Source organism: Rutidosis leptorrhynchoides, chromosome 7 (assembly GCF_046630445.1).
Source record: "Rutidosis leptorrhynchoides isolate AG116_Rl617_1_P2 chromosome 7, CSIRO_AGI_Rlap_v1, whole genome shotgun sequence".
Taxonomy (NCBI): domain Eukaryota; kingdom Viridiplantae; phylum Streptophyta; class Magnoliopsida; order Asterales; family Asteraceae; genus Rutidosis; species Rutidosis leptorrhynchoides.
Window position 1 is genome coordinate 88,016,112 of NC_092339.1, and position 72,089 is coordinate 88,088,200.

Sequence of the window (72,089 nt, forward strand, 5' to 3'; positions counted from 1 at the left end):
CGTTCTTTTGTCCAAACCCCAATTATGGTACAAAGCCCAATTACCCCGTCTTTAATATTTAGCCCAACATCACGATTATTTCGGCTTAAATAAGCATAATAATAACTTAGCTACGAGACATTAATTTAAAAAGGTTGAACATAACTTACAATGATTAATAATAGCGTAGCGTTACACGGACAGAATTTCGACTTACACACTTACAATATTCGCTAACATAACCTTATTATTATTAATCTTAAATTAAAATTAAAATTAAAATTATATATATATATATATATATATATATATATATATATATATATATATATATATATATATATATATATATATATATATATATATATATATATATATATATATATATATATATATATATATATATCTTGAGAGAGAGATTGATGAAAAAGGAGTACATAAATCGGCTGAAAACTGTGAAATTTATAGATGTGGCCAACCTTTTTGCTCTATGCGATCGCATGGCCTGGGAATCCAGCTCACATTCGTTTGTCTCCTAGTTTGCCGACGGTTTTATTAAATAATATAATATATATATAATTTTAAGAATTAATTATATATTATATTATATTCATGTGCATAGTTGACTTGTAATTTTTAGTCCGTTGCGTCGAGCATTGAGAGTTGACTCTGGTCCCGGTTCCGGATTTTTGAACCTCCTTTCGTACTATTTAATATCTTGTACTTTGCGTTTTGCGGCTCGTACTCTTGTAACTTTTAGACGTTTCTCATCAATAATTTGAACCACTTTGATTGTACTTTGTACTTTTGAGCTTTTTGGTTGTTTGCGTCTTCAATTCGTCGAATCTGTCTTTTGTCTTCACCTTTTAATATTTAAACGAATATCACTTGTAAATAGAACAATTGTAACTAAAAGCTTGTCTTTCTTGAGGGATAATGCTATGAAATTTATGTTCATTTTTAGCATTATCAATATACCAATAGTAAATATATTTAGAAGCTGTGTATGGTACGAGTACGAATAAGGGTGCATACGAGTAGAATTGTTGATGAAAATGAATGAGAATGCAATTGTAATCATTTTTGTTAAGTAGAAGTATTTTGATATATGTCTTGAAGTCTTTCAAAAGTGTACTAATACATCTTAATATACTACATGTATATACATTTTAACGGGGTCGTTAAGTCATCGTTAGTCGTTACATGTAAGTGTTGTTTTGAAACCTTTAAGTTAACGATCTTATTTAATGTTGTTAACCCAATGTTTATTATATCTAATGAGATGTTAAATTATTACATTATCATGATATTATGATGTATGAATATATCTTAATGTGATATATATACATTAAAATGTCGTTACAACGATAATCGTAACATATATGTCTCGTTTCGAAATTCTTAAGTTAGTAGTCTTGTTTTACATATGTAGTTCATTGTTAACACACTTAATAACATATTTAATTATCATTTTATCATGTTAAATATAGTGTAACAATATCTTAATATGATACATATGTATTTAGTAAGACGTTGTTATAATGATAATCGTTATATATATCGTTTCGAGTTTCTTAACTTAGTAGTCTCATTATTATGTATATAACTCATTGTTAATATACCTAATGATATACTTACTTAACATAATATCATGTTATATATATATATATATATATATATATATATATATATATATATATATATATATATATATATATATATATATATATATATATATATATATATATATATATATCATATGTTTTTTACAAGTTTTAACGTTCGTGAATCGCCGGTCAATTTGGGTGGTCAATTGTCTACATGAAACCTATTTCAAATAATCAAGTCTTAACAAGTTTGATTGCTTAACATGTTGGAAACATTTAATCATGTAAATATAGTTTTCATTTAATATATAATCATGGGATAATCATGGAAAAGTTCGGGTCACTACAGTACCTACCCGTTAAATAAATTTCGTCCCGAAATTTTAAGCTGTTGAAGGTGTTGACGCATCTTCTGGAAATAGGTGTGAGTATTTCTTCTTCATCTGATCTTCACGTTCCCAGGTGAACTCGGGTCCCCTACGAGCATTCCATCGAACCTTAACAATTGGTATCTTGTTTTGCTTAAGTCTTTTAACCTCACAATCCATAATTTTGACGGGTTCTTCAATGAAATGTAGTTTTTCATTGATCTTGATTTCGTCTAAAGGAATAGTGAGATCTTCTTTGGCTAAGCATTTATTCAGATTCGAGACGTGAAACGTATTATGTACATTGGCAAGTTGTTGAGGTAATTCAAGTCGATAAGCTACTGGTCCAACACGATCAATAATTTTGAATGGCCCAATGTACCTTGGATTTAGTTTCCCCCGTTTACCAAATTGAACAACGCCCTTCCAAGGTGAAACCTTAAGCATGACCATCTCTCCAATCTCAAATTCTATATCTTTTCTCTTAATGTCCGCGTAGCTCTTTTGTCGACTTTGGGCGGTTTTCAACCGTTGTTGAATTTGAATGATTTTCTCTGTGGTTTCTTGGATAATTTCTGAACCCGTAATCTATCTATCCCCCACATCACTCCAACAAATTGGAGACCTGCACTTTCTACCAAAAAGTGCCTCAAATGGCGCCATCTCAATACTCGAATGGTAACTGTTGTTGTACAAAAATTCTGCTAACGGTAGATATCGATCCCAACTGTTTCCAAAATCAATAACACATGCTCGTAGCATGTCTTCAAGCATTTGTGTCGTCCTTTCGCTCTGCCCATCAGTTTGTGGGTGATAGGCAGTACTCATGTCTAGACGAGTCTCCAATGCTTGTTACAATGTCTGCCAAAACCTTGAAACAAATCTGCCATCCCTATCAGAAATAATAGAGATTGGTATTCCGTGTCTGGAGACGACTTCCTTCAAGTTTAGTCGTGCTAAATTTTCCATTTTATCATTTTCTCGCATTGGTAGAAAATGTGCTGATTTGGTGAGATGATCGACTATTACCCAAATAGTATCATAACCACTTGCAGTCCTTGGCAATTTAGTAATGAAATCCATGGTAATGTTTTCCCATTTCCACTCTAGGATTTCAGGTTGTTGAAGTAGACCTGATGGTTTCTGATGTTTAGCTTTTACCTTAGAACACATCATACATTCTCCTACGTATTTAGCAATATCGGCTTTCAGACCCGGCCACCAAAAGTGTTTCTTGAGATCTTTGTACATCTTTCCCGCTCCAAGATGTATTGAGTATCTGGTTTTATGTGCTTCCTTAAGTACCATTTCTTTCACATCTCCAAACTTTGGTACCCAAATTCTTTCAGCCCTGTACCGGGTTCCGTCTTCCCTAATATTAAGATGTTTCTCCGAACCTTTAGGTATTTCATCCTTCAAATTTCCCTCTTTTAAAACTCCCTGTTGCGCCTCCTTTATTTAAGTAGTAAGGTTAGTACGAATAATTATATTCATAGCTTTTACCCGTATAGGTTCTCTGTCCTTTCTACTCAAAGCGTCGGCTACCACATTCGCCTTCCCCGGGTGGTAACGAATCTCAAATTCGTAATCATTCAACAACTCAATCCACCTACGCTGCCTCATGTTCAGTTGTTTCTGATTAAATATATGTTGGAGACTTTTGTGATCGGTATATATAATACTTTTGACCCCATATAAATAGTGCCTCCAAGTCTTTAATGCAAAAACAACAACGCCCAATTCCAAATCGTGAGTCGTATAATTTTGTTCGTGAATCTTCAATTGTCTGGACGCATAAGCAATTACCTTTGTTCGTTGCATTAATACACATTCGAGACCTTGCTTTGAAGCGTCACAATAAATCACAAAATCATCATTCCCTTCAGGCAATGATAATATAGGTGCCGTAGTTAACTTTTTCTTCAACAATTGAAATGCTTTCTCTTGCTCATCCTTCCATTCAAATTTCTTCCCTTTATGCGTTAATGCTGTCAAGGGTTTTGCTATTTTGGAAAAATCTTGGATGAATCTTCTGTAGTAACCAGCCAATCCTAAAAATTGGTGTATATGCTTCGGAGTTTTCGGGATTTTCCACTTTTCAACGGTTTCAATCTTTGCCGGATCTACCTGAATACCTTCTTTGTTCACTACGTGACCGAGGAATTGAACTTCTTCCAACCAAAATACACACTTTGAAAACTTAACATACAGTTTTTCTTTCCTCAACAACTCTAGCACTTTTTTCAAATGCTCTTCATGCTCTTGATCATTCTTTGAGTAAATAAGTATGTCATCGATGAAAACAATGACAAACTTGTCAAGGTATGGTCCACACACTCGGTTCATGAGGTCCATGAACACAGCTGGTGCATTAGTCAAACCAAAAGGCATAACCATAAACTCCTAATGACCGTAACGTATCTTAAAAGCAGTCTTCAGAATATCATCCTCCTTCACCCGCATTGGATGATACCCAGAACGTAAATTAATCTTCGAATAAACTAACGAACCTTGGAGTTGATCAAACAAGTCGTCGATTCTTGGCAGTGGATAACGGTTCTTGATGGTAAGTTTGTTCAACTCTCGGTAGTCGATACACAACCTGAATGTACCATCCTTCTTTTTGACAAACAAAACAGGAGCTCCCCACGGTGATGTGCGTGGTCGTATGAAACCATGCACTAAAATTTCTTGTAATTGACTTTGGAGTTCCTTCATTTCACTGGGTGCGAGTCTGTATGGAGCACGAGCTATTAGTGCAGCTCCTGGTACAAGATCTATTTGAAATTCAACAAATCGGTGTGGAGATAGTCCCGGTAATTCTTTTGGAAATACATCGGAAATTCTTTTGCGATGAGAACATCATTGATGTTCTTTTCTTTAGTTTGTACCTTCTCGACGTGTGCTAGAATGGCATAGCAACCTTTTCTTATTAGTTTTTGCGCCTTCAAATTACTAATAAGATTTAGCTTCGCGTTGCTCTTTTCTCCGTACACCATTAAAGGTTTCCCTTTTTCTCGTACAATACGAATTGCATTTTTGTAACAGACGATATCTGCTTTCACCTCTTTCAACCAGTCCATGCCGATTATCACATCAAAACTCCCTAACTCTACTGGTATCAAATCAATCTTAAACGTTTCGTTAACCAGTTTAATTTCTTGATTCTGACATATTTTATCTGCTGTAATTAATTTACCGTTTGCTAATTCGAATAAAAACTTATTCTCCAATGGCGTTAATGGGCAACTTAATTTAGCATAAAAATCTCTACTCATATAGCTTCTATCCGCACCCGAATCAAATAAAACATAAGCAAGTTTATCGTCAATAAGAAATGTACCCGTAACAAGCTCCGGGTCTTCCTGCGCTTCAACCGCATTAATGTTGAAGACTCTTCCACAGTTTTGGCCATTATTATTTACTTCGTCCGGGCATGCAGTTTTGTAATGGCCCGTCTTTCCGCACCCAAAACAAGTAATGGCTGCATTAAATATTCCGACATTATTTGTTCCTTTACTCCTGTTAATCTTCGGTCCATAGATTTCACACTTTACAGCACTGTGACCCGTTCTTTTGCATTTTATGCATAACTCCCTACAGTAATTATCCTGATGGTATTTCTCACACCTTAAGCACCTGGTTTTCTGCCTCATGTTGTCATTATTGTTATTGTTGGGACGATTGTTGTTGTTGTTGTTGGAACGGTTGTTGTTGTTGTTGTTGTTGGGACGGTTGTTGTTGCGATTGATGTTGCAATTGTTGGGATAGTTGTTGCGATTGTGGTTGTAATTGTTGTTGTTTTATTGATGACCCTTGTCATTGTTTTCCTCCCACTTTCTCTTGACTTGTTTCATGTTGGCTTCTTCGGCCGCCTGTTCTTTAATCCTTCCCTCAATCTGATTTATGAGTTTGTGAGCCATTCGACTTGTCTTTTGTATAGAGGCGGGCTCGTGTGAACTTACATCTTCTTGAATCCTTTCCGGTAACCCTTTTACAAATGCGTCGATTTTCTCTTCTTCATCTTCAAACGCTCCTGGACACAATAGGCACAACTCTGCGAATCGTCATTTGTACGTGGTAATGTCGAAACCTTGCGTTCGTAATCCTCTAAGCTCTACCTTGAGCTTATTGATCTCGTTTCTGGGACGGTACTGTTCGTTCATCAAGTGCTTGAATGCTGACCACGGTAATGCGTAAGCAGTATCTTGTCCCACCTGCTCGAGATAGGTGTTCCACCATGTTAACGCAGTACCTGTGAAGGTATGCGTAGCGTACTTTACTTTGTCTTCTTCGGTACATTTACTTATGGCAAACACCAATTCAACCTCTTCAGTCCACCGTTTTAATCCGATTGGACCTTCGGTTCCATCGAATTCAAAAGGTTTACAGGCAGTGAATTCTTTGTAGGAGCATCCTACATGATTTCTTGTGGAATTAGTTCCACTGCTAGAACCAGAGTTATTATTGTTATTTTGCATTGCGGCCTGCACTGCGGCTATGTTCACCACAAGGAAAACACGGAAGTCTTCCTCACTCATGTTCAAGTTCTAACGAGTTGTCGGTGCCATTTCCTTCAAAAAAAGCCAAAAGAATTGAGTTAGTCATATAGAATTCAAGAGTAGTCAATAGTATTTCGTAGCATAATATGAACTTATATATAAAAGCTTTTTCTTCATATTAGCGTTTTATAGTTTTAATTCGGGTAGTACCTACCCGTTAAGTTCATACTTAGTAGCTACTATATAATTCAACTACTACGATTCGATATGAAAAACTAAATACAATAATATTTCACGTTCAAACTTATATACAATATTTTACAAACTTACAATACCGCTATTTTACATATAGCATAAAATATAGCACACAAGAACTTTGATACAAGGTAATTGTGAAGACAATTCTATTTAATACGCAAGTCGTTCAACAAAAGCAATAAAGGCACGCAATTCATAAGTCCATAAATAAGTCATGCATTTGGGTTTTACTAGTATTATTTCCCATCCTTGGTCTTGTGGAAAATAACCGTTCTGGTCGTTGGCAAGACAGCATGTTGTAACGTCGTCAAAAGGACGAGGGTTACGTAATGCCCAACAGCCACGTAACAATCTAAAAACCTTATTTCTCACCCCAACTACTGAATTCGTCACTTGTGGGAATGTTTTATTTAACAGTTGCAATCCGATGTTCTTTTTCTCAATTTGGTGAGAAGCGAACATCACTAACCCGTAAACATAACATGCTTCTTTATGTTGCATGTTTGAAGCTCTTTCTAAAGAACGAAGTCCTATGTTGGGATATGTGGAGTCAAAATAGGTTCTCAACCCGTAGCGTAAAATTGCATCTGGGTTTCCCGCATTTAATGCCTTAAAGAAAACACGGCGTAACTTAATGTCTCCCCAATGTGATATACCTCATCTTTCAAAAGAAAGCCTTTTATAAACTAAGGCATGCTTGGAACGTCTTTCAAATGTTCGACAAACTAATTTCGCCGTAAATAATTGTGCCGATGAATTCTGACCGACTCTAGACAAGATTTCATCAATCATATCCCCTGGTAGGTCTTCTAAAATTTTTGGTTGTCTATCCTTAACGTCCATTGTGTGTTTTATACTGTAAAATAGACAAGGATTAGATTTGTACAAGATAGTTAACAAACAATACAAGCAATTTTTACATATATCAACAAAGTACAAGCATACTACAATACATATATTACACAACATGATTACTCCTCTTCGTTCCGACTCACTTGTTTCTTCCTCTTCGGACTTGGTTCGTTTCGCTAATTTTCTAGGGATATATGATGTTCCTCTAATACGAGCCGTTGTTTTCACAAATGGTTTAGAAAAACCTGGTGGCTTAGATGTCCCCGGGTTATAGTTAAAACTTAAGAAATACGAGTGTTGACGGTATTTCCCATCGGGATATTTCATGTTAACATAAAGTTCATCGGGGTTGGAATTTAATTTCTCTATTTTGATACCTTTTCTCTTATTATTTTCTTTTACTTTTTCAAATTGGGTCGAGGTAATTTCTATAACATCATCGAAATCCTCATCGGAATCCGATTCATCAGAAAATTGGTAATTTTCCCAATATTTTGCTTCCTCGGCGGAAACACCATTGACCATTTTTAACTTTGGTCCATTGGTTGAGGATTTTCTTTTATTTATCTGTTTTTCTATGGTTTCTAATATTTCCTCCTCCGGAACCTCTTCTTCCGGTTCCTCTTCGGGAATTTGTGAATCTTCCCAGAATATATTCGACTCTTCATTATTATTAGGTGAGTCGATGGGATTTGTACTAGGGGTAGACATCTATCACACAATATCAAACACGTTAAGAGATTAATATATCACATAATATTTACATGTTTACAATATATAGTTTACAACAAAAAGTGTTAAGCAATCGTTTTTCAAGTAAACACGGTCGAAGTCCAGACTCACTAATGCATCCTAACAAACTCGGTTAGACACACTAATGTAAATTTCTGGTTTTCTAAGACCAACGCTCGGATATCAACTGAAATGTCCCATTCATAATGATTATAAACGTTTCATATTAATTGATTTCGTTGCGAGGTTTTGACCTCTATATGAGACGTTTTTCAAAGACTGCATTCGATTTTTAAAACAACCATAACCTTTATTTTATCGTTAAAGATTTTAAAAATATTACAACGATTATCAAATAATGATAATCTAAAATATAGCGTTATCACACGACCATTACATAATGGTTTACAATAATATTACACATCAACTTAAGTCTTCGAATGCAGTTTTTAAACAATATTATACAAGCATGCAGACTCCAATCTTGTCTTTATTTAGCATGCAACAGCGGAAGCTCTTAATAATCACCTGAGAATAAACATGCTTAAAACGTCAACAAAAATGTTGGTGAGTTATAGGTTTAACCTATATATTTATCAAATCGTAATAATAGACCACAAGATTTCATATTTCTATTTCTCATAAACAACATGCAATCTGCATAAAAATTATTCATATGATGAACACCTGGTAACCGACATTAACAAATGCATCTAGAATATCCCTAATATACAGGTACACTCATCTGTATATAAAATCGAAGTACTAAAGCATCCATAACATGGATGGGGTTTGTTAGGCCCATAGATCTATCTTCAGGATTAGCGTCAATTTGGGGGTCTGTTTCCAAATTCTTAGGCTACCAAGCTGAAAGGGTGATATTCGGTATAATGATTCAATCATAGAATATAGTTTCAAGTACTTGTGTCTATTTTGTAAAACATTTATAAAACTGCATGTATTCTCATCCCAAAAATATTAGATTTTAAAAGTGGGACTATAACTCACTTTCACGGATTTTTCCTTCATCGGAAATAAGACTTGGCAACGGGTCGATTCACGAACCTATAACAAATATATACATACATATCAAAGTATGATCGAAATATATTTACAATATGTTTTATTATGTTTTAACGATTTAAGTTAGTTAAGTTAACAGTCCAACGTTCGTAGTCCACAGTTAGTTGTCCACGGTTAGTAGTGTAGTAACCCGAACTTTTCCATGATTATATATATTAAATGAAAACTATTTTTGCATGATTAAATGTTTCCAACATGTTAAGCAATCAAACTTGTTAAGACTTGATTAATTGAAATAGGTTTCATGTAGACAATTGACCACCCAAATTGACCGGCGATTCACGAACGTTAAAACTTGTAAAAACTATATGATGATATATATATATATGGATATATATATATATATATATATATATATATATATATATATATATATATATATATATATAGTTAACATGATATTATGATAAGTAAGTATCTCATTAGGTATATTAACAATGAGTTATATACATAAAAAATGAGACTACTAAGTTAAGAAACTCGAAACGATATATATAACCATTATCGTTATAACAACGTCTTACTAAATACATATATATCATATTAAGATATTGTTACACTATATTTAACATGATAAAATTATAATTATATATATCATTAAGTATGTTAACAATGAACTACATATGTAAAACAAGACTACTAACTTAAGAATTTCGAAACGAGACATATATGTAATGATTATCGTTGTAGCGACATTTTAATGTATATAAATCATATTAAGATATATTCATACATCATAATATCATGATAATGTAATAATTTAACATCTCATTAGATATAATAAACAATGGGTTAACAACATTAAATGAGATCGTTAACTTAAAGGTTTCAAAACAACACTTACATGTAACGACTAACGATGACTTAACGACTCAGTTAAAATGTATAGACTTGTAGTATATTAAGATGTATTAGTACACTTTTGGAAGACTCCAAGATGCATATCAATGTACTTCTACTTATCAAAGTTGTTCACAAATATATTCTCATTCATTTTCATCAACAATTCTACTCGTATACACCCGTATTCGTACTCGTACAATACCCAGCTTCTAAATGTATTTACTATTGGTATATACACTCCAATGATCTGCTCTTAGCAGCCATTGTGAGTCACCAAGACATGCGGGAACCATCATTTGGTAACTAGCATGAATGATTACACAAAATAACAAACTAATGGAGCCTATATTTGACTACCATATTCACGTGAACTTAGACACACACAAACACATTTTGATTTCAACTTTCATGCATCAAATTGATCTCTCTCAAGTGTTCTCTCATTGTTCTAAGTTTTCTTCATCATCTTCATCAAAATCTAGCTCAGTCTAGCTCAAAAATCCATACATAGATCAACTTACAAAACAACTACTCAAGAACATATCAAGAACACTTTCAAGTTCACAAGCTTACTTCCAATCTTGTAAATCCATTTCAAGTGATCATCCAATCTCAAGAAATCTTTCTTATTTACAGTAAGATATCTTTCTAATTCAAGGTAATACTCATATTCAAACTTTGATTCAATTTCTATAACTATAAAAATCTTATTTCGAGTGGAAATCTTACTTGAACTTGTTTTCGTGTCATGATTCTACTTCAAGAACTTTCAAGCCATCCAAGAATCCTTTGAAGCTAGATCAATTCTTGTCACTTCTAGTAGGTTTACCTACTAAACTTAAGATAGTAATGATGTTCATAACATCATTCGATTCATATATATATATAACTATCTTATTCGAAGATTTAAACATGTAATCACTAGAACATAGTTTAGTTAATTCTAAACTTGTTAGCAAACAAAGTTAATCCTTCTAACTTAACTTTTAAAATCAACTAAAAACATGTTCTATATCCATATGATATGCTAACATAATGATTTAAAACCTGGAAACACAAAGAACACCGTAAAACCGGACATCCACCGTCGTAGTAAAACGGGGGGCTGTTTTGAGTTAGTTAATTAAAAACTTTGATAAACTTTGATTCAAAAGTTGTTCTTCTGGAAAAATGATTTTTCTTATGAACATGAAACTATATCCAAAAATCATGGTTAAACTCAAAGTGGAAGTATGTTTTTCAAAATGGTCATCAAGACGTCGTTCTTTCGACTGAAATGACTACCTTTTACAATATTAACTTGTAACCTGTATTTCCGACTATAAACTTATACTTTTTCTGTTTATTTTCATAAATTTCAGTTCATTATGAAACCATAGCAACTTGAATCACTCAAAACGGATTTAAAATAAAGAAGTTATGGGTATAACAAGATTGGATAATTTTGCTTGTTGTAGCTACGTGAAATTTGTAACAAATCTATACAAATCATAACTTAACTAACTTATATTGTATTATACATGTATTCTAACATATATTATGTAATCTTGGGATACCATAGACACGTATACAATGTTTTGACATATCATATCGACCCATATATATATATATATATATATATATATATATATATATATATATATATATATATATATATATATATATATATATATATATATATATATATCTTATTTGGGAACAACAATAGACACTCTATATGAAGTAATGCTTAAGTTAGCTATACAGGGTTGAGGTTGATTCCAAAATAATATATATACTTTGAGTTGTGATCTAGCCTGAGACTTGTATACACTGGGTCGTGGATTGATTCGAGATAATATATATTGATTTATTTCTGTACATCTAACTGTGGATAACTAGTTGTAGATTACTAACGTTGGACTGCTAACTTAACAAAATTAAATCGTTAAAACGTAATAAAAAATGTTGTGAATATATTTCGATCATACTTTGATATATATGTACATATTTGTTATAGGTTCGTGAATCGACCCGTGGCCAAGTCTTATTTTTCCGACGAAGTGAAAATATGTGAAAGTGAGTTATAGTCCCATTTTTACTATCTAATATTTTTGGGATGAGAATACATGCAGTTTTGAATATGATTTACAAAATAGACACAAGTAATTGAAACTACATTCTATGATGAATCGTTATACCGGATATCGCCCTTGTTGAACTTGGTAACCTAAGAATTGGTGTTTATTATAATTGCCACCAATTGACGCGAATCCTAAAGATAGATCTATGGGCTTTGACACGCCCCAATCAGAGAATTTGAACTACTTTAGTACTTCGATATATATATATATATATATATATATATATATATATATATATATATATATATATATATATATATATATATATATATATATATATATATATATATATATATATATATATATATATATGGGGATATTCTAGATGTATTTTTTAATGTCAGTTACCAGGTGCTCAATCATATGAATGATTTTTATGTAGATTGCATGTTATTGAAAGATGAAGTCTTGTGGTGTATTATTAAAATTTGATATGTAGGTTAAACCTATAACTCACCAACATTTTTGTTGACGTTTAAAGCATGTTTATTCTCAGGTGATTATTTGAGCTTCCGTTGTTGCATGCTTATTTATGGACAAGAGTTGGAGTCAGCATTCTTGTATAATATTGTTTAAAAACTGCATTCGAAGACATATATTGTTGTGTAATATGATTTTAAACCATTATATAATGGTCGTGTGAAAACTCTATATTTTAGATTATCATTATTTGATAATCGTAGTAATATTTTAAAGGTTATGGTTTGTTTTAAAAATCGAATGCAGTCTTTGAAAAACGTCTCATATAGAGGTCAAAAACCTCGCAAAGAAATCAATTAATATGAAACGTTTATAATCAATATGAACGGGATATTTCAGTTGGTATCCGAGCGTTAGTCTTAGAGAACCAGAAAATTGCATTAGTGTGTCTTACCGAGTTTGTTAGGATGCATTAGTAAGTCTGGACTTCGACCGTGTTTTCTTTAAAAACGATTGCTTAACACTTTTTGTTGAAAACTATATATTATTAACATGTAAATATTATGTGATATATTAATCTCTTAACGTGTTTGATATTGTGTGATAGATGTCTACCTCTAGTACAAATCCCATCGATTCACCTAATAATAATGAAGAGTCGAATATATTTTGGGAAGATTCACAAATTCCCGAGGAGGAACCGGAAGAGGAGGAACCGGAAGAAGAAGAGGTTCCGGAGGAAGAAATATTAATAACTACAGAAAAATGGTTAAATAAAAGAAAATCCTCAATCAATGGACCAAAGTTAAAAATGGTCAATGGTGTTTTCGCCGAGGAAGCAAAATATTGGGAAAATTACCAATTTTCTGATGAATCGGATCCCGATGAGTATTCCGATGATGTTATAGAAATTACCTCGACCCAATTTGAAAAATCAAAAGAAAATAATAAGGGAAAAGGCATCAAAATAGAGAAACCTAATTCCAACCCCGATGAACTCTACGTTAACATGAAATACCCTGATGGGGTGTACCGTAAACACCCGTATTTCTTAAACTTTCACTATAACCCCGGAACATCTAAGCCACCAGGTTTTTCTAAACCATTTGTGAAAATGATGGCTCACATTAGAGGAGCACCATATATCCATAGGAAGTTAGCAAAACGAACCAAGTCCGAGGAGGAAGAAACAAGTGAGTCGGAATAAAGAGTTATAATCATGTTGTGTAATATATGTATTGTAGCGTGCTTGTATTTTTATGTTATATGTAAAAATTGCTTGTATTATTTGTTAATTATCTTTTACAAATCTAATCCTTGTCTATTTTACAGTATAAAACACACAATGGACGTTAAGGATAGACAACCAAAAATTTTAAAAGACCTACCAGGGGATATGATTGATGAAATCTTGTCTAGAGTCGGTCAGAATTCATCGGCACAATTATTTACGGCAAAATTAGTTTGTGAAAACTATTTTTGCATGATTAAATGTTTCCAACATGTTAAGCAATCAAACTTGTTAAGACTTGATTAATTGAAATAGGTTTCATGTAGACAATTGACCACCCAAATTGACCGGCGATTCACGAACGTTAAAACTTGTAAAAACTATATGATGATATATATATGGATATATATATATATATATATATATAGACAATTGACCACCCAAATTGACCGGCGATTCACGAACGTTAAAACTTGTAAAAACTATATGATGATATATATATATATATATATATATATATATATATATATATATATATATATATATATATATATATATATATATATATATATATATATATATATATATATATATATATATATATATATATATATATATAGTTATCATGATATTATGATAAGTAAGTATCTCATTAGGTATATTAATAATGAGTTATATACATAAAAAATGAGACTACTAAGTTAAGAAACTCGAAACGATATATAAAACCATTATCGTTATAACAACGTCTTACTAAATACATATGTATCATATTAAGATATTGTTACACTATATTTAATGATAAAATGTTAATTATATATATCATTAAGTATGTTAACAATGAACTACATATGTAAAACAAGACTACTAACTTAAGAATTTCGAAACGAGACATATATGTAACGATTATCGTTGTAACGACATTTTAATATATATAAATCATATTAAGATATATTCATACATCATAATATCATGATAATGTAATAATTTAACAACTCATTAGATATAATAAACAATGGGTTAACAACATTAAATGACATCGTTAACTTAAAGGTCTCAAAACAACACTTACATGTAACGACTAACGATGACTTAACGACTCAGTTAAAATGTATATACTTGTAGTATATTAAGATGTATTAGTACACTTTTGGAAGACTCCAAGACACATATCAAAGTACTTCTACTTATCAAAGTTGGTCACAAATACATTCTCATTCATTTTCATCAACAATTCTACTCGTATGCACCCGTATTCGTACTCGTACAATACACAGCTTCTAAATGTATTTACTATTGGTATATACACTCCAATGATCAGCTCTTAGCAGCCCTTGTGAGTCACCAAGACATGTGGGAACCATCATTTGGCAACTAGCATGAATGATTAAACAAAATAACAAACTAATGGAGCCTATATTTGACTACCATATTCACGTGAACTTAGACACACACAAACACATTTTGATTTCAACTTTCATGCATCAAATTGATCTCTCTCAAGTGTTATCTCATTGTTCTAAGTGTTCTTCATCATCTTCATCAAAATCTAGCTCAATCTAGCTCAAAAATCCATACATAGATCAACTTACAAAACAACTACTCAAGAACATATCAAGAACACTTTCAAGTTTACTAGCTTACTTCCAATCTTGCAAATCCATTTCAAGTGATCATCCAATCTCAAGAAATATTTCTTATTTACAGTAAGATATCTTTCTAATTCAAGGTAATACTCATATTCAAGCTTTGATTCAATTTCTATAACTATAACAATCTTATTTCGAGTGGAAATCTTACTTGAACTTGTTTTCGTGTCATGATTCTACTTCAAGAACTTTCAAGCCATCCAAGAATCCTTTGAAACTAGATCAATTTTTGTCACTTCCAGTAGTTTTACCTACTAAACTTAAGGTATTAATGATGTTCATAACATCATTCGATTCATATATATATATATAACTATCTTATTCGAAGATTTGAACATGTAATCACTAGAACATAGTTTAGTTAATTCTAAACTTGTTCGCAAACAAAGTTAATCCTTCTAACTTAACTTTTAAAATCAAATAAACACATGTTCTATATCTATATGATATGCTAACTTAATGATTTAAAACCTGAAAACACGAAGAACACCGTAAAACCGGACATACGCCGTCGTAGTAAAAAACGGGGACTGTTTTGGGTTAGTTAATTAAAAACTATGATAAAATTTGATTTAAAAATTGTTCTTTTGGAAAAATGATTTTTCTTATGCACATGAACTATATCCAAAAATCATGGTTAAACTCAAAGTCGAAGTATATTTTTCAAAATGTTCATCAAGACGTCGTTCTTTCTTCTGAAATGACTACCTCTTACAATATTGACTTGTAACCTGTATTTCCGACTATAAACTTATACTTTTTCTATTTAGTTTCATAAATTTCAGTTCATTATGAAACCATAGCAACTTGAATCACTCAAAACGGATTTAAAACGAAGAAGTTATGGGTAAAACAAGATTGGATAATTTTGCTTGTTGTAGCTACTTGAAATTTGTAACAAATCTATACAAATCATAACTTAACTAACTTATATTGTATTATACATGTATTTTAACATATATTATGTAATATTGGGATACCATAGACACGTATACAATGTTTTGACATATCATATCGACCCATCTATAAATATTATTTGGGAACAACCATAGACACTCTATATGCAGTAATGCTTGAGTTAGCTATACAGGATTGAGGTTGATTCCAAAATAATATATATACTTTGAGTTGTGATCTAGCCTGAGACTTGTATACACTGGGTCGTGGATTGATTCGAGATCATATATATTGATTTATTTCTGTACATCTAACTGTGGACAACTAGTTGTAGATTACTAACGTTGGACTGCTAACTTAACAAACTTAAATCGTTAAAATGTAATAAAAAACGTTGTGAATATATTTCGATCATACTTTGATATATATATGTACATATTTGTTATAGCTTCGTGAATCGACCTGTGGCCAAGTCTTATTTTTCCGACGAAGTGAAAATCTGTGAAAGTGAGTTATAGTCCCATTTTTACTATCTAATATTTTTGGGATAAGAATACATGCAGTTTTGAAAATGATTTACAAAATATACATAAATAATTGAAACTACATTCTATGATGAATCGTTATACCGGATATCGCCCTTGTTGAACTTGGTAACCTAAGAATTGGTGTTTATTATAATTACCACCAATTGACGCGAATCCTAAAGATAGATCTATGGGCTTTGACACGCCCAGTCAGAGAATTTGAACTGCTTTAGTACTTCGATATATATATATATATTTATATATATATATATATATATATATATATATATATATATATATATATATATATATATATATATATATATATATATATATATATATATATATATATATATATATATATATATATATGTGGACATATTCTAGATGCATTTGTTAATGTCGGTTACCAGGTGTTCAATCATATGAATGATTTTTATGCAGATTGCATGTTATTGAAAGATGAAATCTTGTGGTCTATTATTACAATTTGATATGTAGGTTAAACCTATAACTCACCAACTTTTTTGTTGACGTTTAAAGCATGTTTATTCTCAGGTAATTATTAGAGCTTCCGCTGTTGCATGCTAATTTATGGACAAGAGTTGGAGTCAGCATGCTTGTATAATATTGTTTAAAAACTGCATTCGAAGACATATATTGTTGTGTAATATGATTGTAAACCATTATGTAATGGTCGTTTGAAAATGCTATATTTTAGATTATTGTTATTTGATAATCATAGTAATATTTTAAAGGTTATGGTTTGTTTTAAAAATCGAATGCAGTCTTTGAAAAATGTCTCATATAGATGTCAAAAACCTCGCAAAGAAATCAATTAATATGAAACATTTATAATCAATATGAACGGGACATTTCAAGTAGTACAGAAGTAAATCAATATCTATTATCTCGAATCAATCCACGACCCAGTGTATACAAGTCTCAGACTCGATCACAACTCAAAGTATATATATTATTTTGGAATCAACCTCAACCCTGTATAGCTAACTCGAACATTACCGCATATAGAGTGTCTATGGTTGTTCCAAATAATATATATATAGATGATGTCGATATGATATGTCAAAACATAGTATACGTGTCTATGGTCTATCAAGATTACATAATATATGTTAGAATATATGTATAATACAATATAAGTTAGTTAGGATATGGTTAGTATAGATTTTTGTCAATTCATCCCGTAGTCAAATTAACCATTTTTAACCAATTTTATTTTACCCATAACTTCTTCGTTTTAAATCCGTTTTGAGTGAATCAACTTGCTATGGTTTCTTATTGAACTGTATTTTATGAATCTAAACAGAAAAAGTATAGGTTTATAGTCAGAAATACAGGTTACAAGTCATTTTTGTAGAGGTAGTCATTTCAGTCGAAAAAACGATGTCTTGATGACCATTTTGAAAAACATATTTCCACTTTGAGTTTAACCATGATTTTTTGATATAGTTTCATGTTCATAAGAAAATTCATTTTCCCAGAAGAACAACTTTTAAATCAAAGTTTATCATAGTTTTTAATTATCTAACCCAAAACAGCCTCCGGTTTTACTATGACGGTGTATGTCCGGTTTTACGGTGTTTTTCGTGTTTCCAGGTTTTAAATCATTAAGTTAGCATATCATATAGATATATAACATGTGTTTAGTTGATTTTAAAAGTCATGTTAGAAGGATTAACTTTGTTTGCGAACAAGTTTAGAATTAACTAAACTATGTTCTAGTGATTACATGTTATAAACTTCAAATAAGATAGTTTTATATAAATGAATTGAATGATGTTATGAACATCATCACTACCTCAAATATAGTAGGTAAACCTACTGGAAGTGACAAGAAATGATCTAGCTTCAAAGGATTCATGGATGGCTTGAAAGTTCTTGAAGTAGAATCATGACACGAAAACAAGTTTAAGTAAGATTTTTACTCGAATTAAGATAGTTTATAGTTATAGGAATTGAATCAAAGTTTGAATATGAGTATTATCTTGAATTAGAGAGATAACATACTGTAAATAACAAAGGTTTCTTGATCTTAGATGATTGATTGGAATGGATTAGAAATCTTGGAAGTAGACTTGCAAACTTGAAAGTGTTCTTGAAGTTTTCTTGAGTAGTTGTTTTGTAAGTTGATCTAGGTTAGAATTTATGAACTAGATTGATGTATATTATGAAGAAAATGATGAAGAACACTTAGAACATAATGATAGAACAAGATAGAGATCAATTTGATGCATGAAATTTGAAAATGAAAGTGTGTTTGTGTGTGCTCTTTCACGTGATTGATGGCTTGTCATATAGCCTCCATTAGTTTGTAATTTTGTGAGATATTTCATGCTAGTTGCCAAATTATGGTTCCCACATGTGTTGGTGACTCACAAGGGCTGCTAAGAGCTTATCATTGAAGTGTATATACCAATAGTAAATACATTTAGAAGCTGTGTATTGTACGAGTACGAATACAGGTGCATACGAGTAGAATTGTTGATGAAAATGAATGAGAATGCAATTGTAAGCATTTTTATTAAGTAGAAGTACTTTGATATATGTCTTGAAGTCTTTCAAAAGTGTACTAATACATCTTAATATACTACATGTATATACATTTTAACGGGGTCATTAAGTCATCGTTAGTCGTTACATGTAAGTGTTGTTTTGAAACCTTTAAGTTAATGATCTCATTTAATGTTGTTAACCCAATGTTTATTATATCTAATGAGATGTTAAATTATTACATTATCATGATATTATGATGTATGAATATATCTTAATGTGATATATATATATATATATATATATATATATATATATATATATATATATATATATATATATATATATATATATATATATATATATATATATATATATATTAAAATGTCGTTACAACGATAATCGTAACATATATTTCTCGTTTCAAAATTCTTAAGTTAGTAGTCTAGTTTTACATATGTAGTTCATTGTTAACACACTTAATAATATATTTAATTATCATTTTATCATGTTAAATATAGTGTAACAATATCTTAATATGATACATATGTATTTAGTAAGACGTTGTTATAACGATAATCGTTATATATATCGTTTCGAGTTTCTTAACTTAGTAGTCTCATTATTATGTATATAACTCATTGTTAATATACCTAATGAGATACTTACTTAACATAATATCATGTTAACTATATATATATATATATATATATATATATATATATATATATATATATATATATATATATATATATATATATATATATATATATATATATCATATGGTTTTTACAAGTTTTAACGTTCGTGAATCGCCGGTCAATTTGGGTGGTCAATGAAGGTTTTTCGTATGCCCGAGAGACATATTAAATTAATGTGGCCAATGTGTTATGATCCAAGTCGAGTCATACCCAATAACAAGCTAACCGACACCTTATATGTATTTAATCTTGACGATTGGATCGTTAAATAAATACGCGACACTTAGATTTTAGAAAATTGGGTTTCTAAAATATTATCACCTGAGTCAAGTTATTTGATTAATTTATTTCTTAAGGAATTATTTATTTATGGGTTTAAATAATTACTTTGTGTTATATTTTGTATATGATTTATAAAATGTACAAGTAACTTAACAAAACAAGATATTTATAACATGTTTAATAAAAATTAACCAATTTTATAAAAATGGCATGGGGGTGGCGGTTTTAATGGACCAAGGAAGACCACCACATGCATGTTTTTTGTTACTTTTAAGAAGCACACTTCCTTGTAGAAATAAAAACTCTTTAATAAATGATTTGACTCAAGTATTACATGTAATTCCTAGCAAACTCTCTCTACTTCTTGTGTGGGTCTGCTGGCCGAAAGTTTGAAGGAGAAAAGAGTGGGGTTTTGCTTGCTAATTAATTACATTAAGTGTCCAAAAATCCTAACCATTAAAAGGGTGGTGTTGGTAATTGAAAGCTTGTGGGTATAGCTCTCTTGAGGCTTCAAGTTAGAAGCAATTTCATCATCATCTTCAACATCATCTAGTTAGAAATCTCAACCCTCAATTAACTTGAGGAGGTAAATTTCTTATCTTCTCCTTTTATTTGTAAGCATATGTTTCAAAACTTGATATTAACAAGGAATTTAACTAAATGGTTGAACATATAAACATGTACTTATTATCTTGCTTCCGCTTTCTTTAACTATTATAAAATGGTTTTCATAACATGTAAACTTTAAGAACATGTTGTTTATAAAGTTGTTAAATTCCTTCAGTCAATTGTCTACATGAAACCTATTTCAAATAATCAAGTCTTAACAAGTTTGATTGCTTAACATGTTGGAAACATTTAATCATGTAAATATAGTTTTCATTTAATATATAATCATGGGATAATCATGGAAAATTTCGGGTCACTACAACGTTGACCTTTTTTAACCATTTTTAGATCTGTTGCAATGGTACACAAGTACATTCGTTGTATATCCATTGCGACACTACCCACAGTTGACATACTAGGTTATTTGATTTTGCAAAGTCTGGACCCAAGTATCTAATAACTACAAGGTTTCAGGAATCCTAGTGTAGGTTAATTTGCACTCCTTCGTTCTTGTATATCGCAATACTTTCTTAGCAACTTTTAGTGATGTAGGCCAGCATTAACTTAAAATCTGACTAGCATGCCACATATATATACGATTGTAGTCGAGTACAAACTTAAGCATACGTTAAGCTCTCTATTATGGAAGCGTAAGGAATTGCCTCATTTTCTCATGTTCAAGCTCTGTAATCAAACATTAACGAGAAAAAACAACACCCTTAAGCACAGAAGCGATTGTGGGAAGCAATGTTGCATATTTAAACTATTGAGTACATGTTCAATTTATGCCTTATGATCCCTTATGTCCCATTGGCTCGATCTTAGTGAACTCAAATTCATATAATATAAGAAGTTTCACCAATATCTTTCATGTCAAGGTTTCCAAAAAGAAATCATTATGAGTTATGTGATAATGCTAAAAACGAACATATATTTCATAGCATTATCCCTCAAGAAAGACAAACTTTTAGTTGCAATTGTTCTATTTACAAGTAATATTCGTTTAAATAATAAAAGGTAAAGACAAAAGACAGATTCGACGAAATGAAGACGCAAACGACCAAAAAGCTCAAAAGTACAAAATACAATCAAAGTGGTCCCAATTATTGATAAGAAACGTCTCAAAATTACAAGAGTACGAGACGCGAAACGCAAAGTACAAGATATTAAATTGTACGCAAGGACGTTCAAAAATCCGGAACCGGGACCAGAGTCAACTCTCAACGCTCGACGCAACGGACTAAAAATTACAAGTCAACTATGCACACGAATATAATATAATATTAAAATAATTCTATAAATTATTTATATATTATATTATTATTATAAACCGTCGGCAAAATAAGAAAATAAACTTATGTGAGCTGTTACCTACCTCTATGCGATCGCATGGCCTGGAGGCACAAAAGCCATGCGATCGCATGGCACACTTTTTCAGCTCAGGTCCTATAAATTTCGCAGTTTGGTGATGATTTTAAACATATCTTTTTCTTTCCTTTCTCTCATACGTAAATATATATATATATATATATATATATATATATATATATATATATATATATATATATATATATATATATATATATATATATATATATATTAATTATAATTTTAATTTTAATTCTAATAATAAGGGTATGTTAGCGAATGTTGTAAGGGTGTAAGTCGAAATTCTGTCCGTGTAACGCTACGCTATTTTTAATCATTGTAAGTTATGTTCAACCTTTTTAATTTAATGTCTCATAGCTAAATTATTATTATGCATATTTAATGCCAAATTAATCATGATGTTGGGCTAAATATTAAAATTGGGTAATTGGGCTTTGGACCATAATTGGGGTTTGGATAAAAGAACGACACTTGTGGAAATTAGACTATGGGCTATTAATGGGTTTTATATTAACTAAATGATACCTCGTTAAATTAATATATAGATTTATAATTTGACGTATTTATATATAACCACATACGCTTGACTGGGTACGGTGGGCGGGATATCTATAAATACCGATAATTGTTCATTTAACCGGACACGGGATTGGATTAATAGTTAATAGACTTGTTGAAACAGGGGTGGATTACATTCAAGGGTAATTGGTGTAATTGTTAACAAAGTAGTAAAACCTTGGACTACACGCAGTTGATAACCTGGTGTATTCATTAAACAAAGTATTAAGACCTTGTTACAATTCGAATCCCCAATTAGTTGGAATATTTGACTTCGGATATAAGGATAATTTGACGAGGACACTCGCACTTTATATTTATGACCGATGGACTGTTATGGAGAAAAACCAGACGGACATATTGAATAATCCAGGACAAAGGACAATTAACCCATGGGAATAAACTAAAATCAACACGTCAAACATCATGATTACGGAAGTTTAAATAAGCATAATTCTTTATTTTCAAATTTAATTGCACTTTTAATTATCGCACTTTTATTTACTGTCATTGTATTTAATTGCACTTTTAATTATCGTTCTCTTTAATTATCGTAATTTTATTTTATCGCACTTTTATTTATCGCAATTTCATTATCGTTATTTACTTTACGCTTAAATTAAGTTATATTTATTTTTAATATTTTACATTAGGTTTTAACTGCGACTATAGTTTTAAAATCGATAAACCGGTCATTAAACGGTAAAAACCCCCTTTTATAATAATAATACTACTTATATATATTTTTGTATTTTTACAATTATAAGTTAAAAATATAGCGTTAAGCTTGGCTAAAGATCCCTGTGGAACGAACCGGACTTACTAAAAACTACACTACTGTACGATTATGTACACTACCTATAAGTGTTGTAGCAAGGTTTAGGTATATTCACTCTATAAATAAATAAATTACTTGTGTAAAATTGTATCGTATTTAATACCCCTTCGCTTTAACATCAAGTATTTTTGGCGCCATTGCCGGGGAACTAAAACGCCGGAAGCGAAACGCTAAATATAAAAAATATATATATATATATATATGTAAAGAAAAACAAAATTTAAGTATTTTTAAGAGTTTGTTAAATATATAAGTTTTATAAAGTTTCTTTATTTTTATTTTAGTTTGTAAAAATATAAGTTTTATATAAATATTAAAACAGAAAAAAAATAAGTATACGGGCCCGAACTGTAGCAGCCCAACCCACCTGGCCCGAAATCCTTGTCCATACGACCGTATGGATTTTTAACGTGAGGACCATGCGATCGCATGGACCTGTCTGACACACCACAGTTTGACCTAAATCTGCATTAATTACGGAGTATTATTTATTATTATTACTTTAAACCCTAATTAGGGTTATATTTTTTTATATTATTTAGTTTAGTTTTAATTTTATTATTTTGTATTATTTAGTATTAATTAGTTTTAATAAATTATAAAATTAATAGTTTTATAAAATAAATAATATAAAAATAATATTTTTATAAAAATTGTACTTTTTACAACTTTAAGTATATTTTTACATTTTGTACCCTTTTAATCGTTTATTCATAATATTTGTATTTTTCGCTCGTATTTAGTTTTAAGTCATAGTTTTTGCCATAGTTATTTTTATTTCTAGATTTTTAGGCTTTGCCGTAAAATCCCTTAAGTGCTTTTTCTTTAGACTAAGATTTAGGTGCTTTAGAATTTTGCGACGCCATTTTTATATTTTAGTACTTTTTAAGTTATTGCCATTTGGGATATAGTTTTTCTTTTAAGCTTTAATACCTTTAGATGCAACTTTTAATTTTTAGTTTTTAGACTTTTAAGTTTCGACGCGCTACTTTCTTATTTTTATTTTTCGACCTTTTATTTTTCGACGTTTTTCGACGCGTTCTTTTTCTTTTTTTCTTTTTCGCCGCTCTAGTTTTTACGACTTAGATTTTTTTCTATTTCTTATCTAAAATTCCTTTAAATTTCAACGAAAAATTATTTTAAGCGGTTGAATTGATAGACATCCAAATTTTTTGCTTTGTAGTAATAGTTGGATTTGTTAGTGGCTGAGTTATGAGCTTCCGATTTAAAGGGTTCTGGCTCCCTGCTACATCTTTTGGCTATTCGAAACGTGGGCAAAAGCAGAAAAGTCTGTTAATTTGATAACTTAAATAATTTTTATCTTTTATAACTAATAGGATATTCAGTGAATGCACCGAGCAAAACGTTCACCACCTTTTGTACGTTCACCACCTGTAACTCGATCAAGACATCTAGCAAATATTGTCGCCGTTGATTTTTCTTTAGAATCGTCATCCAGTCGACCAAGTACTCCAATTCATATTTCCGATAATCCATTTTTTGAACCCGACCTCACAATTGAGAATCCGGAGGATATTCAGGGACAATTCAGAGATCCTGAACCATTAATCTTTCCTCCGGAACCACCAATCATTCAAACGGAGATTGTAGAGGAAACAACCATTAAATCAGAATCCTCTAGTGATTCAGATTCAATAAATTCAATCATGGAAAATCTGGAACCTCTAAGTATGGAAGACCGAATGAGAGCTAAACGCACTGGCCAAGGTCACGCAATTACTCAACCAGACATTAATGCGCCAGATTATGAAATCAAGGGACAAATCCTACACATGGTAACTAATCAATGCCAATTTAGTGGTACACTGAAGGAAGATCCAAATGAACATCTTCGAACCTTTAATAGGATCTGTACACTATTTAAAATCCGAGAAGTGGAGGATGAACATATATATCTCATGTTATTTCCCTGGACTTTAAAGGGAGAAGCCAAAGATTGGTTAGAATCGTTACCTGAAGGGGCGATTGATATATGAGACGTTTTAGTTGAAAAATTTCTTAAACAATTCTTTCCGGCATCTAAAGCCGTAAGACTTCAAGGAGAAATTGTTACGTTCACACAAAAGCCAAATGAAACTCTATATGAAGCGTGGACAAGATTTGGAAAATTATTGAGAGGATGTCCGCAACATGGTTTAGACACTTGTCAAATAGTACAAATATTCTACCAAGGATGCGACATCACTACAAGAAAAGACATCGATATAGCAGCTGGTGGTTCCATTATGAAGAAAACCGCAACTGATGCTTACAAAATTATTGATAACACTGCTTCCCACTCACATGAGTGGCACCAAGAAAAAGATATCATTAGATCATCTAAAGCAGCTAGAGCCGATTCTAGCCATGACTTCGATTCTATTTCTGCAAAGAAAGATGTTGTCGAGAGACGAATGGAAAAGATGACTAAAGATATTCACTCAATACGAATTAGTTGTGAACAGTGTGGAGGACCACATTTAACAAAAGATTGTCTCAGTATTGAACTAACAATGGAACAAAGAGAGAATGTTTCATACATAAACCAAAGGCCTGGAAATAATTATCAGAATAATTATCAACCACTAAGACCAATTTACAATCAAAACCAGAATTATAACCGAAATGTTCCATACAACAACCAACAAGGTCCTAGTAATCAACAAGTATCCAACAATACTTAAAATCAGCAAAGACCTATTTTTCAAAACAAACCACCACAAACCGATGATAAGAAGCCAAATTTAGAAGATATGATGTCGAAGATAGTTGAATCTCAAACGCAATTTTTCACATCTCAGAAACAAACCAATGAACAAAATGCTCAAGCATTTAGAAATCAACAAGCTTCTATTCAAAATTTAGAACAAGAAGTAAGCAACCTAGCAAGGTTAATAGGTGAAAGAAAACCGGGAAGTCTACCTAGTGATACTAATGCTAACCCCCGGAATGAAACAGCTAAAGCCATTACCACAAGAAGTGGTATTACACTTAAACCACCTGAAATACCTGTAATTTCTGATGAAGCTATTCCTACTCCACAAGAACCACAATCTAAATAAGATAAGGAAACAGAACCGGTAGTTGCAAAGGTTAATGAAGATAACACAATTAAGGCTAAACCTTATGTTAAACCATACCAACTACCACTTCCTTACCCAAGTAAAATGAGAAAAGAGAGACTTGAAGCCGAGCAATCCAAATTCTTGGATATGTTTAAACAAATAAATGTCAATCTTCCTTTCATTGATGTGATTTCAGGAATGCCAAGATATGCTAAATTCTTGAAAGATCTAATCACAAATAGAAAGAAAATGGAAGAACTCTCGGCTGTTACTATGAATGCTAATTGTTCTGCAGTGTTGTTGAATAAGAGACCAGAAAAACTTTCAGATCCAGGAAGTTTCACAATTCCATGTTTTCTGGGTAGTCTTAGTTCAATAGAAGCATTGGCAGATTTAGGTGATAGTATAAATTTAATGCCGTATTCACTATACGCTAAACTAGACCTTGGAGAATTAAAACCAACACGAATAAGCATACAACTAGCCGATCGATCAGTAAAATATCCTAGAGGGATAATGGAAAACATGCTAGTTAAAGTTGGTACCTTAGTATTTCCAGTAGATTTTGTTATTCTGGACATGGAAGAAGATTCTCGAGTTCCTCTCATATTAGGAAGACCATTCTTAAACACGGCTAAAGCAATAATAGATGTGTTTGGTAAGAAACTGACCCTAAGTATAGAGGAAGAGAGTGTCACCATTTCTGTTGATAGAGCCATGCAACAACCGCAATCTGCAGATGAAACATGTTATTATATTAAAACTATAGATTCACATGCAGAATTATTAGAAGAATTTCCAGAATTATAAGGAACAGGAGAATGTTCTTTAGGAGAAGGAACTGAACCAATTGATGAAACTGAAATGTTAGCTACACTTCTGGCTAATGGATATGAACCAACAATAGAAGAAATTCAAATGCTAAAAGAAAAAGACAGATATCGATATAAATCATCGATAGAAGAACCACCGACATTAGAATTAAAGCCACTTCCAAACCATTTGGAATATGCTTATTTACATGGTGAGTCTGAATTACCTGTAATAATATCGTCTTCTCTTACTGAAAATGAAAAATCTCAACTCATTTCTGTGCTAAAAGCTCATAAACCAGCTATTGCATGGAAAATTCATGATATTAAAGGAATAAGTCCTTCGTATTGCACACATAAAATCCTTATGGAAGAAGGTCATAAAACGTATGTGCAACACCAACGAAGACTAAATCCTAATATGCAAGATGTTGTTAAGAAAGAAATTATCAAACTGCTAGATGCAGGTTTAAATTATCCAATTTCTGATAGTCCATGGGTAAGCCCAGTTCAATGCGTACCTAAGAAGGGTGGCATGACTGTCATCACAAATGAGAAAAATGAGTTTATTCCTACTAGGACTGTAACAGGATGGCGTGTTTGTATTGATTATAGAAAATTAAATGACGCCACCAGAAAAGATCACTTTCCCTTACCTTTCATTGATCAAATGTTGGAAAGATTAGCCGGAAACAGTTACTATTGTTTTCTTGATGGTTTTTCTGGATATTTACAAATTTAAATAGCACCTGAGGACCAAGAGAAAACCACATTCACATGCCCTTATGGTACTTTTGCTTACAAACGCATGCCATTTGGACTTTGCAACGCCCCTGCAACCTTTCAAAGGTGCATGATGGCGATTTTTCACGACATGATAGAAGAATGCATGGAAGTTTTCATGGATGACTTTTCAGTCTTCAGTGATACATTTTAAACATGTCTAGTTAATCTTGAACGAATGCTTATTAGATGCGAACAATCAAATCTAGTACTTAATTGGGAGAAATGCCATTTCATGGTTAAAGAAGGCATCGTTCTTGGACATAAAATTTCAAAGGAAGAAATTGAAGTGGATAGAGCTAAAGTAGATGTAATTGCTAAACTTCCACATCCCACCAATGTTAGAGGAGTTAGGAGTTTTCTAGGGCATGCCGGTTTTTACCGACGTTTCATAAAAGATTTTTCTAAAATTGCCACTCCTATGAATAAACTCCTAGAAAAGGATGCTCCATTCATCTTTTCAGATGAATGCATCAAATCTTTTAATATTCTTAAAGAGAAACTCACTAATGTGCCGATTATGATAACTCCAAATTGGAATCTACCGTTTGAACTAATGTGCGATGCAAGTGATTTTGCAATTGGAGCCGTTTTAGGACAAAGGATAGAAAAACAATTTCAACCTATCTATTATGCTAGTAAGACGTTACAAGGAGCACAAACGAATTACACAACTACTTAAAAAGAACTCCTTGCTATTGTCTTTGCTTTTGACAAATTTCGTTCATATCTCGTTCTAGCAAAAACGGTGGTCTATACTGACCATTCTGCTCTTAGATACCTATTTTCGAAACAAGATGCCAAACCAAGATTAATCCGTTGGATCTTACTCTTATAAGAGTTCGATATTGAAATCCGAGATAAAAAGGGAGCAAAAAATCTCGCCGCTAATCATCTTTCTCGTCTTGAAAATCCTGAATTAGAAGTTCTAAATGAATCAGCAATACAAGACAACTTTCCTGATGAATATCTATTGAAGATAGATTATAATGAAATTCCATGGTTTGCAGACTATGCAAACTACTTAGTATGTGGATTCCTTGAAAAAGGATTATCGTACCAAAAACGAAAGAAATTCTTTAGTGATATAAAACACTATTTCTGGGAAGATCCACATTTGTTTAAAAGTTATCCCGATGGAATAATACGCCGATGTGCATTCGGGGATGAAGCCAGTCAAATCTTAAACCATTGTCACACAGGACCAACAGGAGGGCATTATGGGCCTCAGCTCACAGCAAGAAAAGTTTACGATGCTGGTTTCTATTGGCCTACAATTTTCAAAGACGCACACCTTCTTTGCAAATCCTGTGATGCTTGTCAAAGGGCAGGAAAAATAAGTCAACGTGATAAAATGCCATAAAATGTCATTCAAGTATGTGAAGTATTTGACATTTTGGGTATTGACTTTATGGTTCCATTTCCAAAATCTCATAATAATCTCTACATTCTCGTTGCCATTGATTATGTATCTAAATGGGCGGAAGCACAAGCTCTCCCGACTAACGATGCACGAGTTATAGTCAACTTTTTAAAATGTCTTTTTGCAAGGTTTGGAACACCGAAAGCTTTAATAAGTGATCGGGGTACTCATTTTTGTAATAATCAACTTGAGAAAGTTCTCAAAAGATTTGGAGTAACTCATAAAATCTCCACTGCTTATCATCCACAAACAAGTGGACAAGTTGAAAATACCAACCGAGCTTTAAAACGTATTCTAGAGAAAACCATAGGATCAAATCCGAAGGAATGGTCCATGAAATTGGAGGATGCACTCTGGGCTTTTAGAACAGCCTACAAAACTCCAATTGGAACCACACCTTTTAAACTCGTTTACGGAAAAGCATGTCATCTTCCAGTAGAAATTGAACACAAAGCATTTTGGGCTTTGAAGACATGTAATCTTGACTTACATGAAGCTGGACGTCTACGGCTAAGTCAACTAAACGAATTAGAAGAATTAAGACATGAAGCATACGAAAATTCGTTAATCTATAAAGAAAGAACGAAGAAATGACATGATAAAAGAATCAGAAGTTCAAAAGAATTTAAGAAAGGAGACAGAGTTCTTCTTTTCAATTCACGATTCAAGCTATTTCCTGGAAAATTGAAATCAAGATGGTCTGGACCATTTATAGTCAAAAGAGTTTTCCCATACGGAACAATAGAGTTAATAAATTCAAATGGGATTGAATTTAAAGTTAATGGTCACAGAGTTAAACATTACATACATGGACCGATGGAAGTTGACAATGAAGTCAATCACAATTTCAACACCACATCTAACTAAGTGTGGGAAGGTTCGAATCTTTTTAGGGTAATATGTATTTCTGTTAGAGTTAGATATTCTGTTTTCGTGTAGTTCTCGAGAATGGAATCCGAATGCTCTTTCCCTAGAAGACCCTAAAGAACTAGTCTTTGAAGTATTTCGTATGCCCGAGAGACATATTAAAGTAATGCGGCTAATGTGTTATGATCCAAGTCGGGTCATACCCAATAACAAACTTACCGACACCTTATTAGTATTTGATCTTAATGAGTGAATCATTGATTAAATACGCGACACTTGAATTTTAAGAAAAGGTTTCTTAAATAATGTTACTTGACATGTTTATATATAAGTTATGGAATAACTTATTTAACAAGGATTTAATTATTTATAGGTTAAATAATTAATTAAGTTATGTTACATTTTATAAAAATTGGTTTTATAAAATATACATAACAAATAATATACAAGTTTATAATATGTGTTTTTTATAAAATCATGTTTATAAAAACTGATTTTGTAAATTCAGTTTTTTAATGTATATTATAATGTAGTCCTTGTAGTGGCATTGGGAGTAAAAGAAGCATGCTAAGATTCTTCATTGAATGCCCCATACTTTTGCTAGTATCTATATGCATGCTACATGACTAAATGCTTACCAAGACATGAAAACATATCAAGTTGTTGTGTAAAAAAAAACTGCACACAGCAGCCTGTTTGGCCGTGATTTTGGGACTCAAGAGGGAGTTCCAAACATTGTTTTGCAAGCTAAAATCAAGTGTCTTTAAATCCTAACTAAAGGCTAGGGTGTTGGGTACAAGTTTGGGGTATTATCCCTTGAGGTTTCATAGTTTTGAAGCTTCATTCATCATCATTCTTTCATTAGCTGCTGTCCAGTTTTCAGGGTGTGAAAGAAGAGGGTTTCTAGCTTGGTTTTAAGGTGATTAAGTGTATAAAACATAACCAAGTTCAAGGGTGGTGTTGGTGCATCAAAAGCTTGGGGTTTTAACACACTTGTTCATCATCTTCATTATCATTTTAACCTCCTAACTTGGAGAAGGTATAACTTCATGAACTAGCTCTTTTACTTTTAAGCATATATTCTTGACTTGATATTCATATGGGATTCATGTTTAAATGGTTAAACTTTATATTAATTTGTTTACATTAATATGCTTCCGCTTTATGTTCAAATTGGTTTTGACATGCTCTACATGAAACTTGTTAATATAATGAATCCAACAATGGTATCTAGAGCCAAAGTCATAGATATATGCTTCTTGTATTTGGCTTGTAAACCCATTTTCTTTACAATCTAGTAACATGCATGAAACTAGAAAGTAAAATTTTTGGGTTTTGGGTGGGGGTTATATTTTGGCCGAAATTATGGGGTTCCAAATGGGTTTTGGAGCTTCAAGTTTGGCCAAGATTTGTTGTTGTTTTGGTTCACAATCATGCCTTGACCTTGTGGTTGGATTTGTGTGTGATTTGGTTGTATTTTGATGCTTGTAAATTCATTCATTTGGTTTGTAATAATCTTGTAATTTTATGATGTAATTTATTTTATTTGGTATGTAAAATAGATTAGGTTGTAATTTCCTTTTCTAGAAAAAATGTATTAGGTTATATATTTTGTAAAAGAAAAGTGAAGATTCAAGAAGATTACAAGATGGAGCATAAGGATGCAAGAGTTAGTGGGAGATTTGTTAATCTCCTACTTTGTGATTTTAACCCTTTAAGTAACACTTGTTTTGGCTAAACAAGTGTTTACCACTTTGGCATGATTGTGGACTTTTATTTTGCATGCTTGGTTGTTTATTGTATGATTGTGGATTGTATGTTTGTATGCTACAAGTTAATCACACAAGTTAACAACAAATAAAACTAAAATTTAATTGGTTAAATTAGACGTTATTAACAACATGCAAAAATGACAATTTAAATGGTTAAATTGAAACAACAAAAGGACACTAATAAATGGTTATTAAGGACATAAATAACAATGCATATAAAATGGTTTATAGCAATGTAATTGGCTTTACTAATATGACATGAAAATTGGCTTTTCATAATGAACTATACACCAAATGCATGTTGGTGTATGGCAAATGTTTTCTTAAACTAGAATTTATGAAAACTTAAAATCCCTTAACTAAAACTAGGCAAACAAGTTAAACGCCATCCTTTTGTAGGAACACTTGAACATAGTAGTGAACTCATAATGGAATAAAGGTCACCTAACCATTATGAACTAACTAATATGGTTAAGGTAAAATTCGCATGCTTGTGGGATAAAGGTCACCTAACCACTTGTATGTTAATTTTACAAGTTTACACAAGTAGGACGACTTGATTTGGAAATCATGAACTTAGGGTCACCGAAGCATGAGGAACAAATAGGCGTTGATGGGATAAATATGTCATGCAAAAGGATTGCATGATCCCATAATTTAGAAGTTGCAAAAGGATTGCAATTGTCATATAAATGACTACCTAGCTAAATCAAATAACGGGATAAAGGTCACCTAACCGATATTTGATTTACCGTTGGATTCTAATATTTAATAAAACAATTAATTATAAAAGGGTGTTGTTTATTAAATTAAAAATCGATACTAAAATGAACTTTGTTAAATTTTGTAGATGGCCGCAAATAACAACAACATGCAAAATGCACCACTTAACCTAAACAACCTATCATTAAGGTCTCTCCTCGAGAAAGACAAACTCAACCATACGAACTTTATGGATTGGTTCCGTAATCTTAGGATTGTCCTCAAACTTGAGGACAAAGCGTATGTGTTGGAGGACCCTATTCCCGACCAACCGGATGAGGAAGATATAGAGGGCATGGCTTATTATGACAAGTATTGCGCCGATTCGGTGCAAGTCGCTTGTCTAATGCTTGGGACTATGATACCTGAACTCCAAAAGGATTTCGAACATCATAGTGCATATGACATGATTACGCAATTGAAGGAGATGTTCCTTCAACACGCACGTGTCGAGCGCTTCGAAACGGTTCGAGCGCTACATGCATGTCGTATGGATGACACCCAATCCGTCTCCTCTTATGTCCTCAAAATGAAGAGCCTTATTGATCGTGCTAACCGTCTTAACCTAAACATATCAAATGAGTTAGCCACCGATCTTATCCTTAATTCCCTATCAAAAAGGTTTGATCAATTTGTAATTAATTATAATATGAATGGGATGGATAAGAGCATAGGTGAGCTTCACGGTATGCTTAGAACGGCGGAAACTAGCATGGGTAAAAGGGCTTTACCCGTGTTAGCAATCGATCAAGGTGGGTCCAAAGGTAACACCTCTAAGCCAAAGGTGGCTAAGAGAAAAGGACTCGCCTATCAAGGCAAAGGGAAGGGGAAGATGGTTACCCCAACCATCAACAAAGCCAAGAAGCAAAAGGTCACCGAGAAGGCAAACCCCAAAGAAGACCCGTGTTTCGGTTGCGGTGAAATGGGTCACTGGAAGCGAAATTTCCCGGTCTATCTTAAGGAGTTGAAGGACAAGAGGGATGCGGGGCAAACCTCAGGTAATTTATATATGGTATATATTGAGCTTAATATTACTTCTTCTAATGCATGGGTATTAGACACGGGATGTGGAACTCATATTTGCAATTCTTTGCAGGGGTTCAAAAGAAGTGATCATATGACGGGAACATCGAGTCTCTATATGGGCAATGGTGCAAAGGTGCATGTTAAAGCTCAAGGAGATTTTGTTTTGAAGCTTCCAAGCGGATTGGAACTTATTTTAGAAAATGTTTTGTATGCTCCGGATTTGTGTAGAAACATTATTTCTATTTCTCGTTTGAAACAATGTGGTTTTAATGTTAATTTTATTAATGATGATATCCATGTTTGTTTAGATAATGTGTTCTATTTCAAGGCTTCGCCTTCAAATGGAATTTATGAATTGGTTCATGATGACACATCATCTAGTAGCTCAATGTACCATACAAGCACCAAGAAACTCAAAAGGGATTTGAGTGATTCCTACTTATGGCATTGTGGCCTTGGTCACATAAACAAGAACCGAATGCATACACTTCAAAAGAATGGACTTTTGAAATCAAATGAAATGGATTCGTTTGATGTATGTGAATCTTGTTTACAAGGCAAGATGACTAAAGCACCTTTCAAAGGGACCTACGAAAGGGCTAAAGACTTATTGGGATTAATACATTCGGATGTGTGTGGACCCTTTAAGCCCATGACAAGGAATGGTGAAAGATACTTTGTTACTTTCATTGATGACTTTAGTCATTTCGGATATGTCTACTTGTTAAGACATAAGGATGAAACTTTTGAAGCATTCAAAGAATATCAAAACGAAGTACAAAATCAACTCAATAAGACAATTAAGGTACTTCGTACCGATAGAGGAGGTGAATACCTAAGCGATGCCTTCCAAGATCATCTTAGGAGTTGCGGGATCATCTCACAACTTACTCCACCCAGAACACCCCAACTTAATGGAGTTTCTGAAAGGAGGAACCGAACCCTAATGGATATGGTTCGATCTATGATGGCAAGAAGCTCGTTACCTCTATCATTTTGGGGTTATTGTCTAAGCTCCGCGGCTCGTATTTTAAATATGGCCCCAACCAAGAAAGTGGAACGAACTCCTCATGAGATGTGGTTTGGAAAACCTCCTTCTCTTTCATACTTGAAAGTATGGGGATGTGAAGCTTATCCTAAGCGTCATGTTGCTAATAAGTTGCATGCTCGATCCACAAAGTGTATCTTCATAGGATATCCCAAGGATGATATGGGATACTATTTCTATGATCCGACCGAGCAAAGTGTATTTATTGCTCGAAAGGCGGAATTCCTTGAAACCAAATTCCTTATGGAAGGTGATGGTGAAAGGAAAATAGATCTTGTAGAGGTACAAGATCAAGTTGATGATACACAAATGGTTGACACTAGTACTCAACATGAGGATGTTGAAAATGATCAAGTGGATGATCAAAGTACACAAGATGTTCGAAGATCTAGTAGGATTAGTAATCCTCCTGAGAGATATGGTTTTCTCGTAGATGGTTGCTATACGGTTGATTTGGATGAACCGACAAACTACGAAGATGCTTTATCAAGGATTGATAAAGATAAATGGCAGGAAGCCATGAACGCCGAGATGCAATCCATGTATGAAAACCAAGTTTGGGAACTTATAGTGCAACCTCCTAGCTCCAAGCTAGTTGATTGCAAATGGCTTTTCAAGAAGAAAACCGACATACATGGAAACTTGGATACATACAAAGCTAGACTTGTAGCAAAAGGTTTCACTCAAACTCAAGGGGTTGACTATGATGAAACTTTCTCGCCAGTGGCAATGCTAAAGTCTATTAGGATATTATTTGCCATTGCTGCTCACTTTGACTATGAAATATGGCAAATGGATGTCAAAACCGCTTTCCTAAATGGATATCTTGAGGAAGATGTCTATATGGTACAGCCCGAAGGTTTTGTTGATCCGAAAAATCCTAAAAAGGTATGCAAGTTAAAGAAATCAATCTACGGATTGAAACAAGCATCTAGAATGTGGAATCATCGTTTTAATGAAGAGGCAAAGAAATTTGGCTTCATTAAAAATGGTGATGAAGCTTGTGTATACAAGAAGGCTAGTGGGAGCTCTATAATATTCCTTGTGCTATATGTGGATGATATATTATTATTTGGGAATGATATTACCACAATGCAAGGAGTCAAAACTTGGCTAAAGAGTTGCTTCTCCATTAAGGATCTTGGAGACGCACAATACATATTGGGGATAGGGATCTATAGGAATAGATCCAAGAGATTGATAGGTTTAAGTCAAAGTACATACATTGATAAAATCTTGAAAAGGTTCAAGATGGAAAACTCTAAGAAAGGTTTGGTACCTATTCAAAGAGGAACCGTTCTCAGTTCATCTCAGTGTCCTACCACGAAAGATGAACAAGAGAGAATGAAGAAAGTCCCATACGCATCTGCTATTGGGTCTATCATGTATGCGATGATATGTACTAGACCGGATGTGTCATGCGCTCTAAGCTTGACAAGTAGATACCAGAATAACCCAGGAAACAGTCATTGGATTGCTGTTAAAAGTATATTAAAATACCTTAGGAGAACTAAGGATATGTTTCTAATATATGGGTCTGGTGAGGAGGAACTCGCCGTAAAAGGTTACGTGGACGCGAGTTTCCAAACTGATCGAGATGACTCTCGATCACAATCCGGTTATGTCTTCATGTTAAATGGTGGTGCAGTCTCTTGGAAGAGTTCAAAACAGGATGTTGTTGCGTTATCCACTACAGAGTCGGAGTACATTGCCGCCTCACTGGCAGCTCAGGAAGCTGCATGGATGAAGAAATTCATCGACGACTTAGGAGTGGTCCCTTCCATTCAGGACCCTCTTGAGATCTTTTGTGACAACGAGGGTGCGATTGCTCAAATCAAGGAACCTCGTGCTCATCAAAAGACTCGTCACATTGAGCGGAGATTCAACTACATCAGGGATGAGGTTGAAAAGGGAAAGATATGTATTCACAAAGTTCACACAGATCATAATGTTGCGGATCCACTCACGAAGCTTTTACATGGGCCAAAACATGAGGGACATGTTTGTGCATTAGGGCTTCGATATTCTAGTGATTGGAAATGATCTATTTTATGTATTGTAACGGAACGAATTAGTTCAAAATCATTAATATAATTATGGTATTAATTTAATTATGAGTCATGTTCCAATTTTGCATATTTTATCCATGAATAAACTATTATTCTAAATTCCGTAGTTGATCACATTTGTGGGAAAAAGTGTGAGGTCTAGACTATTATGAACTTGGATTGGTTAACATTCATATGGTGAATGTGGGGCAAGGTTGCAACCAAGGTTCATAGATATTTGTGGGACACAAATATTGGAAGACCCGCTCTCAAGATTTACTGTATGGAGCTTTTGTAGTTGATCACATGTAATCTTGAGTAAAGGAGAATATCATTGTATCCTCTGACCTGAGATACATATTGGGTTCAGATATTCACTGAATATCGTACCTTGATTCTTTCCTTCGCTATTCTGAGAAGGTAGCTCATAAGGGAGGCTTCAGGTATGGTATAAAGTGTAGTGTCTAGGACGTATGTAGTCAAGATGGAATTTGTCCCTCTTATTCGTTGAGAGTCAGATGTCTAAGGCCTGATAAAGTTAAATCTATAAGAGAGTGATCATTCTATATCTCTTGGATTTAACATGACATCTAGGACAAAAAGATATATTGAAAGATTCACCTAAATCATATTCGAGATGGGAACTCGAAAGGGATGATGTTATTGAATGGCACTAAGTCATAACATATTAGGGGTGATGGACGGTAGTTAGGTGGTATCCATCACTTGCATTAATTTCTTATGTTTCTCATTCAAGTGGGAGATTGAAGTATTTCGTATGCCCGAGAGACATATTAAAGTAATGCGGCTAATGTGTTATGATCCAAGTCGGGTCATACCCAATAACAAACTTACCGACACCTTATTAGTATTTGATCTTAATGAGTGAATCATTGATTAAATACGCGACACTTGAATTTTAAGAAAAGGTTTCTTAAATAATGTTACTTGACATGTTTATATATAAGTTATGGAATAACTTATTTAACAAGGATTTAATTATTTATAGGTTAAATAATTAATTAAGTTATGTTACATTTTATAAAAATTGGTTTTATAAAATATACATAACAAATAATATACAAGTTTATAATATGTGTTTTTTATAAAATCATGTTTATAAAAACTGATTTTGTAAATTCAGTTTTTTAATGTATATTATAATGTAGTCCTTGTAGTGGCATTGGGAGTAAAAGAAGCATGCTAAGATTCTTCATTGAATGACCCATACTTTTGCTAGTATCTATATGCATGCTACATGACTAAATGCTTACCAAGACATGAAAACATATCAAGTTGTTGTGTAAAAAAAAACTGCACACAGCAGCCTGTTTGGCCGTGATTTTGGGACTCAAGAGGGAGTTCCAAACATTGTTTTGCAAGCTAAAATCAAGTGTCTTTAAATCCTAACTAAAGGCTAGGGTGTTGGGTACAAGTTTGGGGTATTATCCCTTGAGGTTTCATAGTTTTGAAGCTTCATTCATCATCATTCTTTCATTAGCTGCTGTCCAGTTTTCAGGGTGTGAAAGAAGAGGGTTTCTAGCTTGGTTTTAAGGTGATTAAGTGTATAAAAAATAACCAAGTTCAAGGGTGGTGTTGGTGCATCAAAAGCTTGGGGTTTTAACACACTTGTTCATCATCTTCATTATCATTTAAACCTCCTAACTTGGAGAAGGTATAACTTCATGAACTAGCTCTTTTACTTTTAAGCATATATTCTTGACTTGATATTCATATGGGATTCATGTTTAAATGGTTAAACTTTATATTAATTTGTTTACATTAATATGCTTCCGCTTTATGTTCAAATTGGTTTTGACATGCTCTACATGAAACTTGTTAATATAATGAATCCAACAGTCTTCTTCCCACATTCTGAATTTTTATTTTTTTAGGTTTTACGAGATGAAGACTTCCTGTGAACTAAACCATGGTCTAATGCTACACGCTTTAATCACTAAACGTAATAATGACACCCTTCCAAGTGAATTGGTATCATTAATCAGAGGCAAATTGGACGGAGTAAGAAAAGAATCCAGGAACGAAAATAATAAGTTACAATTTGGTAAAGGAAGATCAAAATTCGCAGCGAAAAGAAGAGCACTACACCTTGAAAGATGTCACAAATGCGGAAAATGGTCACACGTAGGAAAATGCTCGACGAATTAGACATATTCCAATACCGAGTTCGTTACTTTATGCAGAGATGGACCGTTCATATGTTTCGAAGAAAAATCATTGAATGCTCGAGGTTATGCCTATGTAGCTATGGAAAACCAATTAGTTCGACTATCTTATGAGTGGGCTAAAGTAAGTCACTGAGACTTCTATCTCACAGGTAAGTATGTACAGTTTTTATTTTTATTTTATTGCTTTTAACCTTTTGATAATAAGCGCTAAATCGTTCGCTATAAAATATTAAATTGGTATTCAATAAAATTAGGTTTTGCGACCGAAATTATTGATATCATACAAAAATTTATTACATCACTGCGCAATTTACCGTTTATTCTTAAGGTATAAATATTTTTAATCAATCAACCCAAAATATTTCAAAAATTCGTCATGAGTTAAACTAGGTTATGGAACCGAAATTACTTTACCGAAAAAGGGGGCGTATATTTTTGATAATATTTGATTGATTAAAGTGGGATAAAAGACCAAAAAGATTTTTAATTTTTATTTTTACTTTGTTTTTAAAATTAATATATAAATATTAAATTAATATTGTAAACTTCTTTTTAAAATCAATATTTTTAAATTTGTAAATATTTGAAAATTTAATATTTTTAATATAAGTTTGTATGTATAAAAACAAAAATATAATAAAAGTTTGGTGTGAATTTTCAATTTTCATAATATGAATTTTTAATTTTATGCATTTTAAATTTAAGTTTGGTGTGAATTTATGAAAGGACCCGTTCATATACATTATAAACGATTCACAATAGTTGATTACATCGCGAGGTATTTGACCTCTATATGATACATTTTACAAACAATGCATTCGTTTTTAAAAGACAAACTTTCTTTACAATGAAAGTTGATGGCATGCACACCATTTCATAATACATCCAACTATAATTGGCTTAATAATAATCTTGATGAACTCAATGACTCGAATGCAACGTCTTTCAAAATATGCCATGAATGACTCCAAGTAATATCCTTAAAATGAGCTAATGCACAGCGGAAGATTTCTTTAATACCTGAGAATAAACATGCTTTAAAGTGTCAACCGAAAGGTTGGTGAGTTCATTAGTTTATCATAATCCATCATTTCCGTAATAGTAATAGACCACAAGATTTCAGTTTCTATAAATATCCGTACACTCGCAAGTGTATAAAAGTATTCTATAAGTTGTAGGCACCCGGTAACAAGCATTAACGTTCATGTTTTACCCTCTGAAGTACACCAGATCAGGTGTGTTTAAAATAACCTCGAAGTACTAAAGCATCCCATAGTCAGGATGGGGTTTGTCAGGCCCAATAGATCTATCTTTAGGATTCGTGCCTACCGTACATAGACAAGTAGTTTAATGTTACCAAGCTAAGGGTATATTTCTGGTTTAAACCCACATAGAATTAGTTTTAGTACTTGTGCTTATTTTGTAAAATATTTATAAATCAGCGCATGTATTCTCAGCCCAAAAATATATATAAAAAGGGAGCAAATGAAACTCACAATACTGTATTTCGTAGCAATTATGTATATGACGGCACTGAACAAGTGCAGAGTTTGTCTCGGATTCACGAACGTATCAATATTGTGATTCAATATTGCAGGAAAGTACGTAGATGCAACGAAAATGATAAACGTTAGGTTGACCTTACGAGCAATACCCTCGATCAATACCCATAACCTTCATAGCTATAACCCATAATTTCCTTAGCTCTATCTCATTTGAAAACTTATTTTGAAATCGTCTGAATATAACTTCGTCGTAGTATTTTATGTATACTAATAATATCTTGAAATAATACTAAGTAAATATATATATATATATATATATATATATATATATATATATATATATGTAATTCGATTGAGAGAGTTTAGAGAAATATATTTTCAAGTTTCTATGAAATAATAAAACCTATTGAATTCTATTTATAATAGATTTTTGAATTATTAAAGTGAATTATTAAAGTATGAATTATTAAAGTGAATTATTAAAGTATGAATTATTATAGTGAATTATTAAAGTTTGAATTATTAAAGTGAATTATTAAAGTATGAATTATTAAAGTGAATTATTAAAGTATGAATTATTAAAGTGAATTATTAAAGTATGAATTATTAAAGTGAATTATTAAAGTGTGAATTATTAAAGTTAATTATTAAAGTTAAAGTAAATAAAGTTAAAGTTAAAGTATAGTAAAAGTATAAAAACTATGTATGTATAATACGCATATAAATATATATATAATATTAATTTAAATCGTTATATATATTTAATGAAATAAAATATAAATATCGTTATATTTATTATACTGGTTAAGTAATGAGTTATCAAAAGTGATTCTAGATATTTATAAAAGTTATATACGTTTTAATAATAAAGTTCTTTTTAAACTGAAAACGTCTTTGTACGTTTGAAAATAGATTAATAGAATATTATGGAAACCAATTCTCCACTAACTTTTGTCTAACTTTCGTAAATGACACTTTTTGTTTTTATTTATAAATAGCGTTACAAATTATTCTGAATATCGTTAAGAGGAATAGATTTTCTCAAATCATAGTGGACCTCTCAACAGAGACTTGTAATCATAATTCAATGTTTCTGATAATTCAATCATTTAATATATTTTTTTTAATTTTGTCGAAAATCATATTGAAACAAATACGTTCATGTAAAGTATTATACGTTTAATAATTTATTAATATTCTCAAGTTATAATATATATATACATATACATATCTATTTATATATAACGGTTCGTGAATCGTCGGAATTTGGTCGAGGTTATAATGAATGTATGAACACAGTTTAAAATTCTTAAGATTTAACTTAACAAACTTTGCTTATCATGTCGGAATAATATAAAGATTAAAGTTTAAATTTGGTCAGAAATTTCCGGTTCGTCACAATTTAAAAACAAAAATTTACTTTATTTCGCTAAGTTAAAAATATGATTTTTAAAATTCGTCGTGAGTTGAAAACTAGGTCGTTGAACCGAAATTGCTCTACCTAAGGGAGGGACGAGAACTTTTATTATCATTATTTTTAATCTTATTGAATTAAAGTATGCCAAAAACATAAAATAAAAAAAAAACCCAAAAACCTTTGCTTTTAAAACTGCGCTTAAAATTGTCAAATTTTAAAATTTTGTCGAGGGACGGACTAGGACATCGTTCCGAAACGCCCTCATCCTAAAAAGAAACAAAATTTTTAAAATTTTATTAATATATTTTTAAAAGTTATAAGTTTTTTATATAAAAAAAAAAACCAAAATGTACTGTACCCGAACCCCATGCGATCGTATGGGGTTTGGCCTTCCAATCCATGCGATCGCATGGATCTGGAAATCAGGCCAGGATCAAAAGTCCCAGCGACCTGTTCTGTCTCACACTTCACACATACACAAACATACGAAAACACACAAACATATCACTCAAAAATCACCATTTTAACACCAAAATCAACCAAATTTCATCTACAATCCGCTATAATCATGCCTAGGTTCGGATTCTTCAACAAAAAGGTAAAAATTACACCCCTAAACTCATAAATTTTCTAGTTTTTGTGATAATTACCAATATTTTACCTAATTTTATTTTGTTAATTTCTAGTGTAATTAGTGTTAAATTGTTAGTATTTTATGCATGTATAACATAGATTGATGCTATTTAACATGATTTGAAGCCAAAAACTTCAAAATTTTTAGAAATCTAGGGTTTGTGTTCTTGAGCAATTTGGGACTTTTTGATATAAACAGGTTATGGCCAATTTTTGTCATGAATTATTACTAAATTAAGTAGTGTAACATGTTTAGGTAGCTAAATGATCCAAACTTTGATCCTAAACAAGATTTTTGAAGATTAAAGTGGACTTTTTAGGTATAAAATTCATGAACTTGATTAATTTGATATAATCGCCATTCGAGACTTGTTTAATTGTTAGTAATGGATGTTTTAACATGTTATTTGAGTTGAATGCTTATGAACTTTGCATACATTTTCATATATGTTTATTTAAAAAAGTGTAGAATTGTAAAAATTGTGAAAATGTGTATAAGTTTAATTTTGATTAAACATGTTATTGTGATTGTTTTAAGTTGTTATTTTGCTAACACTAATGCATATTTGGATGCACAAATTTTGTGTTTAATGTGTTTTACAGAGATTTACAGATACTGATGGTGCAACCTCATCATCCAGGCAACCTGCTCCAGAACCTGAACCAGAAATGCAATATGAACCCGAACAAGAACAACAACAGGAACCACAACAACAGCCTGATCAACACGTACCTTATTATGATCCGCTACAATTTGTTGATGCCTTTATAGTATTTCCGATACATCCGCCAGTAGAATACCCAACGATTCCTGAACACACGTTGCATCCTAATCTGAGATTCGATAGAAGCTGGAGGGATTACCCAGTATATCAAAGTAATAAATTCAAACTAATACCGAAAAATGTAGAAGTGCCAAGAGTAATCGATTGGGATCCTTTGGAAAGGGTCCAACTAGCTAACTCAGTTAGGGAGCATCTGATTCAAAGGTATGGCATCACTTCTTTTCACGATTGCGAACGTCTATTCACCATTCGTAGACCTGTATATAAGGAATGGTGTGTTGAGTTAATGAGTACTATAGCATTAAATGTAGATGTAGATAGGTTAGATGATAGAAGTTTTCTTAGATTTATACTTGGCCGTAGGATGTACAGGATGTCCATGCTGGACATGGCCAGGGCATTACAGATTTACACTCCTAGTGAATTGCTACTACCCGATTGTATGAATTTGATTTATCGTGGTGAAAGGGTAGATAGGAATTTTGATGCGAACGCCGTCTGGAGGTGTATGTCAAACTATAATATTTTTACACTGGGAGGAAAATACTCCTACTTACATATTAACAAAGTCGAACTTCGTATAATTCATAGATTTCTGGCTAACTCGATTACACAGAGAGGTCACAACAAGGAGAAAATGACCTTACATGATTTATTTTACCTAAAGTGTATTCGAGACCCAAGAGGCTTTGTTAATATCCCTTACTGTGTTGGTTTTTATTTATCTAAAATGGTGGAAGGAATACATGAAGGGGGGATAATTGGAGGAGGTATTTTTGTTACTCTCATTGGAGAGTATTTAGGTGTAGATAGGGACCAAGGGGGTCCACTTATGGTATGTAGGGGAACAGGTTGAGCCTTTAGGATTGAGGGTTTATGCGGGTGCTAAGGTATTAAAGAGTAGACGCAATCAGCCAGTACCCTATGAAGGTAATCATCCTCAGGTAGAGAGAGGTTCAGACGAGGAAATGGAGGAAGCGGATGACATTAGGGATGTCATTAGGGAGGCTATGACTGACGTCTACCAGCGTGTAGACGAGGTAGATATGACAAACGGAGAGAGATTTAGTCGGATGGAGCAGTGGCAAGCCCGGAATGATTACGAGCATTCCAGGCAACGACATCATGATAGATGAGACTATCATCAGCGACAGATTATGAGCCGGCTATCACCTCAGGATCACTACGTTCTGACCCGACCCGCTTACTATCCTCCACACCAGCCCGAGATGAGACCACCATTTACTCTCTACGACCCTAACCAGGCATACCAGTACACCTATCACCAACTATGGAACCCGGACGACGACATGAACTGGAACCCCTATCCAGATTGATATAGTTCCAGTTGGTGATTTCTATGATTTTTATCTTTTTATTATTTCTATTTATTTATGTTTAAACACATTATATTTTGATACTTTTATGTAAGTTTAATATTTTATTATTTTGTACTAATATTTCATATTTGATTTGAAAGTGGGATTTAAAGTCCCATTTCAAATTACCAAGCATGTTTATATTTGTATGTATGTATATTGTCAATTGTACATAACAGGGTAAAACAGCGCATTTTCAAAGACTGACATTAAGTTCAGCAAAAGCTACTAATTTTGATGACAAAACGAAAAACAAATGTGATGTAACAACAAGACGGAATGAACAAATGATGTGCACCATTTATCATTCAGCAAACAAACGCCAATATGTTTGGAAACTTTGGTAAAATTTAATCATTTTTCTATGCTAATCACCCTCAATAATTTAAATTGTTACTGATTTCTTGCAAATGAGGGCATTGCAAGATCTTATGTGTGGGAAGGGGTTAAATTCTTTCGGATTTTTAAAAATTTTAACTTATACACTTGGTTACCATTAAAAATACTAGTAACGCAGTAGTTGTATTAGAATCTAGTACTCTCTGATAATAAAGAACAGCCCTAGTCTTATATACTGACTACCAATTCTAGTAAATTTTTTCAAAATTTTCAATTAAATGAATTCAAAATCATGTTTATACATATTTATGAACGATAAAACTAGGTGTTAACACTGAAATTATTGTTACCTCGGAAAGTACATAAATTGAGAAACAAACCAAAATGTTAGAATTCATTTAAAATGGAATAGAGGACAATAAAAAGGAAAATAAAAGCCAAGTGTGGGAAAAATTTACCAAGTTATTTAGAAACATATATCACATATTTTTGTACAAATAATTGAAGATAATTTTGTTTTGGACAAAATTAACCGTTTTACCCTGAAAACTGTAATATGTTTGAAAGAAAGATGGATCTACACGTTGAATCAATTCCATCATTAAAAGGAAGTAAAGTCTTCTGAAAAAGACACGCGCTTCTTGATTTAGGTCAGGAAGTTGTCGTCCAGACCAGTTGTAGAGTCTACGAAAAACCTTGAAAAGTTTTCTCGAAAATCAGCTGGAAATCCACGGACCTCAGCATCAAACAGGGTCGCCAAGTGGTCAGACTTATTCTAACCATGAGAGGATCTGTCTCGTAAAATGGGGAGGGCGCCGTGCAAATTAGCTTGATAAGACTGATGAATCAGACCCCCAGAAAGGATAATCTCCTTAAAGATTAAAAATCTGCTTTTAAGCCTGATATTACTCAATCCTTGAGATTGACTTTAAAGATTGAGAATTACAAACTCATGGAATTCGATGATATCTAAACTCGAGCTTGAACGAGAAAATATTTTGATCAAAATTACAAACCGATTTGTTTTCTGAAAACCCCATTTTTAATGCGTTCATTACCATTGAACGTAAAATCCTAGGAATTCACCTGGAATTCATTAGGTTACCTGAACCAAATCAGGTGTCAACCGTAAGAACGGTGGTTGCATAGCATGGTCAAAGACAGGATCTTGTGCCAGACCGAAAAATTATAGGGTAAGCTTTACTATTGCTCCTACAAAGGATAGTAATTGCATCCGACACATTATAGACCATAATTAAAAGCATGTCAGGGGACATTGCCTTAACAGTTGCTTGTTCAACGCTTTCCTTTACAACCAGACGGTAGTTTACTGAAAGGTAATATACGGAGCAAGTATACTGGACGTGTTGCTTTCCTAATACAAGGCTAGCAAGTGGGTGACACAAAACTGCAAGTTTTGAGCTAAAATTTTCAAATCTGAAACCCACAAAACCCATAAAAACAATTTGCAAACACCGGTGAAGGGTTATTCCGGAAAACTTATCTGGGATAAAAACTAGATTGAATTTTCAAAAGATCAAATGTTTTCATAAAGATCCAATTTCCTTAAGGATCTAAATTTTTATAGTCATGTGGGACTGTAAACCACATCGTTACTACCATTGTTTATACCGCCGTATAGAAATCACTGATGTACAAAGTGTGAAGAATAAAGAAGTGATTCTAGTATTTTCATTTCAAGACTATATTGCTTGAGGACAAGCAACGCTCAAGTGTGGGAATATTTGATAATGCTAAAAACGAACATATATTTCATAGCATTATCCCTCAAGAAAGACAAGCTTTTAGTTGCAATTGTTCTATTTACAAGTAATATCCGTTTAAAAAATAAAAGGTGAAGACAAAAGACAGATTCGACGAATTGAAGACGCAAACGACCAAAAAGCTCAAAAGTACAAAATACAATCAAAGTGGTTCCAATTATTGATACGAAACGTCTCAAAATTAAAAAAGTACAAGACGCGAAATGAAAAGTACAAGATAATAAATTGTATGCAAGGACGTTCGAAAATCCGGAACCGGGACCAGAGTCAACTCTCAACGCTCGATGCAACAGACTAAAAATTACAAGTCAACTATGCACACGAATATAATATAATATTTAAATAATTCTATAAATTATTCATAAATTATATTATTATTATAAACCGTCGGCAAAACAAGAAAACAAACTTATGTGAGCTGTTACCTACCTCCATGCGATCGCATGGCACACTTTTTCAGCTCAGGTCCTATAAATTTCGCAGTTTGGTGATGATTTTAAACATATCTTTTTCTTTCCTTTCTCTCATACGTAAATATATATATATATATATATATATATATATATATATATATATATATATATATATATATATATATATATATATATATATATATATATATATATATATATATATATATTAATTATAATTTTAATTTTAATTTAAATTCTAATAATAAGGGTATGTTAGCGAATGTTGTAAGGGTGTAAGTCGAAATTCTGTCCGTGTAACGCTACGCTATTTTTAATCATTGTAAGTTATGTTCAACCTTTTTAATTTAATGTCTCGTAGCTAAATTATTATTATGCTTATTTAATGCCAAAGTAATCGTGATGTTGGGCTAAATATTAAAATTGGGTAATTGGGCTTTGGACCATAATTGGTGTTTGGATAAAAGAATGACACTTGTGGAAATTAGACTATGGGCTATTAATGGGTTTTATATTAACTAAATGATACCTCGTTAAATTAATATATAGACTTATAATTTGACGTATTTATATATAACCACATACGCTTGACTGGGTACGGTGGGCGGGATATCTATTAATACCAATAATTGTTCATTTAACCGGACACGGGATTGGATTAATAGTTAATAGACTTGTTGAAACAGGGGTGGATTACATTCGAGGGTAATTGGTGTAATTGTTAACAAAGTAGTAAAACCTTGGACTACACGCAGTCGATAACCTGGTGTATTCATTAAACAAAGTATTAAGACCTTGTTACAATTCGAATTGCCAATTAGTTGGAATATTTGGCTTCGGATATAAGGATAATTTGACGAGGACACTCGCACTTTATATTTATGACCGATGGACTGTTATGGACAAAAACCAGACGGACATATTGAATAATCCAGGACAAAGGACAATTAACCCATGGAAATAAACTAAAATCAACACGTCAAACATCATGATTATGGAAGTTTAAATAAGCATAATTCTTTATTTTCATATTTAATTGCACTTTTAATTATCACACTTTTATTTACTATCATCGTATTTAATTGCACTTTTAATTATCGTTCTCTTTAATTATCGCAATTTTATTTTATCACACTTTTATTTATCGTAATTTCATTTTCGTTATTTACTTTACGCTTAAAATTAAGTTATATTTATTTTTAATATTTTACATTAGGTTTTAACTGCGACTATAGTTTTAAAATCGACAAACCGGTCATTAAACGGTAAAAACCCCCTTTTATAATAATAATACTACTTATATATATTTTTGTATTTTTACAATTATAAGTTAAAAATATAGCGTTAAGCTTGGCTAAAGATCCCTGTGGAACGAACCGGACTTACTAAAAACTACACTACTGTACGATTAGGTACACTGCCTATAAGTGTTGTAGCAAGGTTTAGGTATATCCACTCTATAAATAAATAAATCACTTGTGTAAAATTGTATCGTATTTAATACTATTTCCTAGTAAAAATTAATAGTATTTTATACCCCTTCGCTTTAACATCATTATGCCATATATTAATATTATTAATTGCTACAAGTATATTATCAACATAAAGCACAAGTAAAATAAAATTGCTTTCACTCATCTCGAGGTACACTTGGAGATCTACTTGAATTTTAATGAAGTTGTGTTTCTTTATTAGTTCATTAATTTTGTATACCATTGACGAGATACTTACTTAAGCCCATAATGCATTTCTTGAGTTTACAAACTAAATGTTCATGGCCTTTAGATTTAAAACCTTAATGTTGGGCCATTAACACGTCTTCATTTAAATATCCATTAATAAATATCTTTTCGACATCCATCTAGTGTAACTCCAAGTCATAATGAGCTAGTGAGATCAATAGGATCCTTAGGGAGTCTTTCTCAATATTGGGGAATAAGTTTTTTCATACTCCATGCCCATTTTTTAGTATATCCATTTGAAACCAAACAATATATTATCAACATAAAACACATGTAAAATAAAATTGCTTTCACTCATCTTGAGGTACACTTGGAGATCTATGTTGGTGCATTATAGTCCCCGAGTTCATTACGATCGAGTTGAAACGCTTTAATGTTTAACTTTCACTGATGGAATGCAACTGCACGATTGCATGTATGCAACCATACGGGTAGACTGGGCAATCACACGGTTGCAGGGTGCAACCGCACGGTTGCACGTGCTGTGTGTATATAATGGAAATTTCGGGTTCATTGTTAGGGTTACGAATCCTAAACTCCTCTAAACGTTCCAACCGATTCCCAACAACCCCAGCACTTGGTTTTATCACTCTTAGGCATTCTAAAGTCGATTACTTTACTAAGATCATAAGTTTTAACTGTGTTTTGATTACTAAACCCAATAACGAGTTATTTCGCACTCGTTATTAAAGATTTGATCGTATAATCCTATTGAAGATTTGAGTCAAATTCGTTTTTATATTTTGTGTTTTTGGTGTTTTTGTTGAAAACCTGTTTAAAGTAAAAAAAATTTACGTGTTAAAGTGGGTTTTTGTTATAGAAATCGGTTATTCTGGTCAAATTAAGTGTTTTGAACGTGTTAAACATTCAATCTTTAATCTAGATCAAGTGCTAGATCAAAAACCATCCAAAACCTTAGCTTCTGTGCAGTTTTTTGCCCAGATTCTACCAAGCATACAACCGTATGGTTACTCACTGCAACCGTACGGATACATCACCCAGTTACTGCAACCACACGAATACACCTCTGCATCTGTGTAATCTCAAACCGTTTACTCTCCAATCGTGTACCACTGCAACCGTACAGATACAACTTGTACCCGTCCGGTTACACATTGCAACCGTATAAACTCACCCGGTTACTTTCTGCAATCGTGTGACCTACAACCTTGTTAACTTGTGCTCCCGAGTAGTGCAACCGTGTTAATTTCTGCAACCGTGTAGTGCAATCGTACGGTTACAATGTCAGACATTTTTGAAACTTCAGAAATACAGTAAGCTCTTGTCGGTGCTTCTTCGTCAAGTCTTCATCACTTACTTAAGATAAAAAATGAGATTGGTAGTTCTTATCGTGTACCTAGGCTTGAATCATTGGATGGTTTTGCCGAGTGAAAACCTAGGTTCTTAATTTCATTAAATGGCATAGACTCAAAGTTGTATAACTTCTAATAGGCTGAATATACTTTTCTGACTAAGGATCATGGTGAGTTCAAGACTCCTATGGAACTAACTGCAGTAGAAAGAGAAGAATATAACTTAGAATGCAAAGCATACAGTCATCTTACTCAGGCTCTTTCTAAAGAGATATTCCATCAGTTTGAGACGCATCAGACCACATATGCTTTGTGGAATGCTATTGAGAGTGGAAATGAGGGGAGTGCTGAGTTTAGAAAAACTAAGGGTAAGATTCTAAAGAAGGAATGGAAGAATTTTGCCATTCAGCCTGATGAATCATTAAAAGATGTTGTTGCTAGGTATCGTCACTGATTGACAGAGCTTAAACGTGTTAATATTGTGTTCCCAAATAAGAAGATGGTACAGAGCTTTCATGAGGGTTTTTCGATTAAGTGGGATCCTATTATACAAGAAATTGAGAAGTCCTTTGTAATTCTAGATAACTCGTTTAGTGCTTTTGTTACTAAGCTACAGGCAAAAGAGCTTGAATTTCAAGAAAGGTTGAAAAGGTTGGAGACAGTTCAGAATCCCGTGGTTTATAAATCTCCTATAATTGGTTCAGCTGATAAGAAACACGCTCCACCTCAGACAGCTTTTACTTCAAATACTCAGAAGATAACGTCTAGTTATGTCACTCCTGCACCGCAAAGTGTTCTTTATCAAACAACTTCAAACAAGAATGCGAGTACTGAGGTCTTGAGAACTAAAAATATTAAATTGAGTACAATTCAAGTGGTTGAGGAGGATATGGCGTTGGTCGCTATGGTTGTGAATTCTTGCAACGATCTGTTGCATGGAAGAATTGGGAACAGTCTTTTGGAACAGGAAGACTATGATCAGATAGATGAAGATGAGATGGATATCCTCTGGGCTGTGGGAAGTGTTATTTGCAGGGTAAAGAGGTATATTGAGAAGAATGGTGAGAAGAGCTTAGGTGTGAGCAAGAACACCAAGTTTGGCTTCGATATGAATAAAGTTAGGTGTCACAATTGGCATGAGGTGGGTCACTTTAAGAGAAACTGTACTAAGCCAAAGCAACCAGGCTTTCATAATCTGTTCCATAATCAGAAGCGAGAATCGAAAAATACGGTCAACGTTCCAATTGTGGATGAGTCTTAAAAGGCCTTAGCTGTTACCTATGATGATGAGTCATATGACTGGTCTATTGATGTAACTTATGCTTTCGATTGTCATGCGAATGTTGTGAGGGTTCAAATTTCTGAGGAAGAGGTTGAGAAAGAAAAGGCTGAGAGAGAGAAGATGGGTTGTGTTGGTAGAGATAAGCAATGCAAGTGCCTTGGATGCAGAATAGAAGATAGGATTGACCAGGTATGGTACTGGGCGAATTGCTTGCGTCGAGGGTTTGTGAACAAAAGGGTGCAAGAGAAGTTTAAGTGGGTCATTCACAGTGATGGGGATATATGGACAGACAGTGAATCATCCTCTTCAGACGATGACTCAAAGAAATCTTGTGTGTATGTTGGTCAGTCATCTGTGTGCAACTCAACAACTGTTAAGCCGAAGGAGTTTAAAGAGGAAAAGTTGGTCAACTTGGAGTTAGGTTCAGATAGCTCAAGTTCAGATTCGGAATTGGAGTCTGAATCAGAATTTGGTGAGGAGAAGGTCACTCGTCTCTATGTGTTTATGGTAGACTCCTCTAATAAAGCTAAGGTAACTCCTGAAACTAATACTGTTTGTGAAAAATGTGTTAGCTTAGATCAGGAACTGAATGAACTTAGGGATTCAGTAAAGACGTGTACTAGATGTGTGACTTTAGAAGATCAGGTTAAAAGGTTGTTTGACATTTGCCTAAACTGTAATAACTGTACTGCCTTAGAACAGGAAATTGATGTGCTTAAAAAGAGTAACCAGGTTCTTAGGAAGCAGTATGAGGACAATTTGATCTTTAAATCTAGAGAAAAAGAATTTACGGAAATCATTAAAACATTAGATGACCAGGTGATCGATTTGAAGTCAAATGTGCTGTTAAATACTCAGACCATTATGAGACAGATCACTGAGATAGATGACCTTAAGAGAAATAAAGAATCCTTTAGGATTAGTTATGAGACTGAAAGAGATAAGGCATATATCTATAAGAGGTCTGCTTTTGTTCTAGAGTATTGTAAAAACATAGGAGGAAAAGAAACTAGTAGTGATTATAAGCAGTGTCCTCCACCGTTTGAGTATGATTATAGCTTCTCACCACCTAAGAAACAATTCGGTGAAGATTTTGTTCCAATTCAACCAACTGAGACCGAACAAGAAAAAGGTAAAGGGGTAGGTACAACTGATACTCCTAAAGTAGGGGTAGATAAGACCAATAAGGTAGATAAACCTAACCCTAAACCTGTTAAGATATTAAAAAACCCAGCTAATCAGAGATCTGTCAGGATTAGGAACCGATCACCAATTAAATTTGTTAAAGGTCCTAATTTTGAGGAGGAGGGCTTCTTGAAACCAGCATGTAATTCACCACCAAAGTATATTCCTCTACCTAAGAGGTCTCTGGTTGGATCTCCTGAGAGATCTCCTGTGAATAGGAAGTCTCCACCCGGACCTCAGAGACATAGATCTCCACCTGCTTATAGACCTAGATTTAATTCCTATTATAGGGATTAAAAATATCGAGACTATGCGTTCATGTTTACACTACGGGTTGGGAGATCATAGGGCTATACACTGTCCCAAACGTTTTATAGCACCCAGAAGGAGGATTGAGCTGAGTCCCCCTAAGAAGTTTTAAAATTTTAGATCAGCTTCTCCTCCTAAGAATCATATATCGACTAGACCTAACTCACAAGGGGCTAATAAACATATGATTCATGAAAATCCATCCAAGACTGACAATCGTAAAAGGGTTGTGTAAGATAATGTTTATTTTAAGAAACCTTTATATAAAAACCAAATGTGGGTAACCAAGGATGGATGTAATGGGGCTAGTGGTTTGGGTACCAATAATTTGAAAAATGAAAAGGTTGTCACCGTTAATGGGAAACCCATTGCTGAAAAGGCATGGGTATCCCCCTCAAACTAATCATTTTTCTATTTATTTGTGCAGGTCGCCTACAGTCCAAACAAAAATACCTAGATTGTTGATAGTGGGGCATCCCGACACATGACAGGAAACATGTCTCTGCTTCATGATGTTAAATCAATTAAATGTGGACCTGTTTCTTTTGCGGGTTGTGATGACCCGAAAATTTCCGACCAAATTTAAATTAAATCTTTATATGATTTCGACACGATAAGCAAAGTCTGTAATGTTGAGTCTCAAAATTTTTGGAATTTTATTCAGGTAATCAATTACCCTTTTGACTATTGACCGACGATTCACGAACATCTATTTGTAAATATATATATATATATATATATATATATATATATATATATATATATATATATATATATATATATATATATATATATATATATATATATATATATATATATATATATACAATAAGTTGGAAAATTAATTATTAAAATTAATTATAAATAGCTTGCGATGTGTATTTAAAAACTGATTTATGTATATTAAGACGGGGTTATTGGATTTTGTACCATAATTAGGGTTTGGACAAAAGACCGACACTTGTGAAAATTGGACTATTGACTATTAATAGGTAGGAGGTATTGTCTAATTGAATGACAACTCATTGGAACCTGTCGAACCTATCTTCAAATTAGTTAATCTAATAATTATTAAATTGATTACGAATGTCCTATTTAGTGACGTTTATACGACATCATTTACAATCATTTAATTAATCAATTGGATTGGGTAATTGATTATTCATCTTGGCCGAGTGAATAAATTAATATTCATATCTCATTAAAATAGGGGTGGATTACATACAAGGGTAATTGGTGTAATTGTTAACAAATTATTAAAACCTTGGATTACACGCAGTCGATAACCTGGTGTAGTTATTAACAAAGTATTAAAACCTTGTTACAGTTCGAATCCCTAATTAGTTGGAATATTTGACTTCGGGAATAAGGTTAATTTGACGAGCATTTTATAATTACGATCGATGGACTATTATGGACAAAAACCAGATAGGTATCAAATAAATCCAGGACAAAGGACAATTAACCCAGATAAATAAATTAAAATCAAAATGTCAAACATCATGATTACGGAAGTTTAAATAAGCATAAAACTTTTATTTCATATTTCATCGTACCTTTATTTACTGTCATTTTATTTACTGTCATTTTAAAATTGTTATTTATTTTACGCATTTTAATTATTGTCATTTATAAACCCCCCTTTATAATAATAATACTTATATATATATATATATATATATATATATATATATATATATATATATATATATATATATATATATATATATATATATATATATATATATATATATATATATATATATATATATATATATATATATATATATATATATATTAAGATCAACATCAAGTTTTTGGCGCCGGTGCAGGGAAGCCAAGAGTGAAACGCTATATTCGAAAAACAATTATTTATTTAAGTTTGTAGCAATTTTTGTACAAAAAAAGAATATAATTTTATATAAGTTTTAAATTTAAATAATAAAAATAAAATATATATATATATATATATATATATATATATATATATATATATATATATATATATATATATATTAAGATTTTGACTTTAAAAAGTATTTTTATTTTTAGATTTTAAAATATAATTTTATTTTAATAAATATTTTCTTTATATATATTGTGAAATTAAAATCTGAAAGAAAAAAATATATTTAAATAAACTGGGCCTAAGCCTTTTCAAAGCCCAATTGTTTCTGGTAAACTGGGTCATGCGACCGCATGAACCCGTAGGCTAAAATCCATGCGACTGCATGGTTTGATTTGACACGACTGAAACCTTAAATCATTAAATACGCAGTAGGTTATTAATTTAATTATTATTATTTAATGTATTAGGGTTTAATTAATTAATATATATATATATATATATATATATATATATATATATATATATATATATATATATATATATATATATATATATATATATATATATATATATCTAGTTTTTATTATTTGTAATTTCAAGTTTATATATTTGTACTAATTATATAGAAAAATATAAAAATGATATTTTTATTGTTTTTTTATAACTTTAGTTTCTTTTTATATTTTGTAGCTTTTTATTCGTAGTTTTTAATATTTGTCGTTCGTAATATATAGTTTTAAGTTATAGATTTGTCGTAGATTTTTAGCTTTTAAGACTTTGCCGTAAAATCCCTTAAGTACTTTTTCTTTAGAATTAAGATTTAGGCACTTTAGAATTTTGCGACGTCATTTTAAATTTTAGTGCCTTTTAAGTAATTGTCTTTGGTGTAAACCCGAGAGAATTTATAACCTATATAATTTTTATATTTATAGAATTCCTCTTAAACTTTAATACCTTTTGGCGCAACTTTTTAGATTTAGTTTTTAGACTTTTAAGTTTCGACATTTTTCTTTCTTATTTTTATTTTTTGACGTTTTTTGACGCGCTCTTTTTCTTCCTCATTTCTACGCTCTAGTTTTTAGGACATAGAATTTTCTTTATTTTCTTTAAATTTTGACGAAAACTTATTTTAAGCGATTAAATTGATAGACATCCAAATTTTCTGGTTCGTAGTAATAGTTGGATTTGTTAGTGGCGAGTTGTGGGCTTCCGATTTAAAGGTCCTGGCTACCTGCTGCATCTATTGGCTATTCAAAACGTGAGCAAAATCAGAAAGTCTATTAATTTGATAACTTATATAATTTTTATATTTATAACTAATAGGATATTCAGAGAATGCACCGAACAAAACGTTCACCACCTTTCATACATTCACCACCTGTAACTCGATCAAGACATCTAGCCAATATTATCGCCGTTGATTTTTCTTTAGAATCATCATCTAGTCGAACAAGTACTCCAACTCAAATTTTAGATAATCCATCTTTTGAACCCGACTTCAAAATTGAAAATCAGGAGGATATTCAAGGACAATTCCAAGATCCTGAACCACTAATTATTCCTCCTGAACCACAAACCGTTAAATCAGAATCCTCTAGTTATTAGTATTCAACAAATTCAATTATGAAAGTAACGGAACCTCTAAGTATGGAAGATCGAATGAGAGCCACACGCACGGGCCAAGGTGTAAGACCCGAATATTTGTAGTGTATATAAGTGTAATGTTCGATACTTGAAACGGGGTTTTGGTTATATATTTAAAAGCAAGAAAGAAGCTGAACTGGAGGTGTCGCGCGCGCCATCTGTCTGCGACAGATTCTCCTCTTCTTTTAAAATAGATATTTTGAGGGCATTTTGGTCAAAACACATTGGAGCCCGAATTTAATGCCTTGGATCAGTTTTGGAGCTTCATTCACTCCATTCCCAACAACCTTATCTTCTCCAATTAAACTCTAGAGAGAGAGTGCAATCCTTGAGAGAGAAAGCTCCATTAAAGGGTGAAAGAGGTTGAATCGGGTCTTGGTGCAAGTTATAAAGTCGTTCATCTAGTCGATAGCTAAGTGGTGATTTTGTTGGTACGTTACTTTAAGGTCTTGCAAGCTCGGGTATCTTTTCACAAGACTTTGAGGTGAGTGGAATAATTATATGTGTAGGTATATAATGTATCTATTTGTTGTAGCGTGAAATGTGTAGTGTCGAGGTGTTAAGACACCACGTTTCACGTGAAGAGTGTAGCATCGAGGTGTTAAGATGCCACTCGAGTGTAGCATCGAGGTGTTAAGATGTCACCTAGAAGTGTAGTGTCGAGGTGTTAAGACACCACTCCGTAAAAATAATGAGTGATGCATCGAGGTGTTAAGATGCCACTCGGGGTGATGTGCCGGGGTGATGTGCCGAGGTGTTAAGGTGCCACCCTAGGGGTTAGTGGTGCGAGGTGTTAAGTGCCCTAACGGATGTTACGAACACTGATGGCATTTTCGCGAGCGCCGTTCCCTTGTACTATTGGTTAACCATGGTTATTTGTGTTGTAAGCATATTATATTATTCGAGTTATATTTATATGCGGATGTTATGCTAGCTTGGGGGTATTGGTGAATTATAGCTTGTTATTGCGACGATAAGCTAATGTTGTTTGCTAGCATGTTTGCGGTTGTGTAAGTGTATGCAAGTAGGTATAATTATATATGTATTCGTATAATTATTGCATTCACTAAGCTTTGCTTACCCTCTCGTTGTTTACCATTTTATAGGTTCGGTTTTGGACAAGGGTAAGGGCATCGTTTTGGACTAGAGATCCCGCTTGATGCTAGGGGACGCTTTTGGCTTTAGTAGCTCTTGGAGTTTGACCGATAGTTGGGTAGTTTAATCCCAAACGCCATGCTCATTGTGTAGTTTGGAACTTAAACTTTTTGGTGGTCGAAACTCGTAAATTGTATTAAACTCGTAAAACGGCCGATGTGGGCCCCGCCTGTAAAACATTGATTTTATATTTGAATCAAGTTAGTTTTACATATTTGGATGTATGGTAAAAAGCGTTTCGTCTAAAAGTGTCGGGAACTAGTCAATCTTTTTCGCATTTTGAGACTTTCCGGACAGTCCACTTTGGCGCGCCGCGCCCCTACCTGGCGCGCCGCGCGGGTATGCTGCACAGGAAATTTTTTTATTTTGTATTTTCGCGCGGTTTGGTCGAGGGTTGGTTTGGGTTGTTACAAGTGGTATCAGAGCATGGTCTAAGGGATTTAGGTGACTTGAGATAGGCGCCTAGACTTAGACTTTTTGTGTGTGCGCTATGCGGGACTTGTAGGACTTTGGGTCGGATCGGGATTGGTTTGTGCATAGGTTTATGTAAACTAATCATGCGCTAATTGTTATGTATGTTTAGCGAGCATCGAGCGAGATGGACGTTGTACTAGCAAGTTAATGCGACGTGCTCGCGTAACAATGATTAGCTACCATTGTTACGGGTGCAAATCGTGTCGAACAAGCAATGTACGACGATTGTTGAGCAAGATGGGGTAGTGTGGTGTATATGTATATACATACGTGTTATGTCTTTTTGTTTTGCCGTTTAACCTACTTCGTTTTATAGAATGAAGATGAGAAATGGACCCGATCATGATAACGGAAGTACAAGTGAGGACGCCGAGTTTTCGGCCAAGGTTGAGGCCGTCTTTAAAAAGTTAAAAGCGGATGTTCTTACGGACGTCCGAAAAGTCTTCCAAGATTCGGTCGATTGGCAAGTGACCGATTTGATAAATGAACGAATGACGGCCACTATCGAAGAGGCCCTTGATGCTAGAAACATTTATCCTCGTGGTGAAGGAGGTGAAGGAAGGCGGGACTTCCACTACAAGAATTTCAAGGACGCTCAACCCCCGATGTTTAATGGGGTACGAGATCCTTTAAAAAGTACATGTTGGATCTCCGACATCGAGGGAGCTTTCCGTACCTCGGAATGTCCTCCCGAGAAGAAGGTGAGGTATGGCTCTAGCATGCTACGAGAAGAGGCTAAGTTATGGTGGGATGATAAAATCAACTTGTATGGTGAGGAACAATGTATGGGCTTGATGTGGGAAGAGTTTAAGAAGGAGTTTTTCAAGGAATACCGAACTTCTTCCGATCTCGATAGAATCCGGGACGAGTTGCACCATTTGCAACAAGGCTCAATGGACTTAGTTACTCTTAAGTCTACATTCTTGGCAAAGACTCGTTTTTGCCCGGAATATGTTGGTGATGATCATAAGCTCATGAAGGATTTCTACCGTACTTTGAATGATGAGTACAAGGGGAAGATTAGTCGGGGTATGGCTAAGTCTTTTGATGAATTGTTCGAGTTGGCTCGGGGTTTTGAGCCGGAGGTTCCAACAAAGAGTGATTTCATGTTTTCCAAAAGAAAATTTGAAGGTTTTAGTTACTCTAACGCCTCAAGCAAGAAGAGCAAGAGCAAGAGGGGGGCCGAAAGTGTCAATAGTGCAAAGAAGGGCACTACCGGCAGGTTTTCTTATACGTGCTACAATTGTGGGCAACCGGGTCATATGGCTCGTGAGTGTCCGAGACCACGTTCCGGGAACAAAGTCACTTGTTTTAATTGCGGCAAAGAAGGGCATAAGAAGCCGGAGTGTCCCGACTTGCGAAACGACAATGTGAAACGGTTAGAGAAGGCGGCAGGTACGGCTAGGGGTCGCAACTATTTGATGACCAATGATGAAGCCAAACAGTCGCACGAAGTTGTCTCAGGTACTTACATGGTTAATTCTAATCCGGCAAGGATTCTTTTCGATAGCGGTGCAAATTTGTCGTTTGTGTCTCCTAAATTTGTGCCTAAACTTAATAGACCGTTAGCTAAGTTAAGTCGTCCGATAGAAGTCGAAATAGCGGACGGCAAGACGGTGCTAGTGGTTGATGTGTGTGAAAATTGTGATGTTGTTTTTGGTGCCGAAACCTTTAAAATTGATCTTATTCCAATGACCTTGGGCGACTTTGATATTGTCATTGGTATGGATTGGCTCGATCGTTATAGAGCCGATATTGCATGCCATGATAAGTTTATTCGTGTGAAGACCCTAAGTGGGGGAGAGTTAATTATTCATGGTGATAAACGAAGGAGACCGGTGCCGATATGCACTTTTGCACGGGCACGTCGTTTTGTTGTTACCGGTGGCATGGCTTTCCTTGCTCATGTTTTTGATACTCGCAATGAGCCACCACCTATTCGTGAAATTCCGGTTGTTAGTGAATTCGAAGACGTTTTTCCGGACGAATTACCGGGTGTTCCGGCGGAAAGACAAGTTGAGTTTCATATTGAGTTGGTTCCGGGAGCTACTCCCATTGCTAAAACTCCTTATCATTTAGCACCAACGGAAATGCAAGAGTTGTTAAATCAAACCCAAGAGTTGCTCGAGAAGGGTTTTATTCGACAGAGTGCTTCGCCATGGGGCGCTCCGGTGTTATTTGTGAAGAAGAAAGATGGTAGTATGTGTATGTGCATTGATTACCGTAAGTTGAATAAAGTGACGATCAAGAATCGTTATCCATTACCTAGGATTGACGATTTATTTGATCAACTTCAAGGTGCAACGTATTTCTCTAAGATCGACCTACGGTCCGGCTATCACCAAATGCGGGTCCGTGAGGAAGACATAGAGAAAACGGCTTTTCGAACGCGTTACGGGCATTATGAGTTTGTAGTTATGCCCTTTGGTCTTACGAATGCACCGGCGGCATTCATGGATCTTATGAACCGAGTGTGCCAACCTATGTTGGACAAGTCGGTAATAGTGTTCATTGACGACATACTAGTCTACTCGAAAAGTATGAACGAGCATGAACGTCATTTGCGTGAAGTATTGAAGACGCTACGAAAGGAGAAGTTGTATGCAAAGTTCTCCAAATGTGAATTTTGGCTAAGGGAAGTTCAATTCCTTGGTCATATCGTGAACGAAAACGGTATTCAAGTAGATCCGGGGAAGATCGAAACGGTGAAGAGTTGGGGACGACCGACTACGCCTACGGAAATCCGAAGTTTTCTCGGATTGGCCGGTTATTATCGTCGGTTTATCCAAGACTTTTCTAAGATTGATTCTCCATTGACGAAATTGACAAGGAAGAATGCGAGGTATGGTTGGGAGAACGAGCAAGAAATTGCTTTTCAATTGTTAAAAGAGAAGTTGTGTCAAGCTCCGGTGTTAGTGTTACCGGAAGGTGTTGAAGACATGGTGGTTTATTGTGATGCTTCCTTAAATGGTCTCGGGTGTGTTCTAATGCAAAGAGGTAAGGTCATCGCTTATGCCTCACGACAATTAAAGGAACATGAAACGAGGTATCCGACTCATGATCTTGAGTTGGAGGCGGTAGTGCATGCGTTGAAAATTTGGCGCCATTACTTGTATGGTGTCAAGTGTACGATTTATTCGGATCATAAGAGTTTGAAACATCTCTTTAATCAACGAGATTTGAATTATCGCCAACGTAGGTGGATGGATGTGGTAAAAGACTGCGATTGTGAAATACTTTATCATCCGGGTAAGGCGAATGTGGTCGCGGATGCGTTGAGTCGAAAGAGTCAACATCCGGCGATAAAAGTGGGGTCGTTACGTTTGATTATTACCAACGATTTTCTTAAAAAGCTTGGTGAGATTCAAATAGAGGCTTATTTTCACAACAAGCATACGGAGCGAATCGTGGGCCAATCGGAGTTTATTACTATGGGTCCGCGTGGGTTGTTGTCCTTTCAAGGAAGGGTGTGGGTGCCTAAGATGGGTGATTACCGACGGGTGCTACTTGATGAAGCACATAAGTCAAAATATTCCATTCATCCGGGCGCGACGAAAATGTATCTTGACTTGAAGAAAGATTATTGGTGGCTGGGCATGAAACGTGATGTTGTAAAGTATGTTGAGCAATGTGTCACGTGTTTACAAGTAAAATCCGAACACCAAAAGCCGTATGGTAAGTTACAACCATTAGAAATCCCGAAATGGAAATGGGAGCACACTACCATGGATTTCATTACAAAGTTACCTAAAACGGCGAGAACCCAACTCGATTCGATTTGGGTTATAGTTGACCGATTGACAAAAAGCGCTTTATTTCTTCCTATTAAAGAAGCGATATCGTCAGAGACCTTGTCTAAGTTGTTTATTAAGGAAGTGGTCTCGCAACATGGGGTTCCTATATCTATTTTTTCGGATCGAGATACCCGTTTTACATCTCGGTTTTGGGAAAAGTTTCATGAAGATATGGGTACGCAATTGAAGTTGAGCACGGCGTATCATCCTCAAACGGACGGTCAAACCGAACGTACGAATCAAACTTTGGAAGATATGCTACGAGCGTGCATCATTGACTTCGGTGGTAGTTGGGATGAGCATTTGCCTTTGGTGGAATTCTCGTATAATAATAGTTATCATACTAGTATCGGGATGCCACCTTACGAAATGCTTTATGAGCGTAGGTGTCGAACTCCCGTTTGTTGGGGAGAAGTGGGTCAAAGAGAGATCGGGAGTACCGATTTGGTTTTAGAGACCAATAGCAAGATCGATTTGATTCGGGTACATTTGAAGAAGGCTCAAGATAGGCAAAAGTAGTATGCCGATAGACGTAGGCGATTGATTGAGTTCCAAGAAGGCGATATGGTGATGCTTAAGGTTTCGCCATGGAAGGGTATTATTCGATTTCGAAAACGGGGAAAGTTAGCTCCTCGGTTTATTGGGCCATTCAAGGTTTTAGCTCGTGTTGGTGAAGTTGCATATCGATTGGAATTACCCGAAGAGCTTGCGGGGATCCATAATACATTTCATGTTTCCCACCTTCTTAAGTGTCTTGCGGATGATTCCTCATGGATGCCTTTAGACGAGATCGAGCTAAACAACAAGTTAGAATATGTCGAGGAATCGATTGCTATCCTTGACGAGAAGGTGAAAATGTTGAGAAATAAAGAGGTGAGAACTTTCAAGGTTCAATGGCGACGAAGTAAAGGTTCCGAGTTCACTTGGGAGCCCGAAGAGTTCGTGTTAGTTTATCTTCCCTCGTGTCATGCGGCTTGGATTGCGAGGACGCAATCCGAATAAGTGGGGGAGAGTTGTAAGACCCGAATATTTGTAGTGTATATAAGTGTAATGTTCGATACTTGAAACGGGGTTTTGGTTATATATTTAAAAGCAAGAAAGAAGCTGAACTTGAGGTGTCGCGCGCCGCGCGGCCTGGTGGCGCGCCGCGCCATCTGTCTGCGACAGATTCTCCTCTTCTTTTAAAATAGATATTTTGAGGACATTTTGGTCAAAACACATTGGAGCCCGAATTTAATGCCTTGGATCTGTTTTGGAGCTTCATTCACTCCATTCCCAACAACCTTATCTTCTCCAATTAAACTCTAGAGAGAGAGTGCAATCCTTGAGATAGAAAGCTCCATTAAAGGGTGAAAGAGGTTGAATCGGGTCTTGGTGCAAGTTATAAAGTCGTTCATCTAGTCGATAGCTACGTGGTGATTGTGTTGGTACGTTACTTTGAGGTCTTGCAAGCTCGGGTATCTTTTCACAAGACTTTGAGGTGAGTGGAATAATTATATGTGTAGGTATATAATGTATCTATTTGTTGTAGCGTGAAATGTGTAGTGTCGAGGTGTTAAGACACCACATTTCACGTGAAGAGTGTAGCATCGAGGTGTTAAGATGCCACTCGGGTGTAGCATCGAGGTGTTAAGATGCCACCTAGGAGTGTAGTGTCGAGGTGTTAAGACACCACTCCGTAAAAATAATGAGTGATGCATCGAGGTGTTAAGATGCCACTCGGGGTGATGTGCCGAGGTGTTAAGGTGCCACCCTAGGGGTTAGTGGTGCGAGGTGTTAAGTGCCCTAACGGATGTTACGAACACCGATGGCATTTTCGCGAGCGCCGTTCCCTTGTACTATTGGTTAACCATGGTTATTTGTGTTGTAAGCATATTATATTATTCGAGTTATATTTATATGCGGATGTTATGCTAGCTTGGGGGTATTGGTGAATTATAGCTTGTTATTGCGACGATAAGCTAATGTTGTTTGCTAGCATGTTTGCGGTTGTGTAAGTGTATGCAAGTAGGTATAATTATATATGTATTCGTATAATTATTGCATTCACTAAGCTTTGCTTACCCTCTCGTTGTTTACCATTTTATAGGTTCGGTTTTGGACAAGGGTAAGGGCATCGTTTTGGACTAGAGATCCCGCTTGATGCTAGGGGACGCTTTTGGCTTTAGTAGCTCTTGGAGTTTGACCGATAGTTGGGTAGTTTAATCCCAAACGCCATGCTCATTGTGTAGTTTGGAACTTAAACTTTTTGGTGGTCGAAACTCGTAAATTGTATTAAACTCGTAAAACGGCCGATGTGGGCCCCGCCTGTAAAACATTGATTTTATATTTGAATCAAGTTAGTTTTACATATTTGGATGTATGGTAAAAAGCGTTTCGTCTAAAAGTGTCGGGAACTAGTCAATCTTTTTCGCATTTTGAGACTTTCCGGACAGTCCACTTTGGCGCGCCGCGCCCCTACCTGGCGCGCCGCGCGGGTATGCTGCACAAGAAATTTTTTTTATTTTGTATTTTCGCGCGGTTTGGTCAAGGGTTGGTTTGGGTTGTTACACAAGGACACGCCATTATTAAGCCAGACATTAATGCGCCAGATTATGAAATCAAAGGACAAATCCTACACATGGTAACTAATCAATGCCAATATAGTGGTACGCCAAAAGAAGATCCATAAGAACATCTTCGAACCTTTAATAGGATCTGTACTCTATTCAAAATCAGAGAAGTTGAGGATGAACAGATCTATCTCATGTTGTTTCCCTGGACTTTAAAGGGAGAAGCCAAAGATTGGTTAGAATCGTTACCTAAAGGAGCGATTGATACATGGGATGTTTTAGTTGAAAAATTTCTTAAAAGATTCTTTCCGGCATCTAAAGCCGTGAGACTTCAAGGAGAAATTATTATGTTCGCGCAAAAACCAAATGAAACATTATATGAGGCGTGGACAAGATTCGGAAAGTTGTTGAGAGGATGTCCTAAGCATGGTTTAGACACTTATCAAATAGTACAAATATTCTACCAAGGTGTCGACGTTGCTACACGAAAAGACATCGACACAGCAGCTGGTGGTTCCATTATGAAGAAAACCGTAACTGAAGCTCACAAAATTATTGATAACACAGCCTCCCACTCGCATGAGTGGCACCAGGAAAAAGATATTTTTCGTTCATCTAAAGCGGCTAGAGCCGATTCTAGCCATGACTTTGATTCCGTTTCCGCAAAAATAGATGATTTCGAGAGACGAATGGAAAAGATAACTAAAGATATTCACGCAATACGAATCAGTTGTGAGCAATGCGGTGGACCACACTTAATGAAAGATTGTCACATTGAGCAAACCATGGAACAACGAGAGAATGTTTCCTATATGAACCAAAGGCCGGGAAATAATTATCAAAATAATTATCAACCGCCAAGGCCAAACTTCAATCGAAATCAAAACATTCTTTACAATCCAAATGGACCCAACAATAACTCGTATAACCAACAAGGTCCGAATAACCAACCAACTCAAAACAACACTTTCAATCAACATAGATCTAGCTTGTATAGACCACCACAACAAACCAAAGAGAAAAAGTCAAATCTAGAAGAAATGATGGCAAAGTTAATGGAATCTCAAACACAATTTATTACATCTCAAACCCAAACAAATGAGAAGTTTAATCAGTCATTAAGAACTCAACAAGCTTCCATTTTGAATCTAGAAAAACACGTAGGTACTCTTGCTAGCATGATGAGTGAGAGGGAACAAGGAAAGCTACCTAGTAATACTGATGTAAATCCTCGTAATGAGAATGTTAATATGGTGTCAACAAATTCTGAAAAACTAGCACTAGAAGATGGGAAGGTTTTAGATGTAAGTAACAATGAAGAAGTTACACCACCACCCGAGTATGTAAAGCCAGTTGTGGCACCATACAGACCATCCATCCCGTTTCCAAGAAAAGGAGTTGAGTATGAGCAAATGATAGGTAATAAAATTTGTGATACCTTAGGAAAAAAGAAGAAGAATAAGAAAGTGCAAGAAACAAAAACCGTAAAAATAAATCCGGAGAAGACAGTTCCACCAAAACCTCCACCCAGGTTAGGTGATCCGGGTGAATTTATTGTTCCTTGTCTACTTATTGATTGTGTCATGTATGATGCACTAGCAGATTTAGGTGCAAGTGTGAGTGTTATGCCTCTTTCATTATATAAGAGATTAGGAGTAGGTGAGTTAAGTCCAACGGAAATGAGTGTTCGACTCTTTGATCAAACCATTAGGCACCCAGTTGGAATTACTGACAACCTACCCGTTCAAGTAGGTAATTTAACCTTTCTAGTTGAATTTATTATCATTGACATAGAAGAGGACTCAAACATTCCTCTAATTTTAGGTCGACCATTCTTAGCGTCCACTGGGGCGTTATTTGATATAAGAGAGGGTAGAATGATACTTAGTGATGGTGACAAATCGTTCACCTTTGTGAGTCGAAAAGCTAAATCTCCACCAACCAAAACCGTTGAACCAACAAAAATGATTGGTAAGAACCATGTTGTTTTACCAACTCTAACGGTAGTGCTTAACAATAATAAAATGCCTAAGTGTGGGGAAGATGAAGTAAAACCTAATGATGACCTGATAACAAAGAACCCCGTTGTTGATACGAAATTAAATGACCCTGTTATTAACAGTTCAATGAAGAAACTTATTAAACGAATTCGCGATGCTAGAACCAAGGGGAACTTTAAGTTATGTAACCGGTTAGTATCCAATCTATCGCCTAAAGAAAAGGCGAAACTAGTTGAATTTGTAGATGTTTCACAGGAATTCGACCAATGGCTTAAAGCAAAAGTCACAGATATGCAAGTTGATTATGGTCCAAAAGAAATTGACGATGAAGTTAATCACAATTTTGACACCACAGCTACCTAAGTGTGGGGAGATTCAAATGTTCTAAAAAGAAAACGTTGTCTAGAGTTAGTTGTTCTGTTCTCGTGTAGTTCCAGGAATGGAATCCGATTGGTCTTTTCCACTAGCAGACACTAAAGAACTAGTTTTCTTCCCCCCATTCTGAATTTTTGTTTTGTAGATTTTGAATAAAATTAATATGCATTTTTAAATTTAAGTTTTGTGTGAATTTAAAAACAAAATTTACTTTATTTCATTAAGTTTAAAAAATAATTTCTAAAATTCATTGTAAGTTGAAGACTAGGTCATGGAACCGAAATTGCTTTACCCAGGGCGGGGCGAAAAATTTTATTATCATTATTTTTAATTTTATTGATCTAAATGATACCAAAAAAAAAAATTAAAAAAATCCAAAAATCTTTGCTTTTAAAACAACCAATTTAAAAATGACAAATTTTAAATTTTGTCGAGGGACGGACTAGGTAAACATACCGAAACTACCTAAAGTAAAAGGAAACAAAATTTAAAAAGAAAAATATTCATTTAAATTGTTTTAATAAATAAAGATTTTATAATAAAAAATAATAATAAAAATATTATGTATGTTTGTAGTTTATCTTATGTACAAAACAGGGTAAAACATGGCGCCATCCGTGGGACAAGACGTAAAATATCAAATGTGATATAAAACAATATGTTTGCAAACTCGGTATTTTTAATCACTTTTCTACACTAATCACCCTCATGAATTTATAATTATAGTCTGATTTCATGCAAATGAGGGCATTGCATGATCTCAAGTGTGGGAAAGGGTTATAAATTCTCTCGGGTTTACACTTAGTTTAATTGCCAAATTTTGTGAAAATTTGAAAAAATTTTAACTAAATGAATTCAAAATCATGTTTATACATATTTATGAATGATAAAACTAGGTGTTAATGCCGAAATTATTTTTACCTCGGAGAGAACGTAAATGGAGAAACAACCCAAAACGCTTGAATTCATTTAAAATGGAATAGAAGAGAATAAAAAGGCAAAGAAAAGAATAAATAAAAGCTAAGTGTGGGAAGAATTTACCAAGTTCTTTAAAACACATATCACATATTTGGTACAGATTATTGCAGGTACTTTTGCTTTGGACTAAACTAATCAATTTTACCCGATTTACTGTAATATATTTGAAAGAAAGATGGATCTACACGATGAATCAATTCCATCATTAAAAGGAAGTAAAGTCTTCCGAAAAAGACACGCGCTTCTTGATTTAGGTCAGGAAGTTATCGTCCAGGCCAGTTGTAGAGTCTATGAAAAACCTTGAAAAGTTTTCTCAAAAATCAGCTGGAAATCCACGGACCTCAGCATCTAACAGGGTCGCCAAGTGGTCAGACTTATCCTAACCATGAGAGGATCTGTCTCGTAAAATGGGGAGGGCGCCGTGCAAATTAGCTTGATAAGACTAATGAATCAGACCCCCAGAAAGGATAATCTCCTTAAAGATTAAAAGTCAGTTTTTAAGCCTGATATTACTCAATCCTTGAGATTGACCTTAAAGATTGAGAATTACAAACTCATGGAATTCGATGATATCTAAACTCGAGCTTGAACGAGAAAATATTTTGATCAAAATTAAAACCGATTTGTTTTCTAAAAACCTATTTTCAATGCGTTCATTACAATTGAACGTAAAATTCTAAGAATTCACCAGAATACATTAGGTCACCTGAACCAAATCGGGTGTCAACCATAAGAACGGTGGTTGCATAGCATGGTCGGAGACAGTGTAACAACCCTGATTTTTCCGTTACTTCCGTAAACCTTCCGTTAGTTTATTTAACGGCGATTATTTAACTTTTATGCGTTTACGTGTATTAAATGCGTAATTGATCTTCGGAGGGTTTCTATAATTAATATGGGTTGATATTAATTCAAATAAATATTTCGGATAATGAAATACGATAAAAACGATACGATTTTGATAATAGCTTTTTGAGCAACGAAACGCTCGGGTTTATTTTAATAATTAATTTTATTAATTATTAACTTTTTAAAATATTTAATTTATTGGATTTTTAATAAATTAAACAATTGGTTGCGTTTAACGATCGGGTTAGCGTTCCGGCCTTCGGTACGACTAAACAGCACTTAAAACGGACCACGATTACACGGGATTGAAAAACGAGAGCCCGGGGATACCCCATGGGGCCCATTCGGCCGACCCCCTCCCCCTCCCCCTCCCCCTCCCCTTATTTTGTTAATTTTTAGCTTAATGGAGGGACTTAAGTGCAATTAGTGGTAATTAGTCCATGTATAAATTAACTAGTAACTTGTATTCTTTCCCTAAACCTAAAAAAAGAAGCAGTCGATCCCTCCCTGGCTCCCCAAAACCGTCGATCACCACCACCATACTATCACCATCAATTTTTCACTTTTTGATAAAACCTTGAACACGAAAGTTGCAATTCTCGATCTCCTCTACGCGTTGATATAATTCTTTTAGCGATCTAAGGTATAATTGCATAAACCCTAATTCTTAAAATCTGATTTTCATGTGAGTTTCATAGTTATGTTGTCAATTGCTCAAGTCTATACGCGTACGTGTTAATTGTAATCGTTAATTTGATTGTTTGATGCGCTAGGGTTTAAAAAAGAATTTGTATTTGTTTGATCAGAAAAATTAAGTTTTTCAAATGTTAATTATTATGTTATAATCAGATTCCTTGCAAAAAACTATTGAGTTTAGGCATCGGATTCGCTTGATTTCGTTTCCGTATGATTAAGTTATGTCAATTTGAATTATCATTGTGTTTTTGTTGCTTGATCAGAAATCTGGTATTGATAGACAATGAATTGGAATGTGAGACTTATACCACTGGAAATATGATTTAAAAACACTCAATTTAGACTAGGATATCATGTCGTTTGCTGATGTATAGTCCGAGATATGCTTGAATTAGTGTAAAAGTAGTTTTATACAGCACTTGCATGAAAATAACCTTGTATGATAAAATGTGTTAACTTCTGTGATTAAAGCTTTACATATTTGAAAGGTAGAAAAAAATTACTTCATCTTTCATGTAGATATCATAGGTAAGTGTATCTAGATCTTCGGATAATCGCTTGCGAATGCGACTAACTAAATGAGAATCGAATCTGTAAATTGCTCACGGTTTTGTACTCTGTGGATTATGTGAATTGCATGAGCATGTAAGCTTCTGGAAAATGAAACTTAACATGATATGTGACTAATTGTTAGTTTATGTCAATCTCTGAAACCTTATGTATTGGGCACAATAGAGCCGTACTTTATGTGAATTCGGATTTGAGCTGAAAACTGAATGTTCAACTTGCACGAATAAACTGTACAAATTGGCTAAACAAAAGTTTCTATATTTTTGATATGTGTTACTTTGATTTGTCCTTGAACTATGGCCACTGGTATTTTATCAATTGCATGTTCCTAACCCCATTTATAGCCAAAATGAAATCAGTGCGCGGTCAGAAACTGACTTGGCAAACCCCAAATGTATCCCTTCTGATTCTTGACTTTTAATTGTCGTATGATTCCCTGGCCTAACTTTTTGGAATCAATTTTAAGTATATTTATGATCTGGAGTTTGTCATATTTATTTGAATTTTTTACTATGAGATAATGTGGTAAGTATGCTACGTGTTCATAAACTTTGTGCATGACGATAAACTGAAATTGTGAAAATGATTATTCATGACCTAAAACGTATTGTTTGACTTAGGTTTGGCATGTTGACCAATATTTGACATGAACCTACTGATGTTGACTTTAGTTGACTACTTTAACCAAGTTTGACTTTCGGTTTGACTTCAGTTGACTTTTTTTGACTTGCATGATATAGTTGACTTTTACTTTGAAACGCGTCGAGTCGAGCAATAAGACAACGTACACTATGAAACCACACTTATTTAAGATACATATATTAACCAACCTACATACGTATACTTAGGTTGCATTACTAGGCTATAAACCGTACAAGTTAATTGTTCATTTTTCAATCCGAGCTTATTCAAAGGTGAGTCTACAGTCCCGCTTTTTATATGTTTTTCGGGATGAGAATACACGCTGTTATATTTACATTTTCAAATACTTTGTATTGACATGAGTACTACACATATGCATAATGAGTTTGTTCAAAAAGCCTCTAGCTTGAATACTTTTAATACCATCGGTGTAAGCACAATTTAGATGGACGGATCCGTTAGGTTGACAGCCTCACCCGCTATAAAAACTGTGGTGCATTTAATTTGAACATTAAATACATTTGAACAAGTGTATAATATTTTACGAGGTAAGGCGGGTATAGTGGCTTCTATACTCGGGTCATTGCTAGTATTCAGGTGCTAAGATTATTCAAATATCTCGTGGTCAAGGAAACTAAACTATTTTTCTG